This window comes from Camelus bactrianus, chromosome 32 (assembly GCF_048773025.1).
Source record: "Camelus bactrianus isolate YW-2024 breed Bactrian camel chromosome 32, ASM4877302v1, whole genome shotgun sequence".
NCBI lineage: Eukaryota > Metazoa > Chordata > Mammalia > Artiodactyla > Camelidae > Camelus > Camelus bactrianus.
Window position 1 is genome coordinate 3,350 of NC_133570.1, and position 72,089 is coordinate 75,438.

General features: G+C 45.0%; 3 protein-coding genes across 10 annotated transcripts in view; 1 reads left to right on the top strand and 2 right to left on the bottom strand.

Moving 5' to 3' along the window:
- The first annotated feature begins 16,982 nt into the window (after positions 1-16,982).
- On the top strand, positions 16,983-20,277 carry LOC105063744 (methyl-CpG-binding domain protein 3-like 1). The gene is given in 2 exon segments (XM_074356727.1): positions 16,983-17,893; positions 17,895-20,277. Coding segments are annotated over 2 exon segments (612 nt in total). The 5' UTR covers positions 16,983-17,344; the 3' UTR covers positions 17,958-20,277.
- Positions 20,277-39,548, bottom strand: ANHX (anomalous homeobox). Of its 4 annotated transcripts, none has more exons than XM_074356715.1 (9): positions 39,293-39,548; positions 37,017-37,144; positions 34,970-35,093; positions 33,683-33,896; positions 33,149-33,266; positions 31,688-31,980; positions 28,532-28,679; positions 26,656-26,740; positions 20,277-26,400 (listed from the first exon to the last, which is right to left on the bottom strand). In XM_074356715.1, exons 1-9 carry the CDS (start codon positions 39,539-39,541, stop codon positions 26,314-26,316), a joined length of 1,446 nt encoding a protein of 481 aa, XP_074212816.1. In that variant the 5' UTR covers positions 39,542-39,548; the 3' UTR covers positions 20,277-26,313. The 4 variants fall into 4 exon arrangements, with proteins under 4 accessions (XP_074212816.1, XP_074212818.1, XP_074212817.1 ...); XM_074356717.1 differs by having other exon boundaries at positions 31,688-31,905; positions 33,149-33,269; XM_074356716.1 differs by having other exon boundaries at positions 31,706-31,980; positions 33,149-33,269.
- Positions 39,549-43,615: 4,067 nt separating this feature from the next.
- The window catches only part of ZNF268 (zinc finger protein 268), a 30,291-nt gene continuing 1,817 nt past the window's right edge, over positions 43,616-72,089 (bottom strand). Inside the window, exons 3-6 of one of the 5 annotated variants that reach the window (XM_074356684.1) lie at positions 68,506-68,706; positions 59,915-60,041; positions 59,537-59,623; positions 43,616-43,786 (exon numbers count right to left, since the gene is read on the bottom strand). In XM_074356684.1, coding sequence (XP_074212785.1) covers positions 43,761-43,786; positions 59,537-59,623; positions 59,915-60,041; positions 68,506-68,706 — 441 coding nt within the window. In that variant the 3' untranslated portion in view covers positions 43,616-43,760. Of the gene's footprint in view, positions 43,787-47,901; positions 54,012-55,131; positions 55,503-56,293; positions 56,562-59,536; positions 59,624-59,914; positions 60,042-68,505; positions 68,707-72,089 lie in introns of those variants that run through there. The other 4 variants (XM_074356681.1, XM_074356685.1, XM_074356683.1 and 1 more) reach the window with 4 other exon arrangements.

The following is a 72,089-nucleotide window of genomic DNA, read 5'->3' on the forward strand; positions in this document are numbered from 1 at the left end:
GACCCTAACCCTAACCCATTCCCATACCCTACCCCTAATTTTGACCCTATCATAATCCTTAATCCTATTTTCTTGTAACAACCTACCACTCTCCTGATGGTCACATCCCACGAAGATATAACAAAAACACATCAGCTAGCCTATGAAATAAAATCCTCCACTTCCCTGTATATTACTACTTACCTGAAATTAACAGCACAATAGAAATGAGTATCCACCTCCTGCAAATGTCTCCAAAGCAGATAATCCAGTTTTAACATTCTAACCAAGCAATGTCATAAATTATTACATAAAGCTAAGCAATTTGATAAACAATTGTACAATACAGACAAATCACATCATCCCATCCACTTGATTCACCACAAGCTTTAAACAAATTCCACTCCTACTTCATGGAATAAACAATCGTGAAAATAGGACTAAGAACAAATTATTCGGTATGATACAAAGCAGTATAAAAAATGCACGGTCAATGTCAATCATCTGGAATGAGGCCCAGAGATTTCCTTTCACCTCTGTTATTCACTATGGCACAAGAAATTCCAGGCAACTCCAGGATGAAAGAGAATAGACATAAAATAGTTACATATAAAAGGACATCCATTCACAGACACGGTTGACATCAGTTTACATATACATCGTGAAAGCATGAGCAATTCATTGACTAGCTCAATTTTTAAAATGTGAGCAACTCAAATCCTTCAGCAAGTAGACAATACAAAGTATCAATGAATCAAAATTTGTCTACATGGACACATTAACAGTGAATAATCTCGAGAATTTAAGAGAATTGTATTTTACATGATGCCAATATTACTAAAATAGTTGAGTCAATTTAATCAAGGTACAAGACTAGTAAATTAAAATGGAAAACACACCACTAAAAGAAATGAAATACAACCTTAAAAAAAAAAAAAAGAAGAAGACACCCCATGTTGGTAACAAAACTAAACATGGCGTGAGTGCCCAAAGCGATCTAGGGAAACAAGGTAATTTCTATAACAATTTTGGAACAAACACAGAAGTTGATTTTAACATTCATATATAACTTTAGGAACACCAAAAAGACAAAACAAACTTGAAAAGGGAAAACCAAAGCTAGGGCTGCATATTTTCAAATTTCATGTCAATACAAAGCAATATAAAAAATACGATATTGCCATAAAAATATAAATATAGATAAATGGCAGTACATAAGAAGCCCAAACATAATCCCATTCACTTAGGATCAATACATTTTTGACAAGCGTGAATATTTAGGGTTTTTTTTTTTTACTACTCTTTTCCACAAATGTTGCTGGGTAACTGGCTATCCACAGGCAGGGGAATAAACCACATATACAATTCACTCAAACTACATACATTGGGATATGGCTGATGGTTTTATATTACTGATTGTAGTTAAAAAAATTAAAATCACCAAGAATGACAGAGACACCTCCTAAATACATGGAGGATATGGCTAGGTCGGCAGAGGCTCCTACGTGGCCAGACTGCCACCTAGAGGTGGACGTACACATGGTTCAACAAGTGCTGGCACTTATTACAGGTCTGCAAAGGTTCAAAGTAGTGTCCGTGGGTTAGTATGGGGGTAGATACCCAACTATACTTATCTTTAAATCAAAGTAAAATAATTATAATTACTTTACACATTTAAACAGGATTCAGCCTTTAAAATGAAGGTAATTCTGATACATGCTACAATGTGGATGAACCTTGAAGTCATTCAAGGGAAACAAACCAAATCAAACCAAAAAAGGACAAACATTCTATGATTCTAAGATGAGGTATCCGTATAAGTCTAATTCGATAAAAAAACGTACAATGTATTTGCCAGGGGGTTAGGAGTTAGTATCTAATGGATACAGTCTCACTTGGGGAAACTGAAAAAGTAGTGCAGATGAGTGCTGAGAACATTTCTACAACAAGGTAAACATAGCTAATATCCGAAACATAGATGACATAAATGTAATGACACTATATACTTCAAGCAGTTTAAATGGCAAATGCCATATGGAATAGATTTAATCACAAGGAAAACATGAAGTACTGATACTTGTTACAACAGGGATGAACAACGAAAACATCCTAAGAAAAAGAGGCCATACAGAAAAGGCCACCTGGATCATACTCATCTTGTGCCCTTTAATTCAATCAAACTTGGGAAAATAAGAGAAAGTCTCTGGAACAGTTCCAGGAAAAAAACAAACAAACACTGGATCGGATTGGGAAAACCCATAGCCATACAGTTGGAGCAGGTGCTGGCAGTGGAACTGAGCCTGTGGACTGCATTATGAAGTGAAGACCATAATGAATCCTCATTTGCATGTTATGTGGTGACACAGAGAAAGGGTCTCTACTCAAGGCAAAAACACACTAGAGATTGTCATGAGAAGTGGCATACGTGCTACATTGATGATGAGTGAGAAACCTGAGCTTACAGATGAAGAGGACACTGTCCTGCTACTGCACATATTCTGTATGTTTAAAATTACTGGAAAGTAAATATTTTTTTAAATCAACCATGTTAAAATCATTACAGAAAAGCTGAGAAAACATCAAACTTCACTGTAGAGCCCAAGGCTTCTCCAGTTCCAGTTGATCCAAAATGGTTAAGCTGATCGCCCTTTCAGGAAGCTACATATTATAAAGAGACACCATAAGAGAATATCATAAGCCACTGTGTCTTGGTTGTTGTGAATGACTTGGATGTGATTTAAAAAAAAAAAAAAACAGTGGCAATTTTGAATTCTACTTTTCCACATCAAAATAGAAAAAAAAAACTGTTGAAAAGTAATAAATAACTTCAGTAAAGCTACATGATACAATATCAATACACAAAAATCAATTGACTTTCCACACACTAATACAGAAGTTTCAGAAAGAGAAATTAATAAAGCAACCCCATTTAACAATTGCACCAAAAATAAAGATAAAAATAAAATACCTAGGAATAAAGTTAACCAAGGATGTGAAAGGCCTGCACAGGGAAAGTTAGAAAACACTGATAAGGAAATTGAAGAGGACATATACACAAAATAAAGCTGTGCTCATGCACTAGAACATTACTATAACACTCACGAAGCCTAAGCAGTGTACACATTAACTGCAAACTCTACCAAACTCTACCAAATGGCATTTTTTTTCACAGAAACAAAAAACAAGAAATCCTACCATTTGTGTGGAACAAAAAAGAACCTGGAATAGTCTGAGCAACCTTGAGAAGGGAGAACTCAGTTGGAGGCATCTCCCTCCCTGGCTTCACACGGCATTAGGAAGCTACAGTCCCCAGCAGAGATACAGTAAGGTATTGGCACAGAAACAGGCACATGGACCAGAGGAACAGAACAGGGAGCACAGGAATAAACCCATCTTTAGGGTGCCAGTTACTTCATGGCAAAAGAGCCAACACAAAATGGGAAAAGGACAGTCCCCTCAATAAACGGTGCCAAGAACATGGGGCAACATACCCCCCAAAAGGACACCAGACACTGTCAACACTAAACACAAAATCAAGTGAATTCAAAAATTTTCCACATCAAGCACCTCCTCTGCTGGATCCTCTGAAAATGGACCTCCTCAGTTGCAATCACACACGGGAAGCCTCTCCCCACTTTTCCCTCACTTTTTACTCCCACAGTGATGCCTCCTGGTGATTCTTGAAGATGTCTGGCTCCTGTCTGGGTGGACTTGGTTGGTCCAGTGTTGTCCTGAAGCTGAAGCCATGGTGGGTCCTGAAGAGACCCAGCCTCCACCAGCCCCACAGGGAGCCAAGTTCCCACAGGAGCCAAACCCTCCAGTGAGACACGTGCACCTTGAGGGTCAGAGAACAGGTGTGGAGCCACCCGGGAACTGCAGCTGGGAACTGCAGGCCACAACCACTCACACCAAAACGTACTCTTAATCGTTCATAGACAATTATAAAATACACATCTGGGATTATTCTAAAAGAAAACCTGTAAGGAAATCAACATAACCTTGTCTAGGTGATGAACTTTTACGAAAATCCCCAAGTCTATCCACAGAAGTAAAGTTTAAATCATGGAATTTAAAAAATTAAAAATTTAAACTCTGCTTATGACCTTATTCAGAAAACCTAAAGACAAGACACATACTGAGAAACATAAATTTACAAAACACATAACTGATTGAGGATTTGGACTCAAATTACACCAAGAACTTTACAACAAACAACCACAATAAAAATAGGTAAAGATCTTAACAAAAACCTCTCCAAAGAAAATACACAGATAGTAAATAAGAATATAAAAATATTCTCAAAAATCATACACCAGTAGGAAATAGCAAATTAAAACAACAATGATATAACACTGCACACTTAAGAGAACCACGAAACTCTAAAAAAATGACATTACTTGTGGTTGATGGAAGATGGAGAAAAACAGGAACTCTCCCTCACGGCAAGTGGAATAATTGTGTGGCTACTTTGAAAGACAGTTTGGCAGTTTTTTCCAAAGCTACTCAATGCTCACCTAAGAATCCAACATTGCACATCTAGTATTTAGATAATTGCTTTGATAAAGTGTCCAAACAAAAACTAGCAAGCAAATTATTCATAGCAACTCTACTCATAATGGCTAAAAATTTTAAAATATAAGGATGTCCTTCTGTGAATGAATACATAAGCAAGTTGGGGTATACCCATGAAAAGACGGCAAATGACACCCTAAAATATATCTCTTTGGCATGAAGATTACAATGGGCAGATTTCTTTAAAAATAAGACACATGAGACTCTGTGAAACCCAAGTCAAGACTGCCTTTTGTGAGGCAAATTTACATTTATAAGGGAAACCTATATTTGAAAAGTAATCCCCCTTTCTGTACCAGGAATAGAAGGAAGACTAAATCTCAGAAAACTTATCCATAGAGAAGGCTAAAATTTAAATCTACATAATGAACATAACCTGCCTTTCTCTTGCTGTTAGAGGAAGATGGCATTTCGGGTGACGTCGTGGGCCATCTCAGGGAACTACTCAACTTCCTGGGCACCTCCCAGGCTCAAAGCAGGCACCCAAGTCCTCGAACTTGTTTGTACAACTACATGAAGGAAGCTCACACCACAGAAATGTGTGCTTGAAATGATTTCAGTTAAAAGTGTCATATGTATTTTTAATCACAGTGAAAATCATGTAGGGATGTAGAACTGATACAACTTACACCATTAACAAACACTGAAAAGATCCCTAGTGGAAAGAGCCATAAAGAAAAGTTCTCCTGATCACATGGTCACCGTGTGTGCTTCACATCCATCAAGGCTGTCACAGTGAGAGTCTCAGTAACAAACCCAGAAACAGAGAACCAGCAGCTGCACCAAGTGCTGACAGCTGAAGGGGCCGGCGGGTCACACAGTGATGCGGACGCCACACGGCTTCTTCACTGGTGGGTATATGACGGCTCCTCAGGAGACTACCCCTGTTTGGGGTAAAGCACCCTATGGTATTTTGTATAAAGTGGCAACTGTGAGTAGTTTTTACCGTCATAGAAATTACTGGAAAGTCCATCACTTTTCAAAACAACCATATCAATACCACGGCAGAGAAGTTGATAAGACAGACATCAAACCTTGCTATAGAAGCCAAGACTCACCCAGACCAAGGTCAGCCAGAGTTGTGATGCTCATCGCCCTTGTAGGAATCCACCTGTTACTAAGAGGCACTGTGGGATGAGTGTACCAGTAGCCACCGAGTCTTGGATCCTGTGCATGACCTGGGATGCAGGAGAAATAGTGAGATTTTAACATTACAATTTTCCACAACACTTAACAAACACTTGTTAAAATAAATAACTTCAGTAAAGTTCAATAAGAAATCAATGTACAAAAATCAGCTGCATTTCTATACACTAATAATAACCCATCAGAAGGAAAATTCAAGGAAACAATCACATTTATAATTGTATCAAAAAGAACAAAATATCCAGGAACAAATTTAACCAAGGATGTAAAAGACTTGTACTCAAAAAACTATAAATTTTAATTCCTACACACAAAAGTCTCATAGAAATGGAAAGTAAGAAGTAGTGAAGACAAGCAGATTTTATACATCTAGAAAACTATAAATTTGCTAGGAATTGACAGCCTAAAGAAATGTAGCTTTTGGGTATTCAATGAAGAATCTACAGTTTGGGCTTGGGGTGGTAAATTAAAGAAGTTACAAGATACGTTTGTACACCCTTCTGAACCTTTCACATGACAGGCTTATTTCCTGCTTTTAGGGAGATAGATTGGGGGTCAGAGTGTTCCTCTTGCTTTGGCCATTTCTAAGTAACTTAAATTTAAAACACTATGTGGTTGTGGCAGATGAATGAGGGATGGTGGTCCCTGAGCAACAACAATACACTAAGGTGGGAACACATGCACACATTTCCTTGCATTGTCAACTGAGAGCAGTTTCCTCCCATATGTAAGTTCTTAATACCATTCTCTAATTAAAGGAATCAGAACTCTTTGAAGAAATGGCTTATACTAGGACTGAGAAAGTCAGTATATGAGCCAGGATCATCTTGAATCTTGTATCAGAAAGTAAGGAAGTACCAGGGGAGAAAAAACCCAACATGGAATGATCTCAAATGAAACAGGAGCCAATGAGAGAGTTCTCAGTAGCCAAAGCAGGAATGAACTGAGAAGCCAATCCTGTAGTGCTGGATTATAACCAAAAGATTTAAATAACTATCCAGGTGTCCACAATGGTGAAGTTAAATGATGACATAGGTTGTTGGTTTTGTTTTGTTTTGTTTTGTTTTAATAAATGGGATTGAATGGCAAACTCCTATGCAGAAGAATTCCTAAAAATCCATGACATCCATCAAGGAGGTGGAGCTAAAGCCCCCACTCCTGAAGTGTAGGTTCCACATGGTGACCTCCTCCTGTTTAGGTCAGAAGCAAAAGAAGTCCGAGATCCCACTGCTGGGCATGTATCCAGAGCAAAACTCTAATGTGAAAAGACACATGCACTAACTGATTTTTTCTTTACCACAGTGGGCAACATTAAATTGGGGGGGAAATTGTGTTTTCAACAAGTGGTGCCAGGCAATTGTCTATCGAGTAAAATTTTTTCATTTCTAAGAGAAATGAAATTGGATCCTTGCTTCATACCACATGTAAAATTAACTCAAGATACATAAAAAGCTTAAATTTAAAGAGTGGTAAAGTGACAATCAGCCCTCATCTGCTGATTCCACATTTGCAGAATCAGCCACCTTCAGATAAAAAAAAAAAAAGATAATAATTTGATAAAGTTCCATAAAGAAAAACTTGAATTTCTGGCATGCCAGAAACTATTTAAATAAACCTATATTTTCTTCACAATTATTTACATACCATTTACATTGTATTATTTGGTATAAGTGATCTAGAGATTATTTTAAGAATACAGGAAGCTGTGCTTAGATTATTTGCCAATACTACACCACTTTATATAATGGATTTGAGCACCGACAGATATTTAGTGTCCACAGGGTGTCCTGGAACCCATACCTCACAGACAGGGAGGGAAGCTGTATAAACTCTCAAAGAAACAATGGGGATAACTCATCATGACCTTGGATTTAGCAATTTTTTTAGATCTGATAGCAAACGCAAGCAAGGAAAGAAAAAACTAAATTGCCCTTCCTCAAAATTAAATACATTTGTACATCACAGATGCTATCCAGAAACTGAAAAGACAGCACACAAAATCAAAGAAAATATTTGCACATTATATACTTGAAAAAAAATTTATCGAGAATATATCAAGAACTTTCACAACTCATAAAAAGACAAAATAAACCCAATTTTTAACATGGTAAAGGGACTTAAACAGACCCTTCTCTATATGAGAACTAAAAAAAAAAATGTACAGTATATTGTATATATGTATTTACATACAATATAATGTATACGTGCAGTCAAACAGTAATAATTCTACCTAATAAAATGAAAAAGAACACAAACACCAATAAATAAATAGAATTAAATATTTTTTAAAAAAATAGACCCTTCTCCAGACAGGACGAATAGTCAACAAGCACAAGAAAAGATGTTAAAAGTCAGCCGTGATGGAAATGTAAATGAATACCATAATGCCGTCCCTCCCAAGCACACTAGAAGCCCTACAGTCAAGAAAACTAAAACAACAAATACTGGCCAAAATGTAGAGAAACTGAAACTCTTAAACATTACTTGAAAGATTGGAAAATCCTACAGCCCATGTTTCCAGTTTGTCATTTCCTCAAAAAGATAAAAAATACAGTTACCTTATGGTTCAACAACTTCACTCCTAGAAATAGACCCCAAAACATTAAAAATCGGTGTTCAAACCAAAAAAGGGACACAAATATTCATAGCAGCACTATTCGCAATGGCCCCAAAAGTAGAGCAATTGAAATGCCCATCAAAGGCTAAACAGATAAACAAATAGTGTGTATCCATAAACTGCCATATTATTCTGCCATATAAAGGAATAAAATGGTGCAGCCACGGTGGAGAACCATACAGGAGTTCCTCAAAAACTTACACATGGGGTTGACATGTGATCCATCAATTCCACTTCAGGATATATGCTCAAAATATTTGAAAGCAGGAACTGGAATAGAAATGGGTACACCCATATCCATGGCAGCACTAATCACAACAGCAAAAGGTGGAAATAACTCACCTGTCCATCAGTGGGTGAATGGATAAACTACATGTGGTGTATGCACAGTGGGATACTGCACAGCCTTAAAAAGTCAGGAAATTATGACACATGCTGCAACGTGGATAAATCTTGACGTCACTATGCTAAGTGAAATAAGCCAGACACAGAAGGAAAAATACTGTATGATTCCCCTTATACAAGGCATCCAGAGAAGCCAAATGCGGAGATAGAAAGAGTGTCACTGCCAGGGGCTGAGGGGAGTCAGTGTTCACTGGATACAGGGCTTCACTTGGGGAAAGTGAGTAAGTTCTGGAGATGGATGGTGAGGCATCTGTACAACAATGTGAATCTAGCTAATACATAGAACTGCATAGTTAAATGGTTTAAATGGTAAATGTTACCTTCTGTATTTTTAATGACAATGAAAAATGTGAATGAATCACTAATGATTCAAATTGGATAAAGATTGAAAACATTCTAAGTGAAAGGAGACACACAGAAGAGGCCACCTAGATCGTATTCACCTTGTGCTTTAAATCCATTAAGATTTTGAAAAAGAGGGAAACTCTCAGTAAGTTTCAGGAAAAGAAACCTGGCAACGATGAAAAAAAAGGGATTTCCATAAGTTGGGGCAATTGGGAAGGCTGAAGCGGGCCTGTGGATGGGGTTACAAGGTGAACCATAATATTTCTTCATTTGGGGTTTATGTGCTGGTTCCCTGGGAGAGTATCCCAGTTTTAGGTAAAACCCACTGGAGTATTCCATGTGAGGTGGCAAATGTGAGTACTGTGAAATGCTATTTAAAGTATTTAATATGGAACTTCATAAGAAAACTTTATAAGAAACTTTATGAGAAACGAAATTACTTTTGAACACAACCATGTCAACACCACGCCAAAAAAAAAAAGCAGAGAAGACATCAGATTTCCTTACAGAGGCAAACCCTTAACGTAATCCAGTTCACCCAAAGTGCTGATACTCATTGCCCTTGCAGGAGTCCACATGTAACTTAGAGGCAGTGTGGGAAAATTAGGAGCCATTGTGTTTTAGGTGCTATGGATGACCTGGATGGAGTACAAACAGGGTGATTTCTGATTTCTAGTTTTCCACATCAAACCATCAAAAAACTCTTAGAACTAATAAATCATTTCAGTTAAGCTACAAGGTACGAAATCATCACACAAAAACCAGTTGTCTTTCTATACCTTAATAATGAAACATCAGAAAGGGACATTTTTAAAAATCCCATTTACAACTGCATCCAAAAAAAAATACCTAGGAATAAATTTAACCAAGAGTGTGAAAGGCCTGCACACTGAAAATTCTAAGACACTAAGGAAAGAAACTGAACAGACACAAATAAATGGAAAGATACCCTGTGCTCATGGACAGAAATAATTAATATGGTTAAAATGTCCATTCTACCCAAAGCAGTGCTCAAACTCAAAGCTAGCCTCTTCAAATCACTGTGCCCCACACCAGAAAATAAAGAACACTGAATTGACTACACTTCAAAAAAATAAAATAAACTTCTGTGGCATTTTTCACAGAAACAGAACAAAGAATCCCAGCATTCGTGTGGAAACACAAAGGACCCTCAACAGCCAAAGAGATTCTCTACAAAAGGGAAGCAGGCTGGAGGCATCTCCCTCCCTGACTTCACACTGCATTACAAAAGCACAGTCACCAAAAAATTGTGGAATTGGCACAACAACAAGGACATGGACCAGAGAGAGTCTGCAAATAAACCTACAGGGATGTGGTCAGTCAATTCACAAGAAAGGAGCCAGGAAACTGCACCGGGGAAAGGACAGTCCCCTCGATGAATGGTGCTGGGAAAACTGGACACCACACGCCAAAGGACACGGCACACTCTACACCACACACAAAACCTGACTAAAACCCACAGCTTCCCACATCCAGCCCTTCCTCTCCCAGGGCCTCTGAGGAGGGCTTTCCCTCAGCCATCAGCCCCTCACAGGAAGCTTCTCCTCACTTTCCCTCACTTTTCCTTCCTCCTCACCTTCCCTTCAGTGCAGCACCTCCTGTTGGGTCCTGAGGACTGGGCTCCTGTCAGTGGGGACATAACCCCCTGTTGTCCCGAAGCCCCGGCAGGTCCAAAGGAGATGCGGCTCCAGTCAGCTGCGCGGGACGCCAAATCCTCAGGCAGAACGCACTGAGTTCCCGCCACAGCTGGGGGAGGCGGGCTCTGGGCCCTGCCAGCCAATGGGAAAGTGCGGACAGCTGCCCTCACAGCCAGCCGAGGCCCCGCCCCAACAGCGTCTCTGCTCAAGCCTTTAAAATGGAAATTCAAACTGAAATAGAGCCAAATATCCATAACTTCTCCAAATACTTAAGATGTGAAGGAAAAGCCCAGCTGGGCTAACAAGCTAAGTCACAAATCTAAGTGTAGCAAGTGTCAGATTACTGATCTGAGCTCTGCTGGGCTAACTCGTAAATCTAAATTAATAAGTGTCAGTTTGCTGATTCCCTGTTCATGTTTTGCTAGCCAGCTGGATTTTCAAAGAGACATATCTGGCCTTGAAATGTTGATTTGCTGCCTCACTGCCTCTACTTTTGTGATAATGATGTTGCTAAAGCTATTGCATGCCTATTGGCCGAATACCCCAAGCTTGTACTTAACCCTATAAAACCTCATGTGCACATCTTGGAGGTGCTCAGGGCTTAGGAGCAGAAGCCCCTCTGAGCCCGCCAGCGTAATAAATCTGAGTACTCCAACCCTCCGAGTGGTGCTTGTTTCTTGGCTGGCCTGTCATTTCCGTAACAAAGAAACAATCAGTTGGAAGCCATATGGAATGAAGTGAATGGGGACACAAACTTTAAACCTTACTGACTTGTTTACTGAGCTTTCATGGTAACCTGCTGTCAGCTGAGGGTGGCTGGAGAGGGGTTCGAGGAGGTGAGCTGCCCAACTGGAAGAAGGCATAATGTGCCGAGGAGCCAACATGGAGAAAAGCAGCACTTTATTGCAGTACAAGCATGTGGCGCGCACGGCGGGCAGGTGGCGCTCATGTGTACGCACTTGTCCTTTTATAATGCTAGTGACGCATGTGTAATGTTCATAATGCTGACTCACACTACTGGTGCATGCCTACATTTACCTCTTACCAGGTGCAAGTGATGCAGGAAAATGTGGGGCGTGAGAAGGGCCATGTGCCAAGCTTCGGTCGAGCCCCTGGGATGTGCCCCTCCAAGCATGGGTCCTTGGCACTCAGGAAAGTATTCAAGAGCGAGCCACAGTTGAGTGAAGGTAGATTTATTCAGAGAGATACATTGAAAGGCAAGAGAAAGAGGTGTGGGGATTGGGTGTTCAGATTAAAAGTAGGTACACACTCCAAAGACAGAATGCAGGCCATCTCCAAAGAGGGAGAGAGAGGGGTGGCCACAAGGCACCATGTTGCTGGTTTCTACAGGCTTGGTGGCTTCATATGCTAATAAGTGGAAGGACCCGTCTAAGTAGCCTGGGGAAGGGGCTGGGATTCCCAGGAAGTTGGCCATTTCCCACTCTTTGACCTTTTGCGGCCAGCCTTGGGACTGTCATGGTGCCTGTGGGCGTGTTATTCACCATGTTAATATATTACAGTGAGCATATAATGAAGCTCAAGATCTACAAGAAGTTAAATCTCTCATCATCCTGAACCTCAAGGCCTCTTGGGTGTTGAATCTTCCACCATTTTGATGTTAATTGCTGTGGCATTCCTGGAGTGGCTGTGCCCTGCCCCTCTTCCTGTCTAAAGAGCTATTGTGAACTCTGGCCTGGACCCCTAGGCCTACTCACTTAAGGCCGCCAACACCTGTCAGAAATGACTTCCTCCTTCCCCCAGGCCTTGCTTTTGTTTTTAGCTGAAGGTCATATTTAAGGTGATGCTTTGGGCCATTTCAGGGAGGGGGTCAGTGTTCCTGGGTGTCTCCCCTGTGTACAGGAGGTATGCATGTTATTAAACTTGTTTGTTTTTCTCCCTGTAATCTGTCTTATTAGGGGCTCAGAGGTCTCATCCAAGAACCTAGAAGGGGAGAGGGAAAACTGGTTTTCCTCCCACACACACACACACAATGGAATTCTCCTCAGCAATAGACATTAAACCATCAAGCCACGGAAAGACACAGGTAAGTCTCACTTGTATGTTACTAAGTGAAAGAACCCAGTCTGAGGGGGCTGCACACAGTAGGACCCCATTGATGACAATTATGGAAAAGGCAAGACTACATACATGAGCAGATCATGGGGTGGGGTAGGGGGTTGAAGTGTTCCATGTGATACTTTAGGATGGACACCTGTCACTATATGTATGTCTACACCCACACATTTGTACAGCCCAAAGGTCAATCATAATCTATTCAAACTTAGTTGTTTAGGATGTAGCAGTGTAGCAGGATGGAATACACAGTGTGAAACATAATCTATTAAATGTATTAGAAATGGGTGGAAAAAACAGCTGATGATGGGGCAAAAGGTGTGGACCTAAGTTAACTTTGGAAATGAACAGACTTCTTCAAGAATGGACCATTGTTAAACTGTGCACTTTCTATTATAAAGTGCTTTCCGGGGTGTAGTAGTTAACAATTCTGAAACCACTGTGCATGTAACCTGCCACAGAGAATTTGGTTGATAAAGGGCAGGTGGTGGGAGCCAGGCTTCTGGCTGTGGGAATGGGAAGTCACAGACAAGCAAAAGGAGAGCCTTGGCCCTCATACTCCTGGATCTGAGCTTCCTGGATGGATGGTGTGGGGAATGGACTGGGAGGGGGAAGGCACAGCTCTTTACCCTGGGAAAGCCCTACTGATGTAGGAACCTCACACCCCTTCCTTCTCCCCATACCTGCTGGAAACATTCACACCTCCAAAATCAGCCAATGTAGCCTTTAAGATATTCTCACCCTCAGGCAGATAAAGGAGTGTGAGTGTCTTGCCCTACCCACAAGCTGTCCCAGAATCCAAGTCCTAGAGGGTGGAGCCAGGACGGGGCACCTGGGCCTCTGAGCAGCAGGTGACAGCAAGGAAGAGACCAGTCCTGAGGGTCGTGGTCTCCTGAAGTCTGTGAGCCCAGTGCCCTGATGGGGTTCATTCCCTGTGGGGACATGGGCATGGCCTGCAGTGGTTCTGTTTTCCACCTGACCCCTTGGATGAAGCCAGGGCAGAACTGGGCTCAGGGGTCCCCTGGCAGTGTTGCAAACTCTGACAGAGTGGTTTTACAGAGGAACAGGAGAGTGAAGCTGAGCACCTGACAGCCAGTCCTCTGGCTCTGAGCTGCTTCTATCAGGACCACAGTACCCTGCATGGAGTCTGCTGTAACTCACCTGCCCCCACCTGGGCTCTCTCCTTCCTCCCTGAACCTGTACCCCAGGTCAGGCGCATCTCTCCAAACCCTGCATCCCCCTCTCACCTTAGGGCTAACAGGCCCCTCACAAATCTGTGACCCTGCTGCTCCCAGCGACTGTCAGCTCCTCCTCTGGAGTCTATGGCCAGTCCCCACAATAATGCCTCCCATACAGCATACACTGGAGCATTACTTAGAAATGGAAAAAAATGAGCCACATATGCAAAGACATGGCTGAATCTTATATGTGTAATGCTGAGTGTGCCAATCAAAATAACAATGATGATAATAATAATAAAATAATAATAATAATAATAATATTGCAGGAGACTGCACATGGGAAAACTGCAAATATGGGGTCTTCAGAATTTTATTCAGGGGACACAGATTGATGTAACCCTTAGAGAGTGTTCCAGACAAGAGAAAGAGTCAGGGGCTTAGAAAGACAAAAAGCCAAGAGTTAGTTCGTTGAAAGTTTCATGGTAATAATTGTGATTGACTCTGATGTGAGTCAGAAAGTATTTGTCCTTAAGGAATTATAAGTTATTTTATAATAAGGGTCTGATAAGTAGACAGAGAGTCAAAAGTTACCCTAGGGTAGGGTTTCAACAAGCAGATAGACTGTCATGAATTATTTTAGGGTGAGGGTACATGGCCGGTCAGAGAGACCCGAGACAGAGTGGGGTATTGGGAAAATCCTTCAGGTGACGTCAGAGAGGTTTGTCAACAAGAACTGTCACCAGTCGGAGGGCAGTGGTGGTTAAATAGTAGAAAGGCCAGGACGTTTCAGAGGCCCCAGTATAACGCCATCAGTGTGTTGGACATCCAATCAGAATCAGCCTGAGGAGGCCCAAATTAACCCAGTGTCACCTGTTCTCGGACTCACTAACCGAGTATTGATTCAATTATATTATTTGTGTCCTCTCAGCTTGACTTCCATGACAGCCTGGAGTCATTATTCTGTACACATCTTGTATAGTTTCACATAGTAAAGATGAAGTGATTGCTTTTTAATGACCCTCTTCCAAAAGTTTCCTACAGGCATTGAATTTACAACAGAAGCCAATGGGAGGGGACTCCCCCCAACTCCCAATCTCATCCTCAGCTTCTGGTTTGGACTCATCCTAACTGGTAACTTCTCTTGACTTCTGACTTCCTTCTTGAGGTCATTCCAGTTAGGACAAAGATGATGTAGGAGTGCATTTGAGACGTAGTCGTGGGACTCTGGAATGACATGTCTTTGGTTTAGAAGGGGTGTGTGTGTGTGTGTGTGTGTGTGTGTGTGTGTGTGTGTGCGTGTGTGTGTGTGTGTGCAAGAAAGAAAGAGAGAGAAAATCTGCTGTATCTTGGAGTGAGGCTGGGGTAGACCCCTTTCCTTGGGAAAAGATGAAAAGAAGAAAGAGAACAGCTCTTTCTGTCAGCTTTTTTTTCATTCACAGCTTGGACCAGCACTGTCCAACAGTAGTTTTCAGCACTCTATATTATTGCATTTAAATACTTTCAGTAGCCACATTTTAAAAAGTAGAAACAGACAAGAGACATCATTTTCATTGTCCATTACAGCCAAGGATGTTATTTACTTTCTGAACACAATCAATGTAAAAATGACTAATGACATAGTTTATATTCCCTTTCTGGTATTGAGCTCCCAAAATCCATCTTGTGCTTCTCACTTACAGCACAATCCTACTTTGTAAGGGGAATAGTATCCAACATACCTACTCCATATTTAGATTTTTGTAAGGTTCACAGCTGTAAAATGTGATTCACATGTCTCAATTGTTCCAAATGTACTTAACCATTTTCCACTTAAAGATCCTGTCAGATGAATAATGAAAAAATCCATGTTTGGCCTAGTAACAAAGTGGTGATTGTGCCCTTACCAGGTGGGAACCCCCAAAGAATGGTGAAGTCTGACGGAAGGGTGGGGAGGTCTAAGGAGTCTGGAGGTGAGACAACAGAGACACACGATCAAATGACCTTTCTCAGTGGTTCACAACTCAGGAGTAGAAGGATGGTGACTGAGAGCCCCAGGAACATGAGGTGACAGGTTTCTGTGGAGTTTGGAGAGATGTGAAGGTATTTAAATGCTGATGGAAAGATTCAATAGAAAAGGAGAGATTGAAAATACCGAGGTTTTGTGTCAGGATCATGAATTTACTAAGAAGGATGAAGGGATGAGGACCAGATCACCACTGGAGGAGAAAAGAAGTGTGTCAATATAATCAGATGAAATTTGGGAACAATGGAATCTTAGAGATATTTGCAGATCTGGCAACTACCGGGGTAAAATTTCCACCTAGTAGTTAGCAACTTCTCTGTGAGATATCCGACAAGTTAAGGGACATAGGATGTCTGTGAAGGAAAAAGGAAATTGGAGAACACCTGAAACAGACTTTGGAAAAAATTCAGAAAGTAAATATGCCAGCACATACAAAGAAAATTAAACTTCCAGGCATTGTGGATGCTTTCCAGTAGATGCAGATGATTTTGGATTTCCCATGGTAGCAAAATATCATGTTGTGTGCAGTTCATGAGACCAGCGGTAGCTATGGCATGGCAGATAAGTGCCACCCTCCAGGCTTGAAGTTTTACAAGGCAGATGTGATGAGCAGTAAGGAATTTTGAGTTATTCCAAGAGAATTATTGAGATCATAGTGCATGGAATCCAGGATTGACAGGAGTAGGAGGAGAGAAATTCAGATGAGGAAATGGTGATCAGGCATTACTTCCAATCTTGAGGAACAGGTATCTACAGTATGAGTATTTGGGGGAAAAAAAAATCAGAGATCAGAAATTAGTTGTGAGTTAATATGTTTTCTGAATTATTTATTTAGAACACGGCCACTTGGGTTGATGTAAGCATCAGGGGTATGGGGTGAGCCGCTAAAGAGGGTTAATGTCACCATAGACAAGTGGTCTACAGTGGCCGCCGTGGTTAAAGGAGCTGTGAACATCACGTGTCAGCGGGTTAACGAGGTGAACAGTCACATGACATGGAAGAATGGAGGCATTTGGGTTTTAGAGAAAGACTGATGAGCATGTGACACAAGAGACTACCCAGACCTGTGCAGTTGAGAGTGACAAGGACAAAAAGAGAAAATGATTGTACTTATAGAGAAGGGGGTGTCACAAGCTGGTGGAGCCGAAGTGATCTGGAGTGGTCCTGAGTTTTGACCTTAAGCTTCCTGTTCTTCATCCACATCTGCTTGCTGATGTCCCAAGAGGCAGGTCACACCTAACCCCCAAGGGACAGAGGGAGGGTGAAAGTACAAAAGGACTGAGATAATGGTCCAAGGAGGAGGATTTCATTCCTCACGTGGCTCCAGTTTCCCAATTTATTTTTGTAGGGTACGAGGAAAAGAAGCATGATGGCGAAGACTTCGCAGAGGAAGCATCGTGACTGGGGAAAACAGTTCCAACCAAAGCCAGGTTTAAACATCTCCATCCCTTTGAGGATGTCCACTTACATATTCAGGAGACCAGTTACTAGAATCACATCCCATCCCGGCAATGAGGTCAGATGCTGCCACAAGGAGGAAACCCTGGACACCCCCCAGCAGCTGTGCTGGCAGAGGAGACTGCAAGGACTCCAGGCGCGCAGCAGCACAGGAGAACCACTGAGTCCTCTGGATCTTGCCAAAGCCTTGCAAAAACTTGTACCAAGATGCGCTGGTGAATCTCTGCCAGGGGTGCACACAGGCGGTCCCAACCCCAGCCCCGGGCCCACCCCTGCCCGGTCTTCAGATTTGTCAGAGATGACTCCAGGAGCTGGTCTGGGCATCCTGCAGCTCCTCTGCAAACAGTCTCTGGTCACTGAGGAGGAGATCAGTGATCAGGAAAGTAAAGTGAAGACAGCAAGAGAGAGACTGGCAATAGCACTGACTGCAGACAGACTGGCGAGTGAGGCAGAGAGAACTGAGGGGCCAAGAAGGATGTCCTGACAAACACCATGACAAGGAGAGACGATGGTGCCAATGAAATTCCGCACGGCACTTTATTGCTGTCTCTTTGCAGCGTTCTTGCTTTGAGTTTGTGAAACTTTAAGATATACTAATAAAAAAAATTTAAACTACAACTATACTTTAAAAGAGAATAAAAAGGTATACTAATACTTTCCTTTATTGTAAACTCATTTGTGTAACATGGGGCTTTCTGGGGTAAGAAATTGAGTTTCAGAGAGGAGAGAAAGACATCTTCCCTCTATGTTGTTGTTTCATTTCTGTTCAATTAGTATGTTATTTATCTGTGTTTTAAAGTTAACAGTTACCAAAGTCATGGGATTGTTCAGGTTTTTGCCCTCACAGTCACAGAGTACAAGCTACCTAGTCAGAATGGATTATTCTTTTGAGGTGATATTCCCCAATAGATCCCAAAACATTTCATTGGGTTTCAACGGATTTTATATCTATGTTCTCAAATAAGATACCTATTTCTGTTTTTTCTGGGGTTTGTTGCATGTAATGAAAGGCCAGACTTTCCCTTTTTTCCTAGATCTGTATGTGTTTGAAGTTTGATTCATGAAAATCGACATGCCACTGGGGGGAACCATGCTACCAAGAGAGACTGTTTGCAGCATCACTAATCTAACAAGAAGCCTGAGCTTGATTGTATCTATTTGTCTATTTGCCTGGTCACGTGGGTTGTACTAGTCAGATTCTCTTCAACATTACTTACTTTTGCCTGATGGATTTGTCAGTTTCTTGGAGAGATGTGTTAAAAAAAAAAAAAAGAGTATCTATATATCTTCCCTAAACCGAGTTATATTAAAATGGAATCTTCTTGGGGAGGGAGGGCATAGCTCAAGTGGCAGAGTGCACGCTTAGTGTGCACGAAGTCCTGGGTTCAATCCCCAGAACTTCTATTTTAAAAAAAAACTAATAATGAATAAATAAATAGACCTAATGACCTCACCCCCCCCAAAAAAAATTTTAAAATACATGACAATAAAAAATAAAATAAAATTGAATCTTCTCTACCATGTGGTAATCATCCAGAACTTTAGTTAGAATGTCTTTTACCATTTGCAGCAACATGGATGCTCCTGGAATGTCTTTCTAAGTGAAGTAAGCCAGAAAGAGAAAGAAAAATACCATATGAGATCGCTCATATATGGAAACTAAAAGAAAAAAAATCACAAAGCATAAATACAGAACAGAGATAGACTCATACACATAGAATAGAAACTTGTGGTTGCCAAGGGGGCAGAGGGTGGAGGGTGGGAAGGGACAGACTGATTTTTGACAGATTTCAAAAATGTAGAATAGATAAACAAGATTATACTGTACAGCACAGGGAATTATATACAAGATCTTATGGTGGCTCACGGAGGAAAAAAATGTGACAATGAAAATATATATGTTCATGTATAACTGAAAAATTGTGCTCTACACTGGAATTTGATACAACATTGTAAAATGATTATAAATAAATAAAAAATGTTTTTAAAAAAAAGAATGTATTTTAACATCTTGTTTTAAAACCAATAATTATTTAGCCACACTGATTTTTTTTCTTTTCCTCATGACTCCTTTTATGTTTTGGGGGTTTCACATTGCTTCTTCATGACGTTCATTCTTTACTGGTTCACTTCACGTGGGCCAGGAGCAGAGACAGCCTTTCAGAACTCCCAAGATGTGGAGATTGAAGGAACGTTCACAGGCAGACCAAAACCCCAGAAATGTGGGAGTCTTTATCTTAATTTTTAATTTTTTTTAGGTTTTACTTCCATTTTGTTTTTATTTTTACTTCCAGGTTTATTGAGGTATAATTGGCAAACAGCACTGTGTAAGTTTAAGGTTTGCAGCACAACGATTTGACTTATGAAGTGATGACCACAGTCAGTTTAGTGAACATCTGTCATCTCACCTAGATGCAACATTAAAGAAACAGGAAAAAACACTGTCCTTGTGTTGAGAACTCAGGATCTACTCTCTTAACAACTTTCACACCTACCGTGCAGTATGTTAATCCTCTTTACCATGTCGCACACCCCTAGTACTTATTTATCTGAGAACCAGAAGTTTGTATCTTTTGACCGCCTTCATCCAATTCCCCTTCCTCCCATTCCTGAATGTAGCAACCACAAACTGATCTCTTCTTCAATGAGTTTCTGTGTTTGCTTGTTTGTTTCTCAAGTATAATCAACCTGTGAAACTATGTTAGTTCCTGGTACACAACATACTGCTTCAGTATTTCTATGCATTTCAAAATAATCACCATGGTAAGTCTAGCAGTCATCTGTCACCATACAAAATACAAAGTTACTGACTATATTCACCATACTGTACATTTCATACCAGTGTATGACTCATGTATTTTTTATTCTGAAATTTTAATCTCTCTCACCTATGTCTCTCCTCCCTCCACCCTTTCTCCTCTGGAGAGTTTCTCCTCTGCTATCCATGACTCTGTTTCTGTTTTGTTATGTTTGTTCATTTGCTTTGTTTTTTAGATTCCACACATAAGTGAAATCATACAGTATTTGCCTTTCTCTGATTTATTTCCTTCATAATAATACCCTCTAGGTCCAAACATGCAAACATGTTTTTGCAAATGGCAAGATTTTATTCTTTTTTATGGCTGAGTAGTACTGCATTATATATATATATAATACATGTATATTATATACAATATTCCATATATATATATACACACACACATATATATATAATGCAAATAAAAGCACACATGAATTCAGGTGCATGCATACAGCTTAACAGCCGTGTGTTACTAAGTTGTTCTTCCAGAAGAACAGCATAAATATCCTTGAGCCGAAAACAGAACTTTTCAGGTGTTACTGAAATTCAGCAGAGAATTAAACTTGAGGGCTCACTTCATCACACTAGCAATATTCTAACCTGTATTGGCAAAAGATATACTTTTAATTTTTAAAAGAACAATACAATCAAGACAAACTGAGATACAGATATAGATACAGATCTAGAGCTCACATCTGCCTTATCCATTCATCTACTGACTGGACTGACTGGCATTTACATTGCTTCCATATCCTGGCAGTCACAAGCAATGTTGCCATGAATATAGGGGTGCATATATCTTCTCAAAGTAGCTAAATGCTTAGGAGTGGAGTTGCTGGATTGGATGGTAGTTCTAGCACTAATTTTTTGAGGACTCTCCATAATGTTTTCCATACTGGCTGCACCAATTTACATCGCCACCAACCAAGTGTTAGAGTTCCCATGTCTCCACATCCGTACCAACACAATTTATTTGCTATCTTTCTGAGGACAGCCATTCTGACAGGTGTGAGGTGATAACTTCACTGTGGCTTTGATTTGCACTTTCCTGATGATGAGTGATGGTGAGCATCTTGTCACATTCCTGCGGGCCGTCTGTATGTCCTCTTTGTGAAAAATGTAAGGTCCTGCATATTTGTTAATTGGGTTTTTTTCTTTTTAAGTCAAGCTGCATGAGTTATTTTGGGGTTTTTTTTTGCATAAGTTCTTTATATATGTTGGATACTAACCCCTTGTTGGACACACCATTCACAAATACATTATCCCATTTAGTAGGTGGCCTTTTCATTTTGTTGATCATTTCTTTCACTGTGCAAACATTTTTTAGTTTGATGTGGTCCCAGTTGTTTATTTTTATTCTCATTTCCCTTGCCTGAGGAGGCAGTGCCAAAAAGAGAAAATTCCTAAAACCAGTGTCAAAGAGCATACTGCCTATGTCTTCTAGAAATTTTATGGTCTCAGGTCTTACATTAAAGTCTTTATTTAATCCATCTTGAATCTACTTTTGTATATAGTATAAAAGGAGTCCAATTTGATTCTTTTGTGTGTAGCTGTCTACTTTTCTCAACACCATTTATAGAAGAGGCTGTCTTTTAACCATTGTATATTCTTGCCTCCTTTATTGCAGATTAACTACCCATATAAGTTTGGGTTTATTTCAATGCTGTCTATTCTGTTCCATTGATCTATGTGTCTCTGTTTTTGTGCCAGTACCACATTGTTTTTGACTACTATAGCTTTGTAGTAGAATTTGAAATCGGGAAGATTGATACCTCCTCTTTTTTCTTCTTACTAAGACTGTTTTGGCTGTTTGCAGTCTTTTGTGTTTCCACACACATTTTAGAAGTACTTGTTCTAGGAGGGAGGGTATAGTTCAAGTGGTAGAGGGCATGCTTAGCATGCAGGAGGTCCTGGGTTCAATCCCCAGTACCTCCTCTAAGAATAAATAAATAAACCTAATTACCTCCACCACCAAAAAAATTGCTTGTTTTAGTTCTGTGAAAAAATGTAATTGGTATCTTGATAGGGATTGCATTGAATCTGTAGATTGTTGTACATTTCCCGACCGTGTAGAATTGGCCTTCTGTCGGAAATGCCCTCGGGGCTTTAGCACGCTCCCCCTCTGAAGCAGAACTTCATTCCCTAGGAGTGCCCCTCTGTGGGCTGCATGGGTCCTACTGCTGTGGTGGGGTGACAACTGTAAACATGCTGGTAGGTACGGTTGGCCCCCTGTGTGCACAGTTGAAGTCCCTGCCTTGTGTGAAGGATACTGGTCGTTGGTGGGTGAGGCTGGGTCCTGGCATGCTGGCTGCTTGGCCAGAGGAGGTTTTGGTGCTGGTCTTGGTGCTGGCTCACTGGTGGATGGAGCTTAGTCCCAGCATGTTTGGCTGCAGGCCCAGGGGTCCCAGAACTAGTGTGCTGCTGTTCACGCACAGGACCATGGACTGGAGGCCCCACGGTTGGTGTTGCCCTGCTGGTGGGGAGTCCAGTTCCTGACACGGCTGGCTGTGGGGTCTACTGTGCCCAGGAACTGGTGACGGTCCACTTGTGCATGGGTCCAGATCCCAGAGCAGCTGGCTGAGGGACTCAAGGTGTCCCGGAGCTGGTGCTGGCTGATGTAGGATGGAGCTGTTTCCCACCCACTAGTGGGTAATGTCACACCCCAGGGCTGGTGCCAGCCCACTGATGGGTGGACTGGGTCCTGGGTTCTATGGCTTGGGACCTGAGGATGCTGGTGCCGGTGGGTGGGGCAAGGACCACAGTGGGTGCCAGGGCTGGTGCTCACCTACTGTTGTGCAGGGCCAGGCAAACCTGAGGAGTTCAGGTGTTTTTTTTTCCTAACATATAATTTTTTTGAATATTTCATGATTATGGTCCTATAGCTTTCATTGTGGAAAGTTTTTTTTATAATTGTTGTTTTTGGTTAGTTGTTTTGGCTTTTCAACTATTGATTTGATTCATCTACTAGACATATGCAATTTCTTATCTTGTTTTTTTGTGTGTGTGTGTCAGTTTTGGTACAGTGGTTTTTATAACATGGGTAATTTTGACCTCTGTTGTCTAATTATCAGTTTGAGGATGGAGCCCAGTGTCTGCCGAGGGCAGGAGGGAGGAAAGTGCCCTGGAGACCTTAGTGCGACCTTTTCACCCTGGTCTTGCCTCTGAGACCAACCCTCACATGGGCACCTCCTTGCCAGGCATCCAGGCTCTGCTGGCCTCACGAAAGGCCCCAGAACAAGACCAGGACAGGCCCAGAGCTCTGCATGGTCCTGAGGAGGTGGGAGGGAGCACTTCCCACAGCAGCCCAAGGCCCTCTAACCCCTAACCCTAAAACACGTCCACTAACTGTTCTGACATTTTGTGCAGAATTTGGATGAGGGTGAGTCTGAAGAGAGCTCTTCACCTGGTGATGGGTTGTGTGGATAAGAGTGGGGAAAAAGATGGGTTGTGGAGGCCAGTTATTTACATCAATCACCATTTGGGGGAATGATAAATTCTAAGGTTGACGTGACTCTGGGAGACTGGGGTGCTCACTGTGTGTGTGTTGAGGGGAGAAAGTGGGTGATGTCTGAGATCCCAGAATTGGGGTAAATGAGAGAGTAAAGTGTTCATGAATTATGGGATTGAAGTAAGCAGATTAGGGAAACTAACAAGTTACTAGAAAGTTTGATGAAAAACAGGATGTTTACATAGCTTCAAAGCACCATCTGCTAAAATACTTACACAAAGAATAAAAGAATAACTTTATGGTGGAGAAGCTTGGCTGGCAAAATCCAAACCAGGCGGTTGAGATGAACACCACTGGAGATGAGGTGAGCAATACCATGTGCTGCTGGGAGGAGATGGTGAGGACCCAGCAGCATTTCCAGGATATCCTTTCTAAAAATGTACACCCCAAGTTACAGGGTAACATCAGACATGGCCACTTGGAGGGGTATTCTACAGAGTAACTGGCTTGTAATCCTCCAGTATCAAGGTCATGGAAGCCCAAGAAAAACTAGGGACTGCTCCAGGCTGAAGGGCACTGAAAGAGGTGTCAAGTAAATGTAGCCCATGTTATGAGGCAGAGTTGGATTCTTTCACAATTCAGGGCATTCTTGGGACAACTAACAACTTTCATGGGGGCTGGCAACTAGGAGGGGGCAAAGCATTGAGGTCCTGATTTTGATGAATTCTACCCTGCAGCTGTGAGGGCAGAGTTCCATATCTGATAGAAACACGTACAAGTCACAAGAACGGTGGGGCACCAGATAAGTAACTCATTCTTAAATGGTTCAAGGACAGAAATCTTTGTATCCTGTGTTCAACATTTTGTAAGTTTTCGACTGGTTCAAAATAAAGACATGTTTTAAAATGGAAAGACCTGAGTTGGAAGGAACCTAGCCTGGGAGCAGCCGTCCAAATGGAGTGCCCATCACTCCTGAGGGAGGTGGGGTGATGGTGAGGTGGGAAGCCCCATAAAAAATACCGGCAGGACCCCTAGGCAGGGCCACTACTCTCCTGCCAGCACCATCCGGTTCCCTGGCCCAGCGACTATCTCACTTTTTGCCTCTGAAATGGCTTATTTCTAGGAAAGTGGAACTTACCCCTAAAATGCTAAAGGTTCCCTGAGCTCACTCCTGATTGGTCCATTTGTAGTACTTCATTTACATGGTGCTCACTCCTGATTGGTTATTTCTCTCCCTCCTGATTGGTCCATTTCTACAAAGCTTGTTCCTAATTAGTCAACTTTTGTTATACCTTATTTGCATATGATGTTGCAAAGTGTAAACTGGCAGCCTATAAAAGCCAGTGTAAACCTACAGACGGGGTCCAGAGCTTGGAGTGTTAACTCCTCTGGGCCCGATGGCCTGATAAATCTGAGTTCTCCAACCCTCCAAGTGCTGCTTGGTTTCTCGCCCGGATCCAAGTTGCTGTCACAACTGAGCTGTAACACCGAGCTGTAACACATTTTTCTGCAACAACGGGAAGGGTGCAGCCAAGGGCCCTAGGTCAGGAGACTGAGCACAGGTGGTCTCAGCTGAGACACCCCCTCCCTGGGAAGCTCCTGTGTCTTCCAGGCATCCAGGTTTCTCAGAGGCTCCACACCTCACCCCACCCCCCAACAACTGCCAGTGCCCCTGACTCCCCAGCTTCCCTGCCCCGTCCTGTGAGCCCTGAGGGCATAGATGTGGCTTTGCTCCCTGCTGTATCTCATCTGTGGCCCCCAACAAGGGGGAGGCCAGATCAGGGGCCCTTTCCTGGAGGTGGCTGTCCTGGGCGTCAAAGTCACCAGGCAGAGAGGGTCAGTGGCACCAGGGTCTGTGCACTTGGCCCCGCTGCTTCCTCCTCCGGGGCGATTTCTTGTTCCCAGGAGAAACCAGGTAAAGGGCGGCCTGCAGAGATGCCCACTGGACACTGCTTGTAAAACAGAGATGCCAGAAATGATCTGAACGCCCATCTGTCCGGGACCAATGCATCGACTGTGCACTCGCCTGTGAAAGGCCGGCCAGGCATGAGAGGGCCAGATGTCCAGGATTCACTTGAGTGAATGAGAATGGGGGAATTCAGAACATCAAACTTTCATTTAATTGAACAGAACATCAGTTCAGCAAACACAATGAATCCCAGGCTGAGGGGAAGGCGCCCTTCCCACCCGGGCTGGCTCTCCCCAAGCACTCATGCCTCCGAGGAAGCCCTGGACACAGCCATGTCCAATGCAGCCCACATCGCACTCACCAAGTCAGGGGGGCCTTGTCACTGGACAGGACAGGCAGGAGGGTGGCCAGCAGTGCCACCTCCCTCTCTGGAGAAGGGCTTCACTGCCCAGCCATGCCCAGGACCCTAGCTGCAGCCAGCTGCTGCCTGACAACAGACCCACCTTGACTTCTGACCTCAGCTGCTGCCTCCAGTATAAGGAGTTGCCAACCAAATTCTTCCAACACGGCAGAGGGCTCAGCTGCCCTCAGTGCTTCTCAGCAGGACCCCAGGGGACTCTGGGGACCTCCCTCCAGTAGGGGACAAGGCTCTGAAACTTGTGTTGCCGGATGTCCACACATGCTCCCCCTGGGACACCGGCTGGGCTCCCAAGGGGCAGCTCAGCCCAGGCTGCCCCTTGAAAGCTCAAGGAGCATCCTGGCTCCCCAGAAGGTGTCACTGGAGGCCTGGCCATCAGGCCACAGCACCTGGAAGGCCAACAAAGCGTCACACATGGAGGGACCCTCTGCCACCTCTGCCATCCCACTGGGCACCCTGGAACCTGGGATCCAGCCCCTCTGGACTCAGTGAGAAACACTGTGTCCAGTCCTCGTTCCAGTGAAGTTCAGCCTCAAGACACCACTGCCCCGTGGTCACCTCTGCCCGTTTTATTCACACTAAAGGCACGAGCTGAGGGTGCAGGAGGGAGGAGGGAAACCACAGAACCTCAAAGGAGGGCTCACCTGGCCAGAGGGCAGGGGCTGGCTCAGCTCCACGGCAGGCAAGGGGCCAGGAAAGGCAGGCGGGGCTGGGGCCAGCTCCGGGGTGCTGGAAAAGGGACAGGGTCGGGACAGGCCCTTTTCCAGGCCCTCTTGGAGGGTGACACAGTCCACCATGAGCAGTGTGCCCTGAGAGCTCTCTGCCCATCAGGGGCCCTTCCAGGTGCCTCTTCAGGACCAGCCTCTGCCTGCAGGGCTCTCGGGTGGGTGGGGTGTGGGAGGGGCCTGTGCGGCACCTGAAGCAGGTGGCTCGGGCCATCTAAGTACATCCGCACAGGCTCACAGAGAAGGGGACAGCCAGCGGAGATGTGAAGGAAGAAAAGGTCACAAAGAAGGGGCAGGCCTCAGGCGGGAAGGAGTCAGGAGGCCCTTGGGGCCAACTCAGGGGAGGTAACAGGTGCAGCCCCTCAGAACAGCGGCCAGGCGGATCCTTAAAAGTCTGACCACACCTGGTCACCCACTCCTAGGTGTCCTCCCCCAGAGACACAAAGGCAAATGTGCAGGTCGCCAGGCATACGGAAAGGCTCACAGCAGCCCCAAGACCAGGCTCCCAAGTGCCCGCCCATCGGTGATGTCGACCCGGGCCGAGGACAGGACTCACAATGAGGAGGAGGGGACTGTGGGGACCCAAAGTACCGGGGCGGGTCTCGGAGGAGTCAGGCAGAGTGCTGCACCCCCCAAAAAAGAGCATGTGCTGTACGATTTCATTTGTACGAAATTCCAGAAAATGTAACTGAAGAAAGCAGATCCCCGATGCTGGGAAGGTGGGGGTGGAGGCGAGTGGAAACAGCCTGCATGGCCGAGACCTGCAGCTCGGTCATGGGCTGTGGCGGACACACGTGTCACACTCAGAAAACTATCATCTGTGACAACTGAACACGTCTGGTCACTTTATGCCAGTTAGACCCCCAACAAAGCTGTTCTTACAGAAGGAGTCAAGGTCACCAGAGCAAGGATGGGCCAGGGCAGCAGGGCCCAAGGGCAAGTCGGCCAGTGGAGAAGCCACAAGGAGACCCAGTGAAGGCCTCTGGTCTGTGCGGCTCCCAGTCATAAGTGGAAAAGTGAGTCCGTCAGCACGGGCTGGATTTTCTCACTGTCTGGCTATTTCCTAAGCAGGGCCTGCGACTTGGGGGGACTCCTCCTCTCTCACACGTCCCCCTGTGATTCTGCCCAGATTAGGGAGCTCCTGCACCCTGGGGACCCAGTCCTGTGGCCGCTACCATAGATTCCCTCTGCTGCAGAGGCCCCCCTTGCCTAACAGGCTGCGCTTTGGAGGTCATCTGGATGACTGCCCCAGCCCCACCGCCACAGTCCGCAGCCCTGGGCTGCTCACTGCCCTCCAGAGCCCTTTTACAACTACAATTTGGAATATAAAGCCAAGACCCTGCAGCTGTTCAGAAACGAAGTCTTTGGGGAAAAGAAACTGCCTGAAGAGGGGAGGGTGTAGCTCAGTGATAGAGTGCATGCCTAGCATGCACAAGGTCCTGGGTTCAATCCCCAGTACCTCCAGTAAATAAATAAATACATCTAATTACCACCACACCTTCCTCCCCCACCGCACCAAAAAAAAAAAAAAAAGAGAAGTTGCCTGAAAGAGGCAGCCGGGGCCCAGGGAGATCTCTGGGGAAGCGTCGAGGCCTGAGCGCCAGCCACAGAATGTATGCCCATAACTCCTCCGATATTTCCAGGTGTTCTTTTCTCTTGGGAAAAGTACAACCTTCATTCAGTCGAGGGCCATCAGGAAAGAGCTGCACACTTGGAGGGCAAATCTCCCCACCAGGACTGGCCTCTTTACGGCCCGTGGCATGTGTGGCCTGAGCTCCAGGCCTCTGAGGCTTACCTCTGGGCAAGGATGAATTCGGGAGCCTGCGCTGGGGGCTGTGTCATCAGGAAGCCACCCGCCAGTCCCTCTGTCCAGCCACCGCTGGTGCCTGGACCCTCCTGCAGGTACGTGCTCTGGGGGTTGACGCTGGGAGGGTCAGCAAATCCTGCACAGGAAGAAATGCCACAACCCAGGGCTGGAAAAGGCAGCAGGGTCCCCATGCAGCATGACAGAGAATCCTGCAGAGAGGCCACGTCCAACCTGTCCAGCCCCAGGCTCAGCTCCCTCGCTGAGGGGAGGGCAGCCACCACTGGTGAGCTCAGTGGCCTCTTCAGGCTCCCAAAGACCCAAAGTAACAGTTTGCTGACTTCAAATTCTGCTTTGTCATTGCAGACCTCATGCCAGCCCCTAGTGCGGAAGATCCAGAATCCAACTGAACTATGACACTGTCCACCAGAAACACACAACAGTATGAACTGACTGTACTTCAATGAAAGAAGAAGACTCAGCATCCAGACCTGCCCCATGTCCACTGCGCCGCCTACGGACAGACAGGTGGGCATCCGCTTTCTCCTTGCCTCTCGTACTCGTTCGCCAGAGGCTGGGCCACTAGGAAACTTGCCTGTTTCCTTCCCCTTTCACCTTGGGCTTCACCCCGATGTCACTGAGGTGCGAGGTGTCACTACCTTACTCTGCACTTTCCCTCCGCTTAAAATGTTTCAGCAAACATCTCAGGGGACCTTGGCCTCTCTAAGGCAAGCCACTGTGGATTTGATCAGTTCTGGTCGACAGATGTTTAGGAGCAAAGTGAGCTAAGAAGGACGGCCCATTTCTGCCCTAAGTCTGTCAGGTGGTAAAGCGAGCCTGAGTCCCTGGTCTCAGATCCTCAGCAACAGTCCCTCCTCCTGTCTGCCAGCCAGCTGCCCAGATCTCCCCCGCCATTTGGTACACAACTCCACCCCTGTTTTATGCTGTTTCCTCTTTCCTGCACAACTTTCAAGATACTCTGAGGTCCAGGAAATTCGGTTAAGCACTAATTTGAACATTTCTATTTCAAACATAATAGATCAACGAGATACCTTCTTCCTCCAAGAGAAAGAGAATTAAAAAGACCCAAGCCCAGAACAAAGCAGGTGTCAGGGGATGGGTAACTAGCAGGGGAGAGAGGTCCCTGCTCTGCAAACACAGAGCACAGGTCCATCCCACCCAGGTGGCGGGTGTCTGAGGGGAAGCCAAGGCCAAGGACCCTGAGAAGCTCGCAGCAAGGGAGGCGGAGCCGGGTGGCCTCCTGGTGCTCAGGCGGTCAGTCAGCAGGGAGCTGGACACCTCCCGGAGACCACCACCCCTCACACACACGGGATGCAGCGTGAAGACCAGCTCCCCTCACCCCCGGGTGAGGCTGCCCAAGGCCCTCCCAACTCCAGCCCTGTTAGTAAATATGGGCAGGCAAAAGCGAGCCTCTGAAACGGAAGACCAGTCCGATTAGACAGAAAAGCTGCCTCGGAGAAACCAGACTCAAGCTCTCCCTCCTTGGGGCCCCACCTCCTCTACTCAAGGAAGGACCCGAATCCAGGATCCCAACATTCCCCACTTCAGGCAGCAAAAGGTACTTCCTGAAACTTCTAATTAGGATACTCAGAGAAATAGAAGCTATCACATCTAGAAAAGTAACAGGATCTCTGAAGAAAGGAAAATCAGTAATGACACCACAGAGCCTGGAGTTCTCTTAAACTATGTAACGGTCAGAATAAAGTATCAGAAGACCGAATTTAAGGCAAAAGCACACACAATAAAAACATTTTTTTTTAAAGATAAGCATTTTGGGAGATTGCTCCAGGATTTCCAACATCCAAATAACATTTGTGCTCTCAAGGGAGAACTGGAGGGAGGAGATTATCAAAGAAACTATCCAAGAGTATCACCCCAAACGCCCAGAGTAAGTCAGCTATGCTTCAGTCTAATAAAATGCCCAGAGCTTAACAGAGACCTTGTTCACAGACTCTTTAAATTGAAAGGCTTACCGACAAAGTGAATTTAAAAGACTCACACCCAGGACCATCACACCCAGTCTTAGGACCATTCTGAAACTTCAGAACACCAAGATAAAAAGCTCCGAGAGAGGAAAGATACGTGAACATCAGAATGACATCTGACTTAAAATGACAACGCTGGATGCTCCAAGGATGAGATGCTTTCAGATTTCTAAGGGGAAAGGATTTTAAGCTCAGAATTCTGTCCCTGACAAAGTGGTCATCAAATATGGGGGCAGATTAAAGACCATTTCAGAACATGCAAGGACTCGGAAAATGTCCCTTGCAGGCACCCTTCCTCATAAAGTTCACTGAAGACATTCTCTAACAAAACAAGAGTCAGGAAAGAAAGAATAAGACCTGCAATTCAATTTGCCAAAGCAGACCCAGGGAGGCAGCCACAGGGCCCCTGGGGGGTGGCTCCCCTCAGGCCGAGAGAGCAAGCACTTGGATGGGAGCAGGAAGCAGGCTCCCCGCAGGCAGCCTTCAGAGGAGACGCGTGAAACACGGGGAGACGTTAACAACATGGTAAGAGCAGACAATGCAAGAAAAAAGAAAAGCACTGAGAAACTCCAAGAAAACATGTGTGTGACCATCGAAGACTAAGAAACTGAGGTCACGGGCCGAGTTCAGTGCCGATATCCTCCTTACCAGCTGGGCTGTCACAAGATGCTGTCATGTTTGGTGGACAAAATATATACCTGAATACATATTCTTGCAAGGTATTTACAGCTACAGTTATAACTCAGAAAGAAACTCCAACCAGAGCAGGGGGGCCACAGGGGTGCAGGGGTGTGAGCAGCTCAGCCCTCCTGGGTTGTAACAGGTGTTGACAAGTTACAGGGACTGGAGTGGAGACTGCTGGGGTGGCAGCCGTTTCATTTCATTTTTGTCTTTCCTCACTGTCTTGTTTTTTCAGGCAGGTGCACATTTTTTTTTTTTTTGGAAACAAAAATAAAGGGGACCTATACAGGCTATCTGTGGGAAGAGCATGTATTCCAGCTGCACTGGGTTGGGGTTGATCCAAATAACACGGGATCTGAGCAGAAAGTCCAAGCACCTCAAAATTCTGCCCCCTCAAACAGGACGCAAGCAGTTACAGCATCTGATGCAGAAGCATGGGGTCTGTCTAGAGTGGACCCACCTGTGGGGCCGGGCTCACCGGGGGCAGCAACGGACGCAGCCACAGCAGCATCAGGAGGGTGCATGGCCAAGTCCACCCCAAGACCGCAGACCAGCTGCCCAGTCTGGAGGGGATCTTCCTTGGAGGATGCCAGTGCACGGGACATCAGCCATGACTCGGGGGCAGCCAGAGAGGGGTCCAGTGTGTCGTTGCCAGCAGCCAGAGGGCAGAGGCCGGGGCTAGGGCAGACAGTGGGGAGAGCGGCAGGACCATGGCCAGGTCCCCCCTGGTACCTCTCACCACCTTGCAGAGACCTGGGGAACACAGCACACATCATCCCTTGGTGGGCAGAGGCTCTCTCAGGCCGGGACAGGGGGACCTGGGGGAGACTCCAGCCCAGTTAGGGATTCTGGGCTCCCAACACCACTTAGCCTCTGACGGCTGTGGGGTCCTCCCCATCTCCAGTCACAGTTCTCCCTGGGGCTGCAAGGGTTCCAGAGACACAAAAAGTACCACTGCTAGAAACCAAAGCCACGTTAGCAGTTGATTTACAAGGCCCTTCAATAAAGCGTTGCTGCACAGTACTGACAGTGGAAAGTGACTAGGAAGCCCCTAAGAGTTGAGTAAACACATGAAGGTGGATCTTTAAGGAATATTAGGCAGCAGTTAATAATTTAAAGAGTGAATATTCCACAAATGCTAGCGGCATCTCAGACTCCACTCCTCGGCTTTTGTTAACAACTCCCCACCCCTATCATCTGTGGACCAACCCGCATGGCACTGGTGGTCCTATCACTACCTCCATTTCACAGGTGAACAAAAGTGAGACACTGAGGTCACAGGGACTTGCCTGCGGTCACACATCTGGGCAGTGCCGGCCTGGGTGTAAGCTGCCAGCCCGGTGGCGTCATGAGAGACACTGCCCACACAAGGGTAAGTGGAAGAGGTGGGCACAGCTTGCTGGTGACACATAGTGGACCTGGCCCCACGCTCAAACTTCATCCTGCTGCTGACCCACACTTCCCTCAGCCTCACTGCATTCATGCAGCGTCCCAGGAGGTGACGGAAAGAGCTTGAACAGTGCCTGATCCATAGTAGGAACTCAAGAACTGCTGCCTGTTACTAACTCAAATAAATACTACCCGGACCAAATGCTAGACAAACAAACCACGAGAACAGATGGTTTGTCTTGGAGGTAGGTCTGCGCGTGTGTCTTTCCAAGTCTGTGTTCCCCAGTCTCCAAAACTGACGTGAAGCCAGACTATGAGTCAGGTTCCGGGCAGCCAGTGTGGGTCCCCGACGTGGGCTCCTTGCCAGTGGCTCCCCCATCCCTGGGGTCACAGCCATCTCTGTTCTCAGCCGTCCTCGACCTGGTCCCAGTGTCCAGCAGGCTTTCCCACGCCCACCTCAGGTCTGGTCTCCCACCGAGGACGGGGGAGCTGAGCAGGAAGACAGTCCCATGGCCTATGAGGGGGGCAGTACCTGGAAGCCAGTGATTGTGGCATACTCCCATCTCCAGAGAAGTCCGGGGTCAGGGCCAGGGGCTCCCACGGCCCTTGGGTGGCCTCCTGGGTCTGTACAGGCCCACCTTCCTCAGGTCCTGCTGAAAATGCAGCAGACACGAGAGGCGGCTGGGGGGTGCTCTGAATCCCAGACCCCTTCCCAGCAGGTTAAGAGCAACCACACCGGCTGGAAAAGGTTGTCTCCCAGCATTCTTTGTTTGTCCCTTGATCTGTCTTTGGTCTGAACGGCAATTACCAACCCAGGACATCCTAAGTTCTGGCACTTGGCTCACTTCCCACTGCCTCCTGGCCCTGACCACACAGTAACCTCGAAGGCAAAACGCTGCTGCAGCACCACCCAGGCCCATCCTGAGTCCAACCTGACTCAGCTTCAGGGATCTCACTCCCCACGGGGTGAAGTCTTGAACGTGTGGACTGGGGGAGAGTGTCCTGTAACCAGGGACCCTACCTCAGCCTGGCCATAGACATAGGTTTTGTGAGACGGGCCACTCACCTGACCACTGAGGCCTGTCCACACACCCAGAGCCAAGGTGGGGGTGGCCTGCAGGTTGCAGAGGGCATGGACCTGCCTCCGTCACGCTGGGGTTGTCCACCGTGTCTTGGGCTGGCGCTGCACGCTGCACAAGGGCCCTCTGGCGCCGCCGGTAATTGGCAAACCAGTTGTAGACCTGCTCCATGGTCAAGCACGTCTCCGAGGCCAGGTCCTCCTGCCTCAAAACAATGCACCCCTAGGCCAGCCAGCTCCTGAAGCTCCAGGCCAGGACAGTGAGCCAGCCTGGATACCAGGCAGCGGGGGCACCGAGCGGGCTGGGACACGGAGCCGACGGGCACAGTGGCCTCTGGCCTCATTCCTCAGTCACACCGCCGCGCCGCCAGCAACCACCCAGAGTCCAGAGGCCTAGGGCAGGGCCTGCAGACTGGACCCTCCAGAGGTGACACCAGACCACTGCCCGCCTGCCTGCTCGGTGTGACAGCGCGTCTGCCCCGATCGACCCTGCGATCAGGCACCTGTCCTTCCTCTGGACCCAGATCCCAACCACCTTCACGGCCCCAACACCAAGCTCTGGGAGAGAACCCAGCCGATCAGACAGAAAGAATGTGCGGGGCGGTCACTGCTAGACTCCGGATGACTGGAGACAGAGAGGAGGGGCGGGGCAGTCACTGGGAGAGTCCAGCTGATTGGACGGGGAGGGAAGGGGCGGGGCGGCCACTGAGCAAGTCCCCCTGATCAGACTCGGAGAGAAGGAAGCATGCCAGCTTTCCGATTTGAAGGACTCCCACTCGCACCCCCTCAGCCCACTGCCTGAGAGCTCAGCCCCTCCATCCCTCCTGCTGGAGCCCTGGCCGCCGCGAGTGCTCAGTGAGCATCTGTTGAAGCCACACTGGAGGACAGGATATCGAGACACCGCTGAGGAAACCAGACCCCCTACTTGTGCACGCTGGACCGACGTTCAGGGGCCGCCAGCCAAAGAACGCCGTCCCCAGGGCAGTTCAAAGGAGGCAGAGCCCACCAGCGCCCTGGCAGACAGGCCACTAGGGCGATGGGGTGAGTAGGGGGTCGGATGAGGGGTGACTGAGGTTGTGGATCAGTCACTAGGGGTGTGATATCACCTCAGGGTGGGGTTCTCCTAAGGATGGGGCTTCCCCTAAAACTGGGAGTCCCCCAAGGGTGCATGGTCACCTAAGGGTCGGCGGTCAGGCACCTAGTGATGGGTGTCCCTAAGGACAGAGAGGGTCGGGTAAAGGGAGGGGTGTCTGGCCTCGCTCTCACTGCTCTTACCCGCTGGGCCTTGCTGGGGTTGGCGCTCACTCTCGAGGCAAAGTCCTGCAGCTTCTGGCGAACTTCTCTGGGGAAGTTCCGGCTCTTGAGGCCGTCAGGGCAGAGGGAGGGAGGCGGTGGGTTCCTGGATGAGGGCAGTGGGGAGGTGGTTACAGATCCCTTCTTCTGGGCCCAGCTGTGTGCTCGCCTAGACCTCCTCTCCTCTCACTGGCTACTCTCCTTGCCGGCTGTGTGCTGCAGCCCCCCAGTCCATCCCCCGAACAAGGGAGGGGCCTGGCACTGCCCCAGCTCCAACTCCACACTCTCACCAGACTTCCGAGGACCAGTCACTGACCAATGGTCCATGACTGTTGAAGCTGGATGATGAGGATACTGAAGCTGGATACACTATTCTCTTGACTGTGTGTATATTGGAATTTTTCCAAGAAAAAAGACATATAAACAAACAGCAACCTGTCTCTACACAATCTGCTACCCAAATGTCAACTGAACAAATCCCCATGAAGGACAAAAACGCACCCACACATCCCACCTCCCAGTGAAGCTCCACCCCCCACCCCCAGCCCGTCCTGGGTATCCAATCAGAGACCACCACGCGCCAGCCAATCAGGCCGAGAGCCCCGGAGCCCAGGTTTTTTCTCTTTACCTTCTCCAATACATCCAACCTGCCAGCAAATCCTCCAAGGCCTATCCTGACACCACCCTTTCTCCAGCCACAGCCACTCCCAGAAACTCCAAGGACCTCCCGCCTCTGCTCCTGCACTGGCCATCTGCTGTGACTCCCATGTCACCCCTCCTTAGGCCCAGAGAGAGCTGTCCCCATGCTCAGGCCTCTCCCAGGCTCGCCGGGTCCCTGCTGCAGCCCCCACCACAACAAAGGGCCAATGCATCACAGCCCCTACAGAACGTGTCCCATCTAGCAGTTCTTGCTCTGAATTATGGGACCTGCTGTTTCCTGGTCTATGGTCCACCATCCACACTCCCGGGCAGCTCCAAGAGAGCAGGGCCCCAGCAACCAGGGGCCTCTTCACCAACACCCCATGCTGGTCCCCCAGTCATTTACTCTGCAGAACCACCCTCTGGCAGGCTGTCAGGACCTGTACTGAGATTCATGACTGCGTCCCCAAAAACTCCAGGACAGATTAACTGCTGGGCTTCAAAGTCGTAACTGGCAGGCACCACGAGAAAAATTCGGTCTGACCCAAAAAGATTCCACCTCTTCTTCTGTCAGTCAGGCCCATGGCTCAGCAACCCCTGTCCCTTGGGCTGTCAGGAGCCCAGAGCGAGTCCTGCAGCCCCTCCTAGCCAGTGGGGAGCACCCAGGAACAAAGGCTCCACAGTCTTGATGTCTAGGCTGGAATCCTGCATCTCTCTAGTGCGGAACCTGGGGCAAACCCTTCTGTGCCTCGGTTTCCTCATCCATGAATGGTGAGGATGGAAACAGTCAGAACCGGTCATGACGTTTACTTACTGCTGACCATGGTCATGGTGGTAATTACCATGAACATCCACTCAGCAGCTATCGTGTGCCAGACAGTCTTCTAAGCACTACGTTGATCAAATCGTGCCTGCAGCACCCTCGTGTTTCTCTTCTTTTTCAAGGGTCCTGCAGCCCTGAGGGGCCGTGCTGGGGTCCAGGCCAGGCCATTTACAGTGTCTGACCATGGGGATTAGCCAACCTGAGGGACATCCATCCCTCGGAAGGAGGGTGGGATCAGAGTGTCTGCCCACTGACTCCCTCCCTGTGGGGCCTGCCGGATGGACAGTGGCTCCTGCTGCAGCTTGGGCTCTTGCCTGGGTCCCAAGAAGGGCTCCCCCTCCTTGCCCTGCAGGCATTGGTCCCCACAGCCGGTGGGGCAGGAGGAGAGTGTGGCTGAGTGTAGGGCACCAGCCGATGGCGCACCTATTACCCTGACTGTTCCTGCTTCTCCTGGCTTTTCCTGCCCTTATCTCCCTGTCTCTACTGCCCTTCAGCCCATCTGTGGCTTTGGACGGCAGATCCCTTGGGGGCCGCAGGGACTCTGGGCATATCAAGGCGGGCACCTACCTCTTCCTGCACCTGAACTTCTGCACGGGGGTCAGCATGGCCACACCAAGCCTCTTCATGAGCAGACAGTAGTGAATGTCATTCCAGAGCTGCACCAGCTCGGGGCTGCCTCCCGGCACCCGGAATCCCTGCGGACGAGAGCCTGATGAGACCTGAGCCCTGGCCAGCCCAGGAGTCCTGGGACGAGCCGCTGGCTGGCACCCACTGGCTGGCACCTCATGGCCAGCCGGGCTCCAGTCCCCACCAGGCTAGGTGGGAAGTCCCTGGGGGCTCAGCCTCGCCCACTCACTGAGCACTGCTGCCCTTCCAGAAGACAAGGTGGGCAAAGCGCTCCATCACTGCCCACTGGTGAGGAGCACCGGCAAGAGGACCAGGGATGAGCCTGCGGCCATAACACACAAGGCAGAGCTGCACCGCAAACCACAGGTCAGGTTTGAGGGGCCCGAGGTTTGTCCCCCATCTTGTGTGGAAGACCTTTCTCTCCCACCAGCAGGGCGGGCCCCTGGGGCTCAGTGAGCACATTCTGAGCTGAGGGGGATGAAGGGGTCCCGGCCTGTGCCAGTGACAGCTCACCAACCCAGTGTGCCTTGGTCCTGGAACCAGGCTTGGGAGCTGGCCAAAGACGCCAAGTTGGGCCTACCCTGGACACAGGCCCTATGGTTCCTGCCTTCAACCCCAGTGTTCCTGGGACTATCTTGGTGAGGGAGGTGCTGAGAATCATTTAGCTTTCACTCCACAGCATCAGGTAAAGCCCATTTTGCTGGGCTGAGGCCTGTAGTCTTCTGCAGAATGCAGCAGTCGGCCTTAGGCACAATCGTCAGGGAAGCCACGCGGGGCTTCCCCACCTGCAGGAGTAGCCATTGGCCATAAACGCCCTTTCTCAATGTGGTGGCCCTGTCCTCTTTCTCAGGTCTCAGAGCACATCACCTCCAGATATTTCTGGACCATCTTGACCGAGCTATAGTCCCTCCCCTGGGAGTTTTTCATCATCGATTGCCTTCACAGCAGCTGTTACAAGCCTGTGTGTTCATCCATTTATTCGGACATATTTGGAAAATGGAGCCCTCTTCTGTTCCAGGTGTTATGTTGGGATCATTTAATGACCAGAACTGAAGCGTTACCGATCCTGGGGCCTGCAGTGCAGGAGCGGAGGCAGACAATACACAGACCGACAGAGAAACAGGTTGTTCATTCTGAACTGAGGAAGGAGCCACGAAGGGACACGAGGGACTCTCCTTGAGAATAAAGAAGCACTAGCTGGACTGGGTGACACTGAAAGCAGACACCAGACTGGCAGGAAGGCACCAGCCACACAAAGAGCAGGGCTCCAACCTCTGGCCGAGGGAGTGGCTCACACGGGGTCAAAGACAAAGAGCTGGGGACTTTGAGGGACAGCACGGAAGCCAGTAAGGCCACTGTCGGGACTGGAGAGCAGGCTCTGGGGCCACTGCCTGGGTGCACACCGGGGTACCACCTGCTGTCTTAAACCCCCCTCTGGCTGGTGCGTGAAGACTAGATTGAGAGGGCAGAAGAGGACCGGGGGAGGGCAGCCAGGAGGACGCCCCAGGGCTGGGATGGGGGTGGGGAGCGGAAACAGAAGGCACAGGGAAGAACTGGGCAGCCTGAAGGCAAAAGCAGCATGAACCACACACCAGCTGTAACAGGGAGTGAAAGAGGGAAACACAGCCCCCCACACGTCCTACTGCAATCCTGTGAGCCAGATGGATTTTGGAATTCAGAATTTCTCAGATTTTAGACGGTAATACAGGCAGAAAGTGCATAATCTGCACCGCCCCAGTATAGCCTGGGGCAGGCAGCATCCTGCAACCAAACATGCCAGTATTTAGGTAGTAAAATGTACCAGTCACAATGAGTAAATAAAGAGCATAAGTAGCTTCACATGCACGCAGCTCAGGTTTTGGTGCCAAATGAGCTGAGGTTCAAAGTACCACCAGAGGAGTGACCCAGAAACCTGCAGTTTCAGACTTCCCAAATGGAGACCAGGAGCCTAGGGTCTGTTTGACTGTTTGTCTCAAACCTGGGATGCCGACTGTCCCAGCCAGGACCACCCTTCCAGGACCACCGGGATTTGATAAATGGAGAGTTTTGTCTCAGACTACCCAGTGAGGAATTTTCACTGGCTGAGAGTAAATGGTTCCACCTTGGTATATAGCATCTCTCCCCACGCTCTTGCTGACTTCTGGGGATTTCTGTCACGTCTGGGGAGGTGGTGGCTTCCGCACCTCTGTCCACACCCCCGTGCAGACCAGTCCTACCTCCAGCAGCTGGCGGGCGGCCTGGTGCTGCTCCTGCTGGGCCAGCACGCGGGCACACACCAGGGCCACGTCCACGTTGTCCAGGAGTTGCAGGCGGAGCTGGCTATCCAGCACCGCCGTGACCAAGGGCTGCACCTGGGCAGGGTCGTCCTGGAGGTCCCGGCACAGCCTGCCTGCAAGGCTCACCAGCTCCGCCAGGGGCGGACCTGCGCCCCCCCTGCCCCTCAGCAGCTGCAGGAGGCTCTGCATCCGGAGTCCGCTGGGGCCCCTCTGCAAACAAGACAACAGTCATGACAAGGACCCGTGATGACCACAGGCTGACCACACAGCAATCCTCAGACCAACTCTGCGAGGCCCCTCCTGCCGCAGGTGCTTGTAAGGTGGGGGTCAAGAGAGAAGGCGTGGCATCGTTGCCCCCCAAGAGTTGCCTCGTAGTCCCCACAACTGTCCAGCCCTTGGTTGTGCACCAGGTCCCAGCCCTGTGCTGACGCTGGGAGTTCGCCTCGCTCCTCTGAACCTGCTCCTCTGAACCTTCTCTCTGTTCTGCGGCTGCCCCCTCCCCGTACCTCCTCCTCTCCACTTCCCCCACATCTCAGGCACGTGGTCACTACTGTTCCTTTCGCTTCTCCTCTGCGTTCAGTGGGGGCGGCGCCACCCGGGTCCGGTCATCAGATTTCCCCAGCATCTGCCAGAAGGGTGTCCAGGCCTCTCTAAATGGTGGCCGGGGTTGGGGGGGGGGGGCGGTGCCCTGGGCCGGGGGCAGGGCAGAGGCCCTTCTCACTCCTGCGAAGGGGAGTCCAGGGGCCCAACCCCGCGGCAGGATCAGCAAAATGTGGTTTTAACTCTTGATTTTGAAGAAAAGTTTATATTTGAAAACCACTAAGATTTAAAGGTTGCCCTCATCTGACAAATTAATAAAAGAAGAAAAGAAAGGGGAGGAAAGGGAAGAAAGAAGGAAAGAAAGAGAGAAGGGGGTGGAGGGGGGAATCTACACAAAGGAATGAACCCGCGCCAGCCTCCCTGGCCCAGCCCTGCTGGAGTTCCGGCCCCTCGCCCTCACATCGCTGCGGGCACCGAGCTTCCCCTTTGGTCCTGCAAAGCACCCCATGAAAGGTGGGGCGGTAGCTTGCAGGAACACCTCCCCAGCCCTGGACGTTCAGGCAGCATGCCAAGGACCGCTTTTTCCAGGATAACGTTCAGACCTGTGTTCACAACTGCCCCTACTCCTATGGAGCAGACGCCTGGAAGCGAGGTTAAAGGGTGCGATCTGAGGAGATGCTGCCAAACCGCTTTCCACACAGGTTGTGAGAATCCGCAGAGAACAGCCGGGCTCCTGGCAGAGGGTCTGCCCTGTTTCCAGCCCTCTCCGCCCCACACTGCTTCCAGGGGCGCCCGCCGGGGGTGGGGGTGGGGACTCCCGTCTATGCCACCTTTTCCCAGCCTTAGCGCCCTGTCACCAGCTCCTGATACAGGGCCTCACGTTTCTTCCGGTCACGACTGGCAGGAGGCGAGGGACCCTGGTTTCCTCCAGCGCCAACCCCACCTCCACGCCTGGCTCCAGGAAGGGCAGGAAGGAGGCTAAGGACGGGGCTCATAAGGACGGGACTCCGGCGTTCTGGAAGTAGTGCCGGGGCGCACTGTGAACACTCAGGGGATCCGGCCCAGTGGGGGCGGGGGGCAGGGGGCAGGCGGCTCTGCTGTGCGTCGCGCCTGGTCACCCTCTGCTTGGCCCTGGCTCTGCGCCCCCAGTACCGTGCTCCCCGCGCGGGCTGAGATGCCTGCCCCAGAGGCCCACCCAGGACCCAGACTCAGTCACCCCCTCCCAGACGCCTCTCTCATTCACTCACCTTCACCCAGATGCCTCCGGCTCACCCCAGTCCGGAACTGGCTCCTGGCTTCTGCGCTCGGCGCGCACATGTGCTCTGCCCGCACCGCCTGGGAGGCGCCGGCAAAGGAACGGTCGCTACAAAGTGTCGAGGCTTCTCCCAATCCGGGCAAGAGCCCCGCCCAACGACCCGGGCCTGTGCCCTGCGCCCTCTCTGCGCCCCAGTCGGGGGGCCTGGGGATCCGCCTGGGTTCGGGGTGGGGGTGGGGATTCTGCTGGTTCTCCATGAGCTGAGGGCGTCTCGGGGTCTGAAGGTTCCAGAGTGTGTGGAAGGAGCGGCTCCGGGGTCCTGGAGGTCATGGGCTAGGGTGGAGGAGGGGGCGCCACGACCCCCACCCCCTGCAGCAGGAGGAAGCTGTGACCCTGGACTAACCCCATGCCTCCGCCCTGGTGCACTGCAGAGCTAAAGCCCGGCCAGGGTCGAGATCCGCACGCCGCAGCCTGTCCCCCGCGGGAAAGGGTGCCTTCAAGGAGACCTGGTCGTAGCAAAGGCCACTGCGAATCCTACCCCCTGCAGGATCCTGCGCACATAGCTCCACGTGCTGGGGAGAGGCCTTTGCGATTGTGGATCTGGGTCCTCGCCAACCCTGGTCAAATAGCAGGGGAAACCACGGACCCGCCATCGCCCTGGCTCGGACACTGTCTGGCCTCTACCCTGTGCCGTTGACAGTTTTGTGAGTTGTTGCACACAGCAAGCTGGAAGGGGCTCTAGACATAAGACAAAGAGGACTTCAAGTTGGTTTTGAAAGGGTGGGCAGGGTCAAAATTCTCTGACGTCAAACGGCAGACTGAGAAATATTTCGGCGTTTGTTCACGTGAAAATCTGGAAAGAATCCAAGCGTCTGGTCGAAGATTTGCTAAATAAATCACACTAAAGAAAGTGGACAAGCTCCTGGAAGGTAATCCGTCATTGTGCGGAAGAAGAATGCTATCAACCCAACTAGTGATCACCATATTTTGTGCAAGAAAAACTGCGTGTTGCAAACCAGTGTGTGATATGAGCCCATTTGAAAAGTACAGACATAAAATGATACATGCCACATTGTTAAACTCTGGTTGCCACCAGTTGACAAAATTACTATTTTGTTTTACTATTTTTACTTGGCTTTTTAATTTTCTTCTTTTTGCTTATCCATGTTTTATAACTTTTATAAAAAGATCATCTTCTCCTTTTCTCTTTTTAAGCTTTTTTCAAGAAGTGAAAGAAAAATTAGAGACAAGCGGGTTGGGGGAAGCAACCCCCACCGACCAAGGATACTGAAGCAGAAGCAACCCTGACTCGGGCAAACAGGGGAAATGAGCGGTCGGACGCGGCAAACTCTCCTGCAGTGGGAAGGCAGCCGCAGCCCTCTAGGACGGGCTGGGTGCTCAGTGACAACACTCCCGGGTCCTCTCCACCCGAAAAGCACCGATGAGTTTCACCCGTCAGTGGGGCCCAAAATGTCCAAGTATCTACCGTATAAAATTAAATTTAAATGTATTTCAAGACATTTTATGATTCTAATTTACTGTTACCAGTTACCTTCTTTGGTTGCCATTGACTGAACACTCAGTACATCCCAGGTAAGATGTTACGGTTTACACCCGTCTTCTTTGACGCTCCCAAGGCCCCTCCAAGAGAGAGTTAGGTCCCTTTTTCATGTTACTAATAAGGAAACAGGTCCGGTGAATTTTACAACACTTTCCAGAAGCCCTCCACCAATAAGGGGCCTCCTTTAACTGTCAGGCTCAAAAGCACACATTTTAACTTAAGCACGTAACAATTTTAAGTATCCTAAATCAGGGTAAACTCCTCATAAGCTTCACTTTTAATAGAGGCCTGCTCTTCCAGCAAAAGGTAGGCCAAAATGTGATTCTCCAACATGCACTGAAAATAGAGGTGGCCTCTCTCTTCTCCCCGGCTGTCAAGTCTAAAATGCAGCCCTTACCGCCTAATGCATTCTAGTACATACTTCCTTACTATCTCCAGATTTTCTATTCTCTTCTGGACCCAGGCTACCTGAGGTGTATTCCCAGTTCGATTACTTATAGCTGTGTGATTTTGGACAAGTTACTGACCCCCTCTGTACTCTCTCTCCTCTTGGGTAGTTTATTATTTGTAATCGTAACAGGACCGCTTTCCTCATTGGATTGAGATAATTAAGTGCGTCAATACTCAACATGTGCTATGTCCATCATTTCCTTACCTACACTGTTTATTTTTAAGACATTTAAAACCTGGCAAGGTAACTTCCCCCCTCTCAGAAATTTCCTGGTGATTCGTGAACTTTCCCCATAATGATTAACTGAACACATTTAAAAAAAAAAAAAATCCCAGATCCACAGGAGGCAGGAAGGCCATTTAGATCAGCCTCCTCAGAACTTCTACCTCACCCTGAACCCCTCTTTGCCCTCCAGGAAGTTGCCTCCTCCCCAGGGGTTCCCCTCAGGGAGTTCCTGCCCAACCCCCATTGCCCCACGAAGCCTTCTGGAAGGCTCCAGGGTAAGTACCTCTTGGGAGACTCATCAGATCTGCTGAATGTCTGTCTGCATTAGGGGTGTTGGTGGCTGTTGGAGACCAGTGCTCTGGCCCCTCCATTGGGTTCACAGAACTACAGGTAGATAGATGCCTGACGGAAAAAAGAGACAGGGTATCTGATGTCCTGGGCAGGTTGCTGTGAGGGACAGGAGGAGCAAAAACAGGAGCTTGAGAGAGTGACTCAGCTGTCCTCCCTCCCTCCCTTTCTTGGAAGACAGCAGATGCAGGTGGGGCCGGAAGCAGGAGACACCCCCACCCACGTACTGACCCAGAGGCACTAGGAGTGCTCCATGTTTTTGCTGTGCCCGAGGCAGTGCAGGCTGACAGCCGCACCTCCAGCTGAAGGTCTTCCAGGGGGTCCAAGCCATGCATGGCCCCTGCCCAGGGCGTGCCTCCTTCAACACCCTGGGTTCCAGGCTCACTACTCAGGGCAGCAACCCAGCAGGTGGTGCCCAACACTCCCTGGAGTCTGTATCAGTAAGGTCCAGGCCAGAGTCCTGCGTCTTCCAAATAAGGCTGGGATTAGGGAGAGGCAAGCGAGGAATCACAAAACAAACCATCAAGGTAAGTCATATTTTAATACAGTATTTTTGAAAACGATCAATTATTTTTGTCAGAGAATCTGTGATGAACAAAACATTAAAAAATTTTTTTTGAAGATGAGTATTACTGGTTTTCCCTTTTGCTTCAGGCTCAAAGGTGCCTGGGCAGTGATGCTGTGACCAAGCAAGGCCCCTTTACCTGCTACAAACCTTTACCTCTGCTGGTAGTTCAGGGCGAGGTGGGGTCAGGGGCTCGGAGCCCAGGGCTGTTTACTGAGCATACAAGACTCTCTGAGGTGGGTAATTGGCCACCATTTCCAAATGACAAGATTCTTGAAATATTTGTTACTCATAACATTTTTGCTTACAAGTTTTAGCATTCATTGATAATTCCTGCCTGAAATAGCCCTCACTATAGTGGCTGCCAAGTAACAATCTTTCCAATTTCATCATTTCTTCTACATTTACCAGCTGGAATTCCACGGTCATTGTTTTTCTCCTGCTTCCTCTATTATTTCAGTGCATCTTATTTCTATTTACCTTTCTGTTCTGTGCGGTTCTTTGTTCTTTCAAATAGCTTACTTCGTAATTTAGGAGGCTTCCTAATTTTGTTCCAGCTGTTACTTTTGTATTGTCCTGAATCCCACATTTCTCCATCTTTTATTATCAGCCAGTCAAAGGGGTTCCCTTTGGTTTCCTCCTAGTATTAATGGCAATCTCTTACTGCTCCCTCTCGCCTGTTCCCATGCTGACTCATAGCTTTACTACTTTACCAGAAATTCTTTATATAGCATTCTTCCATCCTGGCTCAACCGTCATAGTCTTAGATATGAAATTAAATATATTAAATGCTAACAACCAGCCCTTTAGCTAGGTAAAGCTCAACCTCTGATATAGTCCTGAGAAAATTAATTTTTGTATGTGGTGAAAGTACAGATCAAGACTTTTAATTTTTCTTGCAGACGTGCAAGTTTAGCACCATTAAAAAAAAATACTGTCATCTTTCCAATGAACTATTTTTCTAACTTTGATGGAAATTGACTATAGAGTATGTTTTGGTTTTTTCTTTCAGGACTCTAATCTGTATGTGCCTCCTTTCACGAAACTACACTGTCACAGCTACTGTAGCTGACGGATAGGCTTTGAAATCAAATAGTGTGTCTTGCAACTTTGTTTCCCCTGTTCACCGCTGTATTTAGTTCTTTTGCTGTTCCACGTAAATCTCAGTATCACACCTGTCAACTTTTACAGCAAACCCTCCTGGGAATTTGATTGGAATGGGATTGAGTCTATAGATCCGCGTGGGGAACACTTGACGCTGTAACAGCACTGACCCTCCCACTCCACCAACACAGCACGTCCGCCCATTGCCCTGGCCATCGTCACCTCTTCTGCATTGTTCTCACCATATATTCCATGGGTTTTTGTGGTACGATCATAAATAGTAGTACATTTTAATCAAATTTCCAGTTGTCTCTTGCAAGTATGTAAAAATACAACTGATTTTTGAATATTGATTTTATATTCTTCTAGCTTTCCAAACTGACATGTGTATTACGGTGGCTTTTTTTTTTTTTTTTTTTTTTGGTAAAGTTTTTAAAAAGTTTCAGTGAAGGCAATCATGCTGTCTCTGAATAAAGTTGTTCTTCCTTTCTGATCTGTATCTTTTCAATCTCTTTTTCTTGCCTTATGCAGTCAGCTAGACCTTGCACTACAATGTTGAATTGGAGTGGTAACAGTGAGCATCTTTGATTTGTTCTCAATCTTGGGGGAGCTATTCAGTTTTTCTCCATTATGACATTAACTATAGACATTTTCCAGATGTGCTTTATTAGTCTGAGGAAGCTACTTTCTACCCCTGGTTGAATACTGAATCCACCTCAGCTTTGCAGTCCCAAGATAAACTCCAATTTGCCTTCACGTATTACCCCTTTTATATACTGGTGAATTAAATTAACTAGCATTTTATTTAGGATTTTTACCTCTATGTTCATGAGGAACATTTGTAGGTTTTTTGATAACATCGGGGGTTTTTTAACTTTATTTTACTAAGTTATAGTCAGTTTACAATGTTGTGCCCATTTCCAGTGTAGAGCACAATTTTTCATACATGAACATATGTTTATTCATTGTCATATTCTTTTTCACCGTGGGCCACCACAGGATCTTGTATATATTTCCCTGTGCTACACAGTATAATCCTGTTTATCTACTCTATATATACCTGTCAGTATCACATCTTTTAAAAACAATCAGTGTAACACAGACTTCATAATATGAGTTAAGAAGTACCTGTCACCTATTTTCTGACAGTTTGTATAGAATTGGCATTCTTTCTTTCTTAAAAGTTCACGGAAATCACCAGTGAGATGATCTGAGCCTGGATTTTTTTCTTGTTGGGAGATTTTTAACTGTGAATTTAATTTCTTTTATAACTGTAGCAACTTTCAGGTTACCTATTTCTTCGAGTAAGCTTTGCTAGTTGGTTTCTTTCAAGAATTTAGTCCATTTCATCAAAGTTGTCAAATCTGTGTTCTTTATTCCCTTCCACTCTTTGTTACATTGGTTTCTAGTCTTTTTATTTCACTCCTGTTTACACTGGGCTTATTTTACTCTTTTTTCTAGTTTCTTAAGGTAGGAGTTTAAATTATTGATGTGAGACCTTCATTCTTTTTTAATATAAGCATTTTAGTGCTATGAATTTCCCTTGAGGCACTGATTTTTCTGCATCTCAGAAATTTTGGTCTGTTGTATTTTAATTTGCATGTTTTATAGAATAATACTTTAAGATATTTTCCATATTTCTCTTGTAATTTCTCAGACCCATGAATTATTTGGAATTGGGTTGCTTAACTTCCAAGTGTTTTGAGATTTTCCTGTTCTTTTCACAACTGAGTCTTGTTAAACTGCATTATAGTCTGAACGTATTTTGTGCAATTTCAATTATTTAAAAATTTTTAAGATTAATGGGCCAAGACATGAACTATTGGCAAATGCCTCACATGCAATGGAAAACAATGTGTTTTCTGCTGTTGGCTGTTCTAGACGTGTCCACTAGGTCTAGTTTGCCGATGATATTATTCAACCCTTCCATAGCCTTGCTGAGTTTGGTCTCTAAGTCATGTTACCAAGAAATAAATGCTGAAGTGTCCACCTAAATTGGTAGACTGTATTTCTCCTTTCAGCTCTGTCTTTGCATGACCTTGAGGCTTTGCTGTTATGTGCATGCCCATTTAAGGCTGTCTTTGGTGAAACACTGCTTTTACCATTATTCACATTCCTGATCATTTTCTCGTTTTTTTGTTTGTTTAACATTTTTTATTGAGTTAGTCATTTTACAATGTTCTGATCATTTTCTTTCCTCTGATTATACATTTACTTCTAGAAAAGGGAACATATGTTCTAATGTCAGCTCTCAGGCTGGGAGATAGGGTGGGGCCGAATCAATCTGATCTGTATTTCAGCTGTCTGAGCTTTGTCGCAACTTCTGATTGATTTAGCACAAAACTGCCTTCAGACATTTGGAGGGCAGGATGTCTTCCTCAGCAGGGCCTGGGATCTGAGCACGAAGGAACTGTAGGGATGTGCTTGTGCTCAAGGCCAAACCGCAAGCTCTCGGAGCCGTGTGAAACATCTCCTTGCCTTACAGCCTGTAAGGTTTTGGTTTTTGTTGTTTTTTTTTTTTTTTTTTGAGATTTTAAACATTTTTTTTATTGAGTTACAGTCATTTTACAATGTTGTATCAAATTCCAGTGTAGAGCACAATTTTTCAGTTATACATGAACATACATATATTGTCACATTTTTTTCGCTGTGAGCTACCACAAGATCTTGTGTATATTTCCCTGTGCTATAAAGTATAATCTTGTTTATCTATTCTACATTTTGAAATCCCAGTCTGTCCCTTCCCACCCCCCGCCCCCTTGGCAACCACAAGTTTGTATTCTCTGTCTATGAGTTACAGCCTGTAGTTTAAATATCTGCCTGTAGTTTATGTTGGTTTTTCTAAATGAAAATCATATCTACAAAAAAATAGGACTTTTGTTTCTGTCCCAACCCCCAATTCCTTACAACTTTTTGTTATCACACATTGGCCAGAACTGCCATTACAATGCTCAATAAAAGTCATAAGCATTCTTTAGTTTTCTTAATTTCATGGTATGTATCTGTTTTACCACTAACAAGAAGTTTGACCATTTTTTAAACATACCCCCTACAAAGTTAAAGGAGTTACTTTCTATTTCTAACTTAATAATACTTAAAATCATCCATGGGTATTACAGTCCATCAAATGATTTACCTACACATAGTGAGACACTCATATGGCTTACTTCTGGTATAGTGGTTAATTTTACATAAAGAATTTCTAATTCAATCTTCCAAACATCCTAATATGTCTCAACTAGGATCAGATTACACTTCACACGACAGAACCAAATCTCCTCCCAATCAAAACAAACAATGCCTTGAACAAGATCGCTCGTGTCTCTTTTGTGTAAGAAGGTGCCCAGATTTGGTCGTCTGGGGCTGACACAGCCACACCATTATCACCAGAGAGCCCAGACACTCTTATTTCTCTACTCAACTCTAGCAGATGGCTTCCATCCTCAAGAAGAATTCTAAGATGGTTTTACAATGGCTACTGAGTCTCCAAACGTCTGATGTGTTGCATGTTAAAAAGAGGAAAGATGAAAGGACACTGGTAGAGCTCTCCCTAGCTGTATGTTTTCCTTCTGAAGAACATTCCCATTATACCCTCTCAGCAACTTCTATTTCCATTTCGTTGCTCAGAGTTTATAGCGTGATCACACTCAGCTACAACAAAGATGGAGAAATGTAGCTTTTTAGCTGGGCACACAGACATCACAAAAATTGCAGCGATCCTGTTAGTCATGAAGAAACACTTGGTTCACTACTAGTGGCCTGCTACACATCATGACTTTAAAAAATAAAAACTCTACATTATTAGATACATTTTTGTGGTAAGTCCATTTAGGATTTTTAAATATATGTTCACAAATGACTTCATCATTTTTTTCCAAAATGTCTTATTTTCTGTGAAATACTGTAAAATGTTAGAATTAGCTTTCCTGAAAATTATCTACTCCTACTGAAAATCGCTGGAACCTCCTTCTCTCTGGGGCTGGGGCAGAGTTAGAGGAACAAGGTAGATTTTCAAGCCAGAGACTGTTTTTAACTTTTCTATTTTGTTTACTGGCTACAGACCTATTCATTTCTGCTAAGTTTCATTTATCTGGTAACTTTTCCATTTCATTTAAGATCAGACCCAATGCAGCATTATCCATTCACACAGTATCTGACTTACACCTTCAACATTATGCTAACATCTCTGGCTTCTAGTGGGCAAGGCTGCAGGTGGGTCTGCATCACACAATACAGCAAGCTTTAAACTAACTGGCTCTGGGAAGAGGAAACACAGTATGTGTTCATTCTTTCTTTAATATGTGTATGTATCTTCCTTGGGATAGCAATACCTGGGCAACATACACAGTATTTTCCAGGTTTAACTGTAGCAAGTATCTGAAACTCTTTGCTTATGCAAGACTCTTCTTCCCTTCTGTGAATCAACGTTCTCCACCCCCGGTGTCTTGACTCTGGATCCTGCATTATGAGCTAAGCACACAAGGATTAGGCATTCAGAAAATCATTAAGTACATCCTTCAAGAAAGAAAGTTTCTATGGGTAAGAAACGGGATTCCCTGCTGAAGTAAAGAGCACAAAGCAGTGGGTGTTTCAGAAATACCTGCAGTTTTGAATCCTCGTATTCCTCCAAGGTAGCCCTGACCCACTTTCCAGGGTCCCAGCTCTTTCCAGACTACTGCTCATGCACATAAGGTAACTGGTGTGGTTGTGAAAAAACACCGACTCTCTACATAAGCAATCAGCAGAATTATTTCCCACCACCCTGAGTCTACAGCTACAGGTGCACATTGTAGGAGCACCACTCAATGTACTGAGAGGACACCAGGTACGTCAAAGTGAAAGAGAGGTGAACCAGGATTAAAAAGTGACAGTGACGGAAGCTACTCTGGGTAATCTACATAGAAGGAATTAACTGAGAACTGCAGCAAGATGCCACCAGAGAACAAAAGCTACATTTGCTGTTCTGTACTGAGGGAGTCCATTAAAAACGTAAATCCTGGAGCATCTCAGCCAGCTCTGGGCCATGTGAGTGAGGATCCCATCATGACTGCACACGCTGTGGACTCTCCTGATGAAAACCATGGTGTTCTCACCAGCAACAAAAGAACAGATTCCAGCACACAGCCACATAAAGCAGGCACTATACTGATTATGTAACTGAAGAGGTAGTTGCCAGGCCCACTTACAAAGGGCACAAAGTAACAGAAAAGTCTGGAAGTGCTGAGATGCATTTTCACTGCCATATTGTTATAGTAACAGGTTGTATTTCTTAATAAGAATGCTGCTGTCCAGAGCAGAAATACCTGAGAAGCAGTACTTTTATCTAGCTAATTTCTCTATCAAATGTGGTGTTCACAAGCAAAATGCCAAACTACACAAAACATATTCTACAGTACAGAGAGGAAAAGAACACCTACATATCCCCGTAGGTCTTACGATGTAGTCCTTACTGTTACCCTGATTATTACATTTATTTACACACTTTCAAAAATCTTTGTGTTCTATTATGAACATGCCTATCACTGATACTTGAATATTTTCTCCAATCTTTTCCTAAAAGTTTGGAACCTCTGGAACATAATTTCCCTTACTTGTAAAGGAATGAATCAAAGTAATAGTGATATAACCTTCCTGCTGAGAATTTACCCCACTTGAAACATTCATATATATATGCAGACATACATAGTATGAATTATACTCTATTCTGCTACAAGTTTATCACTTCTAGATGAAGAATTTCCCTAACTTACAGCATGGTTTCTCCAAGGCATGAGATTCTGATACCTGAAATTCAATGGTTTTATATTTTTCTCATTAAAATCCTACTGGTTAATAGATTATGAATTTCAAAAGATTGTATTCCATATTCATCTCCATTATGGAATTTCCCCTTTGTAAATGCTAGCATACTAAAAAATTACTTTCTGACATTCACTTCATTCGTATTTTTCTTCACCTGCATAAGATTAAAGGTATGACTTCCTCCTGATAACTTTCACAGGGTTCACAGATTTCACAGGGTTCCTGTGACACGTACTGATGTTTTCTGAGTGCATAAGAAACAGCTTTCTGTGAATGTTCTTCCACGTGCTGTAAACACACGAGGCTTCTCTTCAGGATGGGTTTTCCGGTGTACGGAGATGATTCCATTTACAGAGTTTCTCTTCTATAGGAATTTTCTGGAATTTCCTGAGAAATGGTTTCTTACACTTAACTCACCAACATATTTCTCATCTGCATGAATTCTCTGATGCATGATGAGCTGTGATTTCCAACAAAAGGCTTTGCCACAGGCAGTGCACTTACAGGGTTTCTCTCCCGTGTGAGTCCTCTGGTGTGCACTGAGAATTGACTTCTGAGAGAAGGCTTTCCCACAGTCACTGCATCCATACGGTTTCTCCCCTGAATGAGTCCTCTGATGCACAATGAGCTGAGATTTCCTAATGAAGGCTTTTTCACACTCATTGCATTCATAGGGCTTCTCTCTTGTGTGCATCCTCTGATGTACAATGAGCCGTAATTTTCCATTGAAGGATTTCTCACACTGACTGCACTTATAAGGGTTTTCCCCTTCATGCGTTCGCTCATGTACAATGAGTAGTGACTTCCAAATGAAGGCTTTCCCACATCTGTGACATTCATATGGTTTCTCCCCTGAATGAGTTCTCATGTGTATAATGAGGTAGGACTTGCTGCTAAAGGCTTTCCCACATTCGCTGCACCCATAAGGTTTTTCCCCAGCATGAGTTCTCTGATGAGAGATGAGCTGATCTTTTCTATTAAACGTCTTCCCACATTCACCACATTCATAAGGGTTTTCTCCTGTGTGAATTCTCTGATGCACAATAAGTTGTGAATTGAAACTGAAGGATTTCCCACATTCACGGCATTCGTGCGGCTTCTCTCCTGTGTGAGTCCTCATGTGTATAATGAGGTAGGACTTACTCCTGAAAGCCTTCCCACATTCACTGCACCCATACGGTTTCACTCCCGTGTGACTTCTCTGATGTACAATGAGTTGTGACTTCAAACTGAAGGCTTTCCCACACTGATTACATCCATAAGGTTTTACCCCAGTGTGTGCCCCCTGGTGTACAATGAGCTGTGACTTGAAGGTAAAAGCTTTCCCACATTCATCACAACCATACGGTTTCTCTCCTGTGTGAGTTCTCTGATGTACAATAAGGTTAGACTTTGTATTGAAGGCTTTCCCACATTCACTGCATTCAAAGGGTTTTTCTCCTGTATGAGTTCTCTGATGTATCATGAGCTGTGACTTCAAACCAAAAGTTTTCCCACAGTCACTGCATTCATAGGGCTTCTCCCCTGCATGAGTTCTCTGGTGTGAAATGAGCTGGTATTTCCGACTGAAGGCTTTCCCACAGTCACGGCACTCATAGGGAGTCTCCCCTGTGTGAGTTCTCTGATGTATGATGAGTTGTGAACCGAAACTGAAGGCTCTCCCACATTCACTGCATTCATGGAGTTTCTCTCCTGTGTGAGTCCTCACGTGTATAATGAGGTAGGACTTGCTCCTGAAAGCTTTCCCACATTCACTGCATACGTAAGGTTTCACTCCCGTGTGACTTCTCTGATGTACAATGAGCTGTGACCTCAAACTGAAGGCTTTTCCACACTGATTACATCCATAGGGTTTTACCCCAGTGTGTGCCCCCTGGTGTACAATGAGCTGTGACTTGAAGGTAAAGGTTTTCCCACACTCACCACAACCATAGGGCTTCTCCCCCGAGTGGGTTCTCTGATGCACCATAAGATTAGACTTTGTATTAAAGGCTTTCTGACATTCACTGCATTCATAGGGTTTCTCTCCTGTATGGGTTCTCTGATGTATCATGAGCTGTGACTTCAAACCAAAAGCCTTCCCACATTCATTACAGCCATAGGGTTTCTGTCCTGAATGCGTTCTCCGGTGTGAAATGAGCTGGTCTTTCCTACCAAAGACTTTTCCACATTCACAGCATTCACAGGGATTCTCCCCGGTGTGAATTCTCTGATGTATGATGAGTTGTGAACTGAAACGGAAAGTTTTCCCACATTCACTGCACTCATGAAGTGTCTCTCCTGAGTGAGTTCTCTGCTGCACAACGAGGCAGGCCTTGCTGCTGAAGTCTTTCCCACATCCATTACGTCTGCAGAGGTTTTCTTCTGCAGGAGTTCGCTGATCCACCACAAGGCATGACTTGCTGCTGAAGGCCTCCCTACAGGAACTGCATTCAAAGGGCTTTCCTGCCACGTGCATTTGTTGGCATATGAGCTGTGACTCTCTTTTGACAGTTTTTCCAGATTCACTATTTTCACAGTATTTTTTTCCAATAACAGCTTGCTCATGTTTAGAATGGGATAATGATTCCCTAAGATCATGAAACCCATTGGGATATTTTCCAGCATAATTACTACTAAAATCTATATATTTCAAACTCTTTCCATGTGTAACACATTTATGAAGTTCTTGTCTTGAAGAAACATAATTTGTACTATGAAGAGATAGTCTTCCAAACGCAGTACACTGGTAGCTTTCTGCTCTGCTTCCCAGCTTGCCGTGACTTTCCTGATGCCATTCCACATGATCATCAATTTCCTGGACTTCATCTAGAGAGGAAAATACTCAAATGTCATAAATAGTAACATGATCCTAGTATAGCACAGAGTGACCTTAAAAACGCCATGTCGTGAGGTTTTCCTTTTAGTTTCATGTATCAGTTCTGAATAGAAATAAAATCTAAAGTGTAAGTATACCCAAACTCTTATGCTCTGGGTAAAATAAAATGAAACATGAAAATAGGCATAAGGAACTGACAATAAATACAGACGGTCTTCAAAGAAGGAAAGAACATACAATGGAGGAAAGATAGTCTCTTCAGTGACTGGTGATGGGAAAGCTGGGCAGGTGAACATGAATCGGCGAAGCCAGGACACTCCCGCACACCACACACACAAATACACTCAAAGTGGCTTAAAGACTGCAACATAAGACAAGACACTGTAAGCCTCCCGAAGAAAACACAGGCAAAACATTTTCTGACATATATCTTAACAATGTTCTCCTAGGGCAGTCTACCCAGGCAATAGAAAAAAAGCAAAAATAAACTGGGACTTAATTAAACTTATAAGCTTTTCCACTACAAAGAAAACCATAAACAAAATTCAAAGACAGCCTATGGCAAGGGAGAAAATATTTGCAAATGATGAGACTGACAAGGGCTTCATTTCCACAATATACAAACAGCTTATACAACTTAATAACAAAAAAACAAACAACCCAATTCCAAAATGGGCAGAAGACCAAAAGAAGCATTTCTCCATGAAGACATACTAATGGCCAAAAGACACATGGAAAAATGCTCAATATTGCTAACTATCAGAGAATTGCAAATCAAAACTACAATGAGGTATCACCTCACGTAGGTCAGAATGGCCATCATTAAAAAGTCCATAAACTACAAATGCTGGAGAGGGTGTGGAGAAAATGGAACCCTCCTACACTGCTGCTGGGAATGCAGTTTGCTGCAGCCACTATGGAAAACAGTATGGAGACTCCTTAAGAAACTAAAAACAGACTTACCATATGATCCAGCAACCCCACTCCTGAGCATATATCAGGAGGGAACTCTAATTCGAAAAGATACATGCATCCAAATGTTCACAGCAGCACTATTTACCATAACCAACATATGAAAGCAACTTAAATGTCCATCAACAGACGACTGGATAAAGAAGATGTGGTTTATTTATATAACGGAATACTACTCAGCCATAAAAAAGAATAAAATAATGCCAACTGCAAGAACATAAATGGACCTGGAGACCATCATTCTAAATGAAGGAAGCCAAAAAGAGAAAGAAAAATACCATATGATATCACTTATATTTGGAATCTAAAATATGATACAAATGACCTTATTTACAAAACAGAATTAGACTCAAAGACACAGAAAACTTATGGTTACCAGAGGGAAAGGGAGGGTGAAGGGATATAATGGGAGTTTGAGATATACAGGTACTAACTACTATATATAAAATAGATAAACAAGGTCCTGCTGTATATAGCACAGGGAACTGTATTCAATATCTTCTAGTAACCTATAATGAAAAAGAATATGAAAACAAATTATGTGTATGTATGACTGAAACATTATGCTGTACATGAGAAATTGACACAATACTGTAAACTGACTACACTTCAATTTTTAAAAAGTAAAAAAACAAAAATAAAAAGTAAAATTTTGCATAATGCCTTCCTTAGAAGGCACAAGGAAAAATGAGCAAAATATAAAGAGGTGGGCGGGGATCTCTGTGCATCATTTTCATTGAACAAACAGTGGTTGAATACCTGTTCCGTGCCAAACACGCTCAGCCCAGGAGAAGCAGCAGAAACGCTGCAGACTAGTCACAGGCCTCTTGGGAGCAGTTACACTGATGCCCAAGCAGATGGAAACAGACTCCCAAGGAGCATCGCTGTGATGACGGTGACTGACAACAAGCAGTGGCTAGTCAAGGGTCCAGAAAAAAAAAAAAAACCTCACAGAATGGATCAAAATTTGGAATGGCATCTGAATTCTCATTAGCATCTCAAGAGGAGAGAAAACAGAGCATTCAGGAGTTAAGTATAAACATTTTCAGAGCACAGGTCTCAAAATTTATATCAAATGCACCCTTTCACAGGCAGCTATTGTGAAAACAAACCAAGAAAAAAGATGACACAATGAAAATAGACAATAAAATCTGAAAGGAGATTCCAGGGTAATAATTGTACAGCCATGTCTTGAGAAAAATTAGGTTTCACTGGAGCAAGTCAAACGACACAGGAGTGTTGTCACCAGGAGGGTGAAATGGACAGAATCACCAATTGAGCTGAATACACCAAAAGAGTATTCAGATATATGAAGAAGAATCTGTTGTTAAACTAATTATAAAAACATTAATGAGAACAGAGGAAGGTGGGCAGGCAAATAAAACAACTCAAGGAAAAAATGATTTATGAACAAAAACTAACCATCGTGCACTTGCATGATTCACCCGTGAACAGAAATTACAGTCGTAAAGACGTAAAAACTGAAGACTGATCTAACCACAAGTACGAAACAGCCTGATTAGGACGATGAGGGTCTGGGACCAGGCAGCGTGTGTATCCTGGGGAGTCTGAGGAAGGAGCATGAGAGAGAATTAAATCTCTACCCTTCCTACTGAGTAACTAGAGGAGAGAGTGAAGGTGCAGTAGCAGAAGCTGGTTATTCAGAAAGCATGGAGGTAAATGTCAGAAGAAAGAGCTAAGAGAGATGAAAACGGTTTTTCTCTGGGGGAATGAAAAACAGAGGGGGCAAGGTGGACAGAATGCTGTTTAAACATCGACGCAAAGGTAACAGTGGACAGGGAACCAGACACAGGACTACGCCCTCAGGCACAGTGACAAATATTTGGAGGCTGACTACAGAGAATGCGGAGAGTCGGCCCAGATGTCCCAAAGGAACCTGCTGACCAAGGAATGGACAGAAAAGGGTATTCAGAGAATACAGCAGCAGTCAGGTTTGAAGACAGCACATCACAGGATCTTAACACCACACTCCAAGTTTCACTACGTCCTAAACCTGAACGCTCATTCATTTTGCACACAAGCTCCAAACTGTATTTTCCCAAACACTGATTCCCAACTGGGGCAGTACCCGCCTTGGATGCACTGAGCAATGAACATGAGCCTGTTCGACTATGACAATGGCTTCAGAGGGAGTATAACTGTCTATCACATGGTCTTAAAGTCAGAACTATTTCCAGAAGAAGAACACAGGCCAGTGAGTAATTAATCTGTGCCCTCGAGTCAGACCTGCTCAAATGTTTGCCTGTCAGTGTTGTCCCTGAAGACCTGCAAAGTTCAATAACTGCAGAAAATGAGATCACTGCTGGTATCTCAAGGAGCAGCACAACAAACTAAGAAACAAGGAAGGAACAGCAGAGCCAGAGAGCAGGAGGCAGGAGTTCATAAGGTTACAGACGATTCAAACATGATTCAGGCCTGTGTTAAACATTATTACTGGCCATGGCTCACCTTGAGTTTAGCCACAGGAGACAGCGGAAAAGGAAATTAAGCTCAGAGAGCAGAACCAAGGGCTCACTAGGCCACAGTCTGCCCAACCAGGGGCCCCACGCACTGCAAACCAGAGACTTCTCTGTGGTGCCCACTGCTGCTGCTCTCCCAGAACAGGGTTCCTGTTGTACCCACCCCACACCTCTCTCTGCTGCTCCATCTGTCTGGTTGGTCGTACGTGGATCACTTACCTTTAGTTAGCGATCCCCAGACCACAGAGAACCACCACCAGGTCTGATTACCAATGGTGACCCTAGACTTGCACTAACACAGGACAAGAATGAGAATAGGGGTGACAGAATGTTTTCGAAGATGGGTGGATGGAAGGAAGGGTGCGACTGGATGCGACATGGCTAAGGAGGCAGATGGAGGAGGGCAGTGCCGCCTACCCAGCAGCTCTCCTGCCCCTTCCTGGGCTGGCTGAGCCTGGGCTTTGCTTCCCACCGCCATCCATGCACTTCAGGAGGGCACATGGGGACCCATCTCCACACCTGCCCCCTCGAAGGTGAAGCATGTTTCTCCTGAGCTAACAGGGATGCTTCCACTTCCCTTGCCAGAGTCTCCTTTAGACAAGTGTGTGTGATCACAACACGGCCTAATGAACACAGGGAGTCTGCCGGGGCTTCCTGAAACAGATTTTACTGCCTGATAAACAGGGTCATGTGGGAAGACACAGTCTTTCTTACTCCACTGGCCACTGGTATAGCGGCAGGTGTTGGCTGGAACTGTAACAGCCATCTGATGACCATGAGGGAGGAAATCTGAGGAAAATACTGACGTACTTAGATGACAAGGCAGAGAGAGACCTTTGGGGATTTAGTTACCCCTAAAAGATGCCCCACTTCAGGACGCTCTGCGATGTATGGTAATAAATCACTTTTGCTTAAATAGGCTGACTTATATTAATTAAAAAAAAATTGCACCTGCAACAATCCTAATGATACAAGATTAACTGCTGATTTACTCGCTCATGCTCATGACAGAACACACAGGTGCAGAGGGAAACATCTGACAGTAACACCAAAGTGAACTAGGAGTGTAAGAGTAAAAGGGATAAATCTGGCTAACAAGTAGAACAATCAAGAAATGAAATAATACTGACCTCGTCTTGGGTGAGAATGGAGAAGATGGAGGCCTTAAAAGACTTCTTTTTAAAGGACCAAAACAGTAACATATTACGGTAAGACTAGTGAAGAGAGGTGTGTACAAAGGAGATTTAAGCTGACACCCCAGTGCCAGGAGAAAAGCCAGGAGCACAGAGGAACCAGCCATCAGAAAGATGAGAGGACGTTCCCATATAGTGATGGGGCAGTGGGAGAGACATTCCAATTCCACTTTCTGAAAGTGAGATAAGGGGGTGGCACATGCAGAAAAGATGCCCTGGGCACTGACTGAATCCAGTACCAAAGGGCAGATGAAAGAGGGACGGGGCTGTCAGTCACCAACTGAGAAAAAAAGAGCTTAAACCTTCAGAATGGAAGTCTTTTGAACTTACAACATACAAGGAAACTGGAGAATATAAGAAAAGACCCCTCTGGACTCAGAGGGGAGAGCAAGAGGGGCCAGTAAACCATGAGGAGGGTGAGCCCTTTGTGATGCAGTGTGAGAGGGGCTCAGTGGGGTGACCTGAGTAACAGGGCAGGGAGCAGCTCAGGCAGGAGAGCATGGTGGCAAGGTGGTCAGCAAGGAGACACGGAAGGGGTGGTATCTCCTAATCAGTAGGTTCCAAGAAGAAGGAAACTGGAACTGTGGTTGTTGAATATAAACGTAAGACATTTTTTTAAAAAAATAGGAATGAGAAGGGGTGTGAAAGTCATACCGAGGGCCGTAAACAAGGAACGCTTGCTTCAATGCATAATGAAATGAGTCTATTACCATGGGAACGTAAGAAGGAAGCTGAGACGGCCAGAGAGGGGAGTAACGAAGACAGGATAGTTAAAACGAGACAGAAGTACAAACCCGAAGGGAGCGTCACGTCAGAACTCAGCCCAGGTCTGGGCACGGAGGAAAAGCACTCCGTGTCCTGCTCACTCACCTGCATGGCCCTGGCTTGGGATCTGCATCATCCACAGCTCTTCTTGCTCCAACTGGAAAACGGCACTGGGTTTGGTGTGCTGGTGCCCTGTGAGTGGAAAATCACACACAACCTGGCCAAGATTGCCCAGGATCCAGGAATTCTCAAGAATGGGGAGACTCGGTTCAGAGGCAGCACCGTGAAGCTGCTCTTGGGCACTCTGGCTCAGTAAACACCATTCAGCCAGCATAATGTGATGCCAAAGGGAGAGCAAGAAAACCTGGTCTCTAAATACAAGCACAGAAACACCAAACATTTTACAGAAGTCCCCTGGCTCTCAGCAACCAAGAAGGGGACGCTGGAGATTCCATACCCTCTTTCCAGGGAGGCAGCACTCACCCAGGGACGCCAGGTTGTTATAGTTCTCCAACATCACACTCCTGTACAGGTGCTTCTGAGCTGGGTCCAGCAGCCGCCACTCCTCCCAGGTAAAGTCCACAAACACGTCCATGAATGACAGTGGTCCCTGGAACAGCATATTCCCGTCCAATGTCAAATTATTTTACTCAGTTCTCATAAACAAAAGGCTGCCAAGGGTGGCCATTCTTCACATGTTGTTTTGTGAGAAAAGCAAAAATTTATTGAAAGCATTCCATCTATATGCATTAAATCAGTTAACCTTTCGTTAAACAAATGCAAATACCATGTGCCAGGTATTCAATTAGGTGCAGGTGATATAAAAATGGATGCAAGGCAGTCATGCCTGCAAGAGTTGTTCAGCATGGCAGAGGAAAGCAAACTTAAATACATAAAAATGCAACAGGGAGTAAAGAAGCTCAGATAAAAGAACCTGCAGAGAACATGGGCAGAACAGAGGAACGGGCAGCGCTGCCGAGAAGTGTCAACTGAGTTGAGGACGGGGCCGGGAGGAGCTGCCATGGAAGAGAAGACTTGTGAAAACTTGGCGGAATAAAAAAAGGCAATGGCTGTAAGTAGCCGCCACTTTGTGGAGCAAAAGATCTGAACGTGAAGATACACGATGGCAAATAAGCACATGACACGATGCTCAACATCATATATCCTTAAGGAGCTGCAAATTAAAACGGCCAGACATCATACACACCTAGAATGGCTAAAATTTTCAAAAACTGACAACACCAAATTTGAAAATGAAATTTCAAATGTGATGAAAGACATGAATATAAACATCCAAGAAGCTCAGCAGACTCCCAGACATGATATAATCAAATTTTCTACAAAGGCAAAACCATGAAAGCATCAGAAGACAAATGACTTGTCACACAAAAGGGCTGCTCAGTAAGAGTATAAGCTGATTTCTCATCAGAAGATCAGAGACCAAAAGGCAATGAACCCATACACTCAAAGAGCTAAAACAAAATAACTGTGAGCCAAGACTCCTACACCTGACAAAACTGTCCTTCAAAAGTGAGGTAAAATTAAGACATCACCAGAGAAACAAAGTAAGTTTGCTACCACTAGACTTGCTCTGCAAGAAATGCTCAAGGGAGTGCCGCAGGTGAAACAAAAGGACACTAGAGGGGGAGTACAGCGCAAGTGGCAGAGCGCATGCTCAGCACTCAAGACGTCCTGGCTTCAATCCCCAGTACCTCCTCCAAACAGAAATAAATGAATAAATCTAATTACCTTCCCCTCATGAAAAACAAAGCAAGCAAAATGTGTGCTTGGATACCGTTCTATAAATCTGTCTCATCCTTTAAAAAAATAAAAATGAAAAAGGACACTAGAGAATACCTTGAAGCTGCCTAAAGAAACATCTAATAAAGGTAACATCTGGGCAATAATTAATGGTAGTTATTATTTTAATTTTGATTTGTAACTCTACATTTTCTTTTCTACATAATTAGAAAAGACCAATGCTTTTGAAATAACTATTGTTTTATGTTTCGGAGCACACAACGTATAAAGATGTAATTGTGTGACATCAACAACCAAAAGGGGTGGGGCAGAGCCCCAAAGGAGCATACTGTCTGCATGTTTTTGGAGTTAAGCTGGTATAAATTCAAGTCAGAATGCTATAACTTTAGGAAGTTAAATATACTCCTATGGCAACCACAAAGAAAATAGTTATAAAACTTACATGAAAGCAAATGAAAAAGGAATTTAGATATTCCACTACAATAATTCAACTAATCACAAAAGACAGTAATGCAGGAATTGAATGACCAAAATGCTATAAGGTATATAAAAAGCAAAGAGCAAACGACAGAAATAAACCTCTCCTTATGAGTAATTACAATAACTGTAAATCAGCTAAACTCTGCAGTGAAAAGACAGTTTGGAAGAATGGATTAAAAAACATGACCCAATATATGCTGTCTACAAGAAACTCATTTTAGACCCAAAGACACAAAAAGACTGGAAATGAAAGGATGAACAGAGACATTCCATGCAAGCAGTAACCAAAAGAGAGCAGGGGTGGCCACACTAACATCAGACAAATCAAAAGAGATTATAAGAGACAAAGAAGGAAATGACAGGTTATTACATTTTAATACAGCAAGAAGACTGACAATTACAAATAGTTATACCTAATAATAGATTGTAAAAATACATGAAGCAAAATCTGACAGAACTGAAGGAAGAAATAGTTTTATAATAATAACAGGAAACTTCAATATTCCACTCTCAAACATGGATGGAACAATCAGACAGAAAATAAGGAAACAATTTAAATAAACTCATTAGTTCTAACAGACATATACAGAAAACTCTAACCAACAACATACACATTCTTCTCAAGTACAATGAAATATTTTCCAGGACAGACCGTAATGTTAGGCCACAAATTAAGTCTCAACAGATGTAAAAGATAAATATTATACAAAGTATCTTCCCTGGCCACAAAGGATTAAGTTAAGCATCACTAAAAAAGTGGGGGAAAAGGAAAATACACAAACTTTAAAAAAAAAATTAAACAACACAGTCTTAACCAACAGATCAAAGAAATCAAAATGGAAATTAGTAAACACTTGGACATGAATGAAAACAAAACAGAACAAAACTGATGGGATGCTGCAAAAGCAGTGCTGAGGAGAAAGCTTACAGTTATAAATAATTGTATTTAAAACAAGAGACATCTCAAATCAACAATCTAACTCTACAAGTTAAGGAAATGGAAAAAAACAAACTAAACACAAAAATAGCAACAGAAAGGAAATAATATAGATTAGACACAGATAAACAAAATAGAGACTAGAAAAATAGGGAAAAAAATCAATGAAACCAAAGCTTAGTTCTTTAAAGAGATCTACAAAATTGATAAACCTTCAGATAGATGGACTAAGAAAAAAAGAGAAGATCTGAATTACTAAAATCAGAAACAACAGTGGGGAAATTAGTAATGATTAGTTCAGACTCAAAAATGATTATCTAAAAGGACTATGAAAAACTGTGTGCCAAGAAACTGGATAACCTAGTTGAAATGGGTAAATTCCATTTGCCTTTCAATCAACATTACATCACAAAGAAACAGAAAATTTGAAAGGAACTATAACTAGGAGATTGAGTCTGTAGTAAAAAAAATTTCCCAAAAATAGAAAAGCCAAGGCTTCACTGGTGAATTTTATCAAACATTTAAAGAAGTACTAACACTGGTCTTTCTCAAGTTTTTACAAAAAACTAAAGAGGAGGGAACACTTCCTAATTCATTCTGTAAGACCAGGATTACCCTGATACCAAAGCCAGACAAGGATACTGCAAGGAAACTACTAAAGACTAGTACTCCTTATGAAATAGATACGAAAATCCTCAATACAGCAACAACACATCAAATTCAGCAGCTTATTAAGAAGATTACACACCATGACCAATGGGATTTATTCCTGGAATGCAAGGATGGCTCAACATTTGAAAATCCCTCCGTGTAATACACCACATTAACAGAATGAAGTTAAAAAAAAAAATGACCATCTCAATTAATGCAAAGAAAAAGCATTTGACAGATTTGAGCAACTTTTCATGATAAAAACACTCAATAAAGTAGGGATAGAAGGAAAGTATGTCTAGATAATAAAAACTCAGTGAATAGCATTCTCAATGGTGAAAGACTGAAAACTTTTCCTCAAAGATTAGGAACAAGGCAAGGATGCCTGCTTTTACCATTTCTATTCAACATAGTGCTGGAAATTATAGCCAGAGCAATTGGACAAGAAGAAATAAAAGGCATCCAGCTTAGGAAACACGGAGTAAAATTCTCTCTGTTCATGGACAAAATGATCCTATTGTAGAAAACCTTAAAGATATATATATATATATATATAGATATAGATATATATATATATATATAAAGCCAGTTACAACAAACGAATTCAGCAAACAGCAGGATTCAAAGTCAACAGACCAAAATCAGTTCCATTTCTATACACTAATAATAATCTGAAAAGCAAATTATGAAAACAATTCCATTTAAAACTGCATCACAAAGTAGTAACTTAACCATGTAGTTAAATGACTTGTAGAATGAAAACTAAAAATAGTACTAAGTGAAATTAAAGAGACATAAATAAACATAAATGTTATTTTCCTTACTAACATGTCAATACTACCCAAAATGATCTACAAACTCAATGCAGTCCCTAATAAAATTCCAATGATGTTTTCTGTGATGCATAGAAACTAAAATACATATGAAAGCTTAAGGGACCCTGAAGAGCCTAAAGAATCTTGAAAAAGGGATTTCCGGTCAAGATGATGGAGAGGTAGGACCACGAGCTTGCCTCTCCTCGCAACTACAACAAAACCAGAACTGAATGCTAAACAACCATCGAAAAAAGACTGGAACCTAGCAAAAAAAATCTTTTGCAACTGGAAACATGAAGAGGGAATCATGGCAGGACAGTAGGAGGGGGGTGCTCACAATATAATCGGGCCCCATACCTCTCGGGTGGGCGACCCACAAGCTGAAGGTTTGTTAAGTCGCAGAGGCCCTCCCACAGGAGCGAGAGCTCTAAGCCCCACATCAGGCTCCCCAGCTCGGGTCCCAGCATTGGGAAGAGGAGACCCCAGGACATCTGGTTTTGAAGGCCAGGGGTATACAGAGAACCAAAACTCAACCAAAAAAGCCAACCTATTCAAAAGTGGTCAGAGGACCAGAATAGACATTTCTCCAAAGAAGATACACAAGTGGCCAATAAGCACGTGAAGATGCTGAACATCACTAATCATAAGGGAAATGCAAATCAAAACTATAATGAGCTTTCCACCTCACACCAGTTAGGCTGAAAATCACAAGGGTTGGCGAGGATATGGAGTAAGTAGCACACTTGTGCATTGTTGGTGGGGATACAACACGGTGTAGTTGCTATGGAAAACAGCATGGTGGCTCCTCAAAAAATAAAAAATTAGAATTACCATGTGGTCGAGCAATTCCACTTCTGGGTATATCCCCAAAGGAAGTGGGGTCTTAAAGAGATATCTGTACATCCACATTCACAGAAGCAGCATTATTATTCACAGTAGCTAAAACACAGAGGCAATCTAAGTGTCCATCGATGGATGAATGGATAAGCAAACGGTGGTAGATACATACAACGAATCAGTGTTCAGCCTTAAAAAGGAAGTCCTGCAATGTGCTATAACATGCATTAACCCTGTGGACATTATGTCAAATAATAAGCCAGCCACAAAAAGACAACTACTGTATGAGTCCACTTACATGAACTATCTAGAGTAGTCAAAATCCTAGAGACAGAAAGTAGGATGGTGGTTACAGGGGCGGGGAGTGGGAACGTGAAAACTGGGAGTTATTGTTTAATGGGTACAGAGCTTCAGTTTTACAAGAGGAGGAGTGCTGTGGAGATGGGTGGTGGTTATGACTGCCAACTTCATGAATGTATTTAAACCCACTGAACTGTTACTTAAAATGGTGCAGATGAGAAAAGAAAATACAAGTGCAGAACATGAATGCATAAAACTACAAACAGTGGTTTAAAAAAATCAAAGATCTAAAAAAGTGGAAAGGTACAGAGTGTTTGTGGATTGGAAAACTCAGTATTGCTAAGATGTAAATTCTCCCTAATTCGCTTCATAGATTCGATGAAATTCCAATCAAAGTCCTTACAAGCTTTTTTTTTTTTTTTGTAGCTATCCACAAGCTCTTCTATAATTAATATGGAAAAGCAAAAAACCGGAGTAGCCAAAACAATTCTGAAGAACAAAGGTACCACACCCCCACTAGCGCACTCTAAGACTTCCTACACAATCCAGGTGGGGGTACTGGTGAAAGATTAGACACAACGATCAAAAGAACACAAGAGAGAGCCTAGAAATAGACCCACATAAACACTGTCTCTTGAATTTCTTTTTTTTCCCCTACAAAGACACCAGCAATTCAAATGGAGAAAGGATAATCTTTTCAACAAATGGTGCTGGCACACCACAGACTTGCACATCCAAAGGCAAAAAAGTGAACCTCAACACATACCCCACACCTGATACAAAAATTAACTAAAAATGGGTCACAGACTTAAATGCAAAGCTAAAACTATAAAAGTTTCAGAGGAAGGTTTCTTTTTTTAATTTGAGCACTTAGGTTTGGGCAGTGAGATTTTAGATACAAAACCAAAAGCAAAACCCATTTTAGAAAATTCAAATCTTGGTAAGCCACAAAGTTGTTGAATAAAAGCAGATTATTTTAAGACTTTTTTAAAAATTTAAGAAAATAAACATTATCAAAGGTAAAATATTTTGCCCTGTGGAAGTTGGTATTACGGAAATGAAAAGACAAACTAGAGACGGGGAGAAAATATTTACAAATCACATTTTTTATGAGGGACTGAAATCTAGGATAACAAAGAACTCTTGATCAGTAACAAGAAAACCACCTAGCTGAAAAATGGGGGAAAGCTCTGGGCAGATATTTCACCAAAGATCCACAGAGAATAAAACACATGTGAAAAGATAATCAGTAACACTAGCTGTCCATTAGGGAAAAGCAACTGAAAACCACAATGAAACAGCACCTCACATCTATTAGATTAGGCAAAATTTTTAACAACCTGATGCTCCCCAGCACTGGTCAGGGCAAGGAACAACAGGGGTTCTCACTCTCTGCTGGCGGGAATGCACAACTGCACAGCCACATTGGAGGATGGTTTTTCACAAACCTAACCATAGTATCGCCATGTAACCCAGCAATCCTGCTCCTGGGTACTTAACCAACTGCTCTGAGAACACATGTCTACGCAAGGACCCACATGTGACTGCTGACAGCTTTCAAAATCACCCAGAACTAGAAGTATGTGGATAGCAAGACTCATTACCAAATAAGGACAGTGTGACGTTGGCCTAAGGACAGAAGAGGAGGAAATGGAACAGAATAAAGAATTCTGAAACCAAACCATAAGTATGGTTTATGGACACCTGACGTATGACACGGTGGCACTGCAGAGTCACAGGCAGAGGTCAACCACTTCAGTGAGACTGGGGCAGTTAGACAACTTTATGAAAAAAGTAAATCTGGACGCTTAAATCACCAAAAAAAAAAAAAATTAATTCTAGATGTCTGTGAACCTAAATATGAATGGTAAATGTGAACAAAGAAAAATTTCTTCATAAGCACTGAGTGAGAAAAGAGTTCTTAGAAAAAGCACTAATAATAAAAGCAAAAAAATGTGTAAACCGAATAAAGTTAAAATGAGAAATAGCTGTTCATCAAAAGACAGCACTGGAAGGGAGGGTAGAGCGTGTGCTTAGCGTGTGCTTTGCATGCATGAGGTCCTGCGTTCAATCTCCAGTCCATCCATTAAAAATAAAATAAATAAATATAAATAAGTAAACCTAATTACCACCCCCCCAAAAAAGATGAAAAAAAACCCCAGCATTTATAGAATGAAAAGGCAAGACAGGAAAAAAAAAACCCAACTTGTAAGGAAATACTGAACAAGAGTTAGTGCTATGCATCGTGAAGTATTTAGAGGGAGGCATGCTGATGTCTGAAATATAAGAAATGCACCAAAAATCAGGTGGGTTAATAGATGCACAGATGGACGGAAAGATGGAACACGCGATAAAGCAAGTATGTAGTAAGACGTTAAAGGTGATGAGTATACAGATGGTCACTGTAAAGTCCTTCAACTGTGGCATGTTTGAAAACTGTCCTAACAAAATACTGGATGTAAGGGAAGCACCTCACATAAAATTTGAATATGGATCTGATACCGAGCTTGCTTTAAACGTCAACGTGCATGAAGCACTGAATCCTGCTGAAATGTGGGGTCTGATATGACAGGACTGAGGTGGGGCCTGAAATTCAGCATTACTAATAAGCTTCCAGAATATGAAGACCTCCTTTAAATCAGTAAGACAGAAAACATCCACAAAAGGTAACAAAATGTCCAAAAACCGCAAGAAAAGAGAGTCCACCTCTTTAGCCAGCAGGGAATGCGAAGCAAAGCCGTACGGGGTCCCACCACGCCAGGATGGCTCAAATGGAAAAGAACAACAATTGAGAGTCAGAGGAGTCAGGGGAGGGTGAGACTCAGCAGTAGAGCACATGCCTAGCACGCATGAGGTCCTGGGTTCCATCCTCAGTACCTCCACTAAAAAAATATAATGAGTAAATAAATAAACCTAATTACCCCCTCCCCCCCCAAAAAAAATGCAGAGGAAAAAAAGCAGAAATAAAAAAAAAAGTCGGCGCAGACTGTGAGGCAAGTGCAGGATAAGCTGGGGAGTCTACGAGGATGAGAAATAAAAGCAGTATAGCAGGACACACACATACACAGAAACGCATGCACAGCAAAAACAGTATACATTTTGTAAACAAAACAATATCCATTAAAAGAGTAATTCTGGGGAGTGGAGAAGCAGCTGAAAATTGAGTCTGGGGAAACCAGGAAACAGATCTCACAAGATCCGAAGTTAATTTAACTCTCCCACCTAAGAATCCCCAGCCCTCTCCCCACCAAAAAAAGGCACAGACAAGATGTGGAAAGAAAAAAGCAGCTCACCCAAGAATCGCTGGTTTTCGGCTGGTCTTGAGAAACACACAGCCACTTGAGGAGCTGCTCTGTCCTGGGACTCTGGCGCCTCTGCCGGGCTCCTCCAGGGACGGGCCTCTGGTCAGGGGTCCCAGGACCCAGGATGGATTCCTTGCCTTGGAGCTTTCTAATCCCACGGCACGGACTGTCTCGTTCCTGGAGAGGTGGGACCTGTGGACCCAAGAGCAAGCTCACTTTAGCAAACACATTTCGTCTGGGCCCCAGCCTTGGTTCCCTTTGTGGGTGAACATACTCGCACGAGGCTGGGCTGGGGGTTCTGCAGACTGTGGTCAGTGCTGCTGAGGGGCAGAAGTGAGGGTGAAGGGAAACAGGGGACCCATCACACAGACAAGTCCCCCCCTCCCAGACTCTGCACAGGGCCCCAGAAGTCCCGAAAGTGCAGCAGCCCCCCTGAGCTTTCAACAACTTCAGGCAGCAAACAGCCCTCCTGTCGGCAGGAGACCACAAGGAACAGCTTTTGAATGAGACAGTCAGTCTGCGTTCCAGCAGGTTGCTTCTCTCGATAGTTGACATCCAAGAACAATTCACTTCACCTCTGAGCCTTTTCATTGCTAACACGATGAGAGCTGGAGGAGAGCAGGGCATCAGGGTCGTTTTTGAATCTCCCAATAAAAACAGAAGAGGCCTCCAAGAAGAGGAAAAGAAAAAGCCCAGAGATGGACACAAACAGACAAACGGACCCAGGTGGCAGATCTCCAGCACACTGCAGGTCCCCCAAGTCACCACTAAGTAGGCACCCCCGACAGGAGGGCGCCTCCCGAGGGGAACCTGAGCCCGTCAGCCCAGAGCTGCAAGTGACTAAGAGAAGTGTCCCCAAAGGTGCTAAGGGCACTAAGGGTGCTGGGTCCCCGAGGAACACGAAGGTCGGAGGAACGATGGGTCTTCACTGTGAGGGAGAGCCGCCGGGAGGGGAGGGAAACTGCTCAGCACAGGAGCAAGAAAGGAGATCCGGGCAGAGAGGGAGACGAGAGAATGGCGATTCGGAGAACGTGGGAAAGGAGAGAAAGGGAGGAGACAGAAGTACGAGTTGGTCAGAGGGAAGGGTCCAGAGGAAGCTCGTTCCATAAACCATTTTAACAACAAAATACACAAAGTACAAACGGGAGAGACACAAGGAAGACGAGGCACACTGGACTCTAAGGGACATGGGGTCAGAGGCAGAAAAAGGCTTCCTTATGAGGCTTAGCATAGAGTCAGGTTGGGGGCGTGTGTACATGTATGTCTGCTTCTGTTTACAGAAGAATCCCTGAGAAGATGAACCAGGAACTGAAAAACGGTCACCTCCAGGGGAGGGAAGAACAGAGAAGGAGGGACAGAGGCTTGTCTGAAGGCATCGTTTACATTTTCTACTTTTAAATCACCTAAATATTTCACATGACCCAAAAGGAGGCAGGCAATCCCTGAAGTTGAAAATAAATGTCAACAGATACATTTGTTTTTCCGACTGGAAACAAAACTACAAGAGACAATACTTTTTTTTAACTGATCTTAATGTGTGGTATTTAACTGTATTCTTCGGATAAAATGAGCTACAAAGACATACTGAACTTTACCTAGTCTCCCTGTTAGCAGTAAAAAAAAAAAAAAAAAAAGACAAACTGTTACTTTAAAACCATTGCATGTATGCTATAGGACATGACAGTTACGTTACCGTTATTAAGGACCAAGGTATCTAGCACATGATGGAGAGATGCAAGGGGAAACCTCGTGCATGGCTGGTGGGAATGTAAACCGGCAGCTCCTCAAATTCTTAAACCCAGAATTACTGAATTACCCAGCAATCCCACCCCTAGGTATCTGCTCAGGAGAATTAAAAACCTACGTCCACAGAAACATTTACACAGAAATGTTTGTAACAGCATTATTCATCATAGCCAAAAACTGGGAACAGCCCAAACATCTCTGAATGGCGGAATGGATAAACAAAACATGGTCTCTACCAACAAAGGTACCCTATGTAGCCATAAAAAGGAATGAGGTACTGAAAAATGCTACTAGGTGATGAACGTTTGTAGTATAACTGCCTCACAATGAGCTGTTTTTGACTGTAATGCAAGTGCCTGACTGTACAGAAAGCCTCTGATGTCAAGGACATCTGTCTTGGATGCACACAGCTGCTACACAACTTGAGGAAGAGCCCAGCCACCCCACCCTGAGGATCCATCGGAGGCAGTCCAGGGGCCAAAAATCGCTTGCTTGAGTGACCCCACTCTCCCCTTCCTATGTCTTAATTCTCACCTTATATTTTAAATTCACCAATAATGAACCTGCAACCCCTCAATCCGACCCCAATAAAGCAGAACCCCAGATCCCCTTCTCATTCATCCTCTCTCTCTCTCCTCCTCTTTCTCTCTCAAACCTATCAGTCATCACATTAATCATAACAAAATGCTCCAGTTATGAAACCGACAAAGGCTTGATCTCCAGAATATATAAGCAGCTCATACGACTTAGTAAGAAACAACCAAACATCCCAATCCAAAAATGGGCAAAAGACCTAAACAAGCAATTCTCCAAGGAAGAAATACAAATGATCAATAGGCAAATGAAAAAATGCTCAATATCACTAATTATCAGAGAAATGCAAATCAAAACTACAATGAGGTATCACCTCACACCAGTCAGAATGGTCATCATTCAAAAGTCCACAAATGACAAATGCTGGAGAGGCTGTGGAGAAAAGGGAACCCTCCTACACTGCTGGTGGGAATGCAGTTTGGTGCAGCCACTGTGGAAAACAGTATGGAGATTCTTCAAAAGACTAGGAATAGACTTACCATATGACCCAGGAATCCCGCTCCTGGGCATATATCCAGAAGGAACCCTACTTCAAAATGACACCTACACCCCAATGTTTATAGCAGCACTATTTACAACAGCCAAGACACATAAACAGCCTAAATGTCCATCAACAGACAACTGGATAAAGAAGATGTGGTATATTTATGCAATGAAATACTACTCAGCCATAAAAACCGACAACATAACGCCATTTGCAGCAACGTGGATGTTCCTGCAGAATGTCATTCTAAGTGAAGTAAGCCAGAAAGAGAAAGAAAAATACCATATGAGATCGCTCATATGTAGACTCTAAAAAAATAAATAAATAAATAAATACATACATACATACAAAACAGAAACAGACTCATAGACATAGAATACAAACTTGTGGTTGCCAAAGGGGCGGGGGGTGGGAAGGGAGACTGGGATTTCAAAATGTAGAATGCATAAACAAGATCATACTGTATAGCACAGGGAAATATATACAAGATCTTGTGGTAGCTCACAGGGAAAAAATGTGACAATGAACATATGTATGTTCACATATAACGGAAAAATTGTGCTCTACACTGGAATTTAACACAACATTGCAAAATGACTATAACTCAATAAAAAAAAAGTTAAAAAAAAATGCTCCAGTTAAACACAAAGACTGACTGACTGATTTTTTTAAAAAAAAAAAAAAAAGCAATGGTGTGAGTTTTAAAAAACACGTCTAAAATATTAAGATCCAAAAAGGTCAAAAGCTGAAG

Bases quoted from the DNA above. Each gene is read 5' to 3' on its own strand.
- ANHX (XM_074356714.1), bottom strand. From the start codon at position 39,541: ATGCAGAGCCTCCTGCAGCTGCTGAGGGGCAGGGGGGGCGCAGGTCCG. The intron at 33,897-34,969 runs GTAAGAGCAGTG...GTTTTGAGGCAG, and splicing joins ACCCCAGCAAGGCCCAGCGG to GAGGACCTGGCCTCGGAGAC. The intron at 31,981-33,148 runs GTACTGCCCCCC...TGTGTTCCCCAG, and splicing joins CCACAATCACTGGCTTCCAG to GTCTCTGCAAGGTGGTGAGA.